We start from the raw sequence: 72089 nt of genomic DNA, 5'->3' as shown, positions 1-72089 counted from the left end.
ACTTGATTCTGTTCCCCCCAGCTCCTTGGGCCCTTAGCTGAGAATGGCTTTGGCTCTGTACTACACTGCTTAGCAGCAGCACATCGCTGTGTCACCATCATTGTTTTTCTCCTAGAACCAAAACATAGCATTATACTAGACACTCTGAAGAAAACAATTGGATCCCAGCTGAAACTAAGACACTGTTTCAAGCAACAGAAACATATCACCAATACATGCCAATCTTCAGAAATGAAAGAGACAGGGGAACCCAAATAAATGTAAACATGTGGTTTAAGCAGGCTGCATGACAGTATGGAGCTGCTGAGTACATAGTGAAAACTGTCTGAACTGAGTGTGGACTTTTTTTCTTCAGATTTTTGAAGCATCTCCATCTCTGTAGTCATCCTGAAGGGAATTTTAAAACGTATTACAGGCAAACTGATTGTCCTTTGGGGCATGGCATACAACATTTTAGTAAAGTAGTAATGAAATTAGGCATACTGGATGGCAGTCTTTGTTAAATGAAGAAATCCACAGGGTGAATTAGATATACTTGCAGTATATCCTTGGCTTTGCTGGTAATGATCTACACACATGCCTGATGTTTAACAGACCTTGCTTCATACTAAATCTGAGACATATGGCAGCCATTATTTAAAGAAAGCAATGCATTTCTTCCCTGTCAGCAGTGTCAGTACTGAAGCAGAGCAACTGCTCTTACAGAAGTCTCAGTTATCCTTATCTCCTGCCTGTAAGTCTTGATAGTCTCTGTTTTTTAGTTCTTCTAGTCTTTGTCAACCACATGAGTTGTGCCTATTCCCAAACATACCCACTACTCTGCTCAAGAAGATGTTACTACTCTTTGCAGTTACTGGTGCTCCTCACTCTCCTTTTTTTTTTCTTTTTTTCTGACAGTCATTAACAATGTGAATTGCCAGGATAAATATGGAACAAAAATCTTATAATCATTTCAGACATACTCCTTAAACTGTAATAATCTCAACAATTTATTTTTAAAAGACCTACAGAATCCACAGAATGACTATTCATGGGATTTTTGTTGTAATTATATTTGCATTTCCTTTTATTATCATGCAAACATGATCTTGAAGATTGTTTATCATCTCAGGGACATTTTGTGCTTCACTGATTTTTTGACTGCCCAGCTTCACAGCTTAAGAATGACTCTTGTTGAAAGTAAGGCCTTGGAAAGTGTCTCAGGTTGGATCCTCAAAATGTAAAGTCTCCCAAACCATTAGTCATTTTTTAAAATCTTGGCCATGATCTTTTATTAGCCTGTAAAAATTTATCACCATATATTGCACCCTTTAAATAATTAATAGCAACTCCAGATGATGGAGAATCATGCAAAACAAATGTATGAAGGAGAATTTGTGGGCAGTCTTGATGGTTTCTTGGAAGGTAGGCCTTTCTGTGATATCTGTTTGGGCACCCAATCACGTGTTCCCAAAGCGCTCTTTCCAAAATGTTTAAATGCATGTGAGAATGCATATTATAGTCAACAAAGGCTTTCTCTCCTGATTTTGAGGACTTTTCTCTCCATTTTTTTTTTCTGCTGTTTGTATCAAAAAAAAAAAAAAAAAAAAAAAAAAAATCTTGTTAAAAAATTCTTGAAAATAAACTTGCTGGTTTTTTTTTCTCCTGGTGAATCACAGAATGGTTTGGATTGGAAGGGACCCTTATGATCATCTAGTTCCAACCCCCCTGCTATAGGCAGGGACACACCCTCTAGACCAGGATGCTCAAGGCCCCATCCAGCCTGGCTTTGAATGCTCCCAGGGAGGGGGCATTCCGAGCCTCAATGGGCAACCTGTTCCAGTGTCTCACCACCTTGACAGTAAAGAATTTCTTCCTAATATCCAGTCTAAATCTGCTCTCTTTCAGTTTAAAAACATTTCCCCTTGTCCTATGACTACATGCCCTTATAAAAAGTCCCCCCAACCCCCCCCCCCCCCCCCCAGCTTTCCTGAAGGCCCCCTTCAGGTATTGGAAGGCTGCTATAACATCCCCCTGGCGCATTCTCTTCTCCAGGCAGAAGAGCCCCAGCTCTCTCAGCCTGTCCCTGTAGGGGATGTGCTCCAGCCCTCTGATCAACTTCAAGCAAGTACAGGTCCTCCTCTGTACTCGCTTGAACAGCTCATTGAAATACCTGGTCTCCAAATCCTCAGAGGTCACATCATGACATGTTTCTCCTTTGCCAAATAGCAGTTTACCCAAACAGCTCCACTGTCTGTCAAGGTAAGCTACAAGTCCCTCTGCCTAGAACTTCTGTGATAGCATCATAAACATCTGTACATGATCAGCAGGTTAAAGGAAAAATTCAGACCCTCCTGAAGCATAAGAATAATGAATCTTTCTTGTTAAATGTGCAACATCTGGCAGCTTGCAGTGGAGTGTCACAGCAGATATCTGCCACCATTACTCACTGTTTTAAACTTTTCAGTTCAATGTTTGTGAAGGTCTTGACTCATTCCTTAATGGTGAACAAATCTCAAAAACTCTGTATCCATTCTATATTCACTTCATGAAGATTTAACACAAATGCAAACCAGATTTACGCGGTACTGGCTGGCTTTGACAAGAATCACAGATATACTTTTCATCGTCCAGCCTCCTTAAATCAATTGTAACTGAACTCACAACTATTTTAACATTCATACTTTGAGTGCTTTTCACCTCTACCCATCTCCCTTCCATGGAGTTCAGCTGACCAGCTCTCTGGTCACTAGCATGTAGCATGGCGACTGCTGCAGGAGGAAACATTCTAAGGCCTAGTTCTTTAAAATGGCAGTCATAATGAGAAGGTTAGTATGGCACATTTAATTTTTTGCTTATAAGTAGTATATCTGCTTAAAGCTAGAACTTTTATTTTTAGGCATAGGTGTAAATGTAAGAGATGATGAGGAGTCTGGAGTTCTAATGGAGTGAAGCACTTAAGCACTTGTTTTGTTTTTAAGCCTGTACTTAGGCTACATCAAAATAGTGGGTAATAAGGATGTATTTTTTTCCCTAAACAAAAGCAAGCTAGTACAAATACGTACTTGTCAACAAAAGTTTAGAATGTTACAGGCATGTTAAGATTAGCCTTACTGAAATCAGTGGAAGCTGAAAATGTACTTAAGGGTTGATTTCCTTTTATTTATTTATTTATGTCATTTTTGCAAAATAAATGAATGACGATTACAATGAAGATTAGGTTACTAGATATTTCTAAAACCTCTTTTTAGACATTCTGAATTTGGGAATCAAAGTATGAAGTATTACAAAATAAGTTATTGGAGATTTTGTTACTAAAAAAAATTAGATTGAACTGAATTAAGTTTATTATATGTTTTATGACGAACATAAACTCATAAAAGCTTTGAGGATGTATTTTACATTTGTAGCATTTTCATTAACTTTTCTTTTAAAATACTTATGCTCTGGCTTTGAGCCTGGCTAGTTTTTCTGATATTTATCTGTTACTTTTTGTACCAGAAAAGAAAACAAAAATCTCCCCAAAGTATTTAATGTGAGAAATATGCATCTGTGCTTTAGAAAGTGATTTGGCTGGAAAGAGTTTACTTTAGATCAGTGATAAAACAAGATAATTAATTGGTGCTTACATAATTAAAAACAGACCTCACTGCAGGAGGCACTGTGGAATATGATATTTATTTCAGTAGAAATATATTCAAAAATGTCTCAGAAGAAAAAAGAAAAGGCATGTTTTAATCCTTAAAAAAATGAAAATATATGTTATTAAAAAATTCTTAGCAAATGCTTTTGCTATTTTCTTCCCCTAATCAAGAATTACATCTTTAAATGGCAAGGCAGCATCTGCATTTAATCAAAATCAAATAAGAGATTTCCGTAGGAACAGATGGCACTGTTTTTAATGCTTTGTGGCCAGTTCAGGTATTATGAGAATGAATTATGATGTAAGCAAGCTTTGTGTGTAAAGTATAATTTGACAGAAGTATTGAATAAAGGAACACTTTGTGTTACCTGTTTCATCTAGACCAGATCATCTCATCTGCTAAAATGTAAGAATCAAATGCCTTAAGCTCTGCGGCTGCTTGATGTTAAAGTCAGGATTTCCTGCCTTTTCTTGTCTAGGTGCTGAGGTGCCTTAGCTATTTTAGGGGTTAAAAGCTGTAGTCACTGATGCGTATATATTAGGCTGTATTCATAGAACACGGCTTGTAGCCTGACTCAAGCTATTACAGCCTAACAGCAGTGACCAATAGAAAGCGGAGATCCAAGAAAGCTGAGGTAAGCCCAAATTCTGAAGCAACCTCAAATTAGGAACAATAGCTAATAAGGTGTGTATGGTAATACATCTGGGAATGTTAGCACATAATTCAAGTTTTATATGCTATTAATTCTTAGGACAGGAAGCAAACACAGTGGTTAGCAGCCAAAGGCTGTAACAGTGATTTCTAACTGGCTGCAGACAGCTTCAGGAACTTGACTTACAAGGTAAATTACTTTATATTTATTTTAAAAATAATATTTTTATTATGATATCATATTATTATGAATATTTACAGAGTGAGAAGGTACCATTTCACTATGTAAATTAAATATGTTATACTTTAGAAATATTTTATTTGCCCTGTTTTGGAATAATTCCAAATAGCAGATTCTGAGACTAGAAGATCTGTAGAATATTGCACTTGTTACTGATAATAACAAAAATGAAAACTATTAACTGGCTGCATATGATATGCTGCAATTAGCTGAGCAGTTAATCTTAATGTTGCACTAGACATAGGAAATAATTCTCTCTTTACTTAAACGTTCTTTTTCTTCCAGAACCAATCTCTATATCTTGACCAGAAATCTCAGCCCTCTCTTGCTCCTGCATTTCAAAAAGCAAACTAGATAATAGAGTTTGTGAAGCACTGTTTTTGTGCTACATAAATATGTCCTGTTGGAGCAAATGATCACTGATAATCTTGTTCATTGTTTAATGGTGAAAAGGATTAGCAAAGCAAGTAATTAAGTAGGTGAAAAAGTTACAAAATGAATGCGTGTACACAAGATAATTCAGTTAGCACTTGCCTTTTTTGTAATTTAGATCAGGCATTTGTTTTGCCTCTTTGCTTTAGAGAAGAAAGTTCATAACTTGGAATTTGAAAGAGAAAGGGAGGAAGGGAAATGGAATACTCAAACATATTCCCTCCAAGCTTTTTAAGAACATGCCCAACAAACAGCTGTTAAAACATTCTTTGATCTTTCACTTTTATGTGATGAGAAAAGATCTGGAAAATCTAATCCAGATGCCATTATAATTTAGAAGAGAGGTAAACCAGAAAAGATCATATGATTAATTTAAAAGGGAGTAACACAGACTACAAAGGTATTAATATCATCACAGTATTGATAGCATTATTGAAGATTATAAGTTACATAAACTAGCTTACACAGAAAGCTCTGTGCAGGAGATTCTAAAATAAATACGTTTATAAGAAGGACTGATTTAATGTCAGAGACACGCTCCATTCTTTTACATCTTTGAAATGATCCCTGCATGAACATCAGTTAAATTTGTAGCCATTGTGAAAACTAAGTTAAATCAGGAAAATATTCAACATATAATGCTGAACTGTCTATACTTCGTATTACTATTTAGGAAATGCCATAGATGACAAAATTTGGCTGTTTATAAAGGAAATATTATTTGCAATGTAATAATGCTTTGTTAATTTGGTATGCTGTTAGAGAGTTCTCTTGAGACAACTAATTGTTTTTTTCCCCTTCTAAGGCAAATGATGACTCTAAAAGTCTGTCCAAGTCTTTTGCTATTATTCATAGTCCATTCTGTGTGGACTCGAACTGTGAGACAAGTTTATAGTGAACTGGATCCTGAGCATTGGTCTCACTACACTTTTGAGTGTCCACAAGAGTGTTTTTGTCCTCCTAGCTTCCCCAATGCATTATACTGTGATAACAAGGGACTTAAAGAAATACCTGCAATCCCAGCAAGAATTTGGTACCTCTATCTTCAAAACAACCTGATTGAAACAATTTCAGAGAAGCCTTTTGTTAACGCCACTCATTTGAGATGGATAAATCTGAACAAGAATAAAATTACCAACAATGGAATTGAGAGTGGTGTGCTCAGCAAGCTGAAAAGGCTTTTGTACTTATTCCTTGAAGACAATGAGTTGGAAGAGGTGCCAGCTCCATTACCTGTGGGCTTGGAACAGCTAAGGCTGGCTAGAAACAAAATCTCCAGAATCCCAGAAGGAGTCTTCAGCAATTTGGAAAATCTCACTATGTTAGATCTGCACCAAAATAATTTGTTGGACAGCGCTCTTCAAAGTGACACCTTCCAAGGACTCAACAGTCTTATGCAACTCAACATAGCGAAAAATTCCCTCAAAAAGATGCCTTTAAGCATTCCAGCTAACACACTGCAGCTGTTTTTAGACAACAACTCCATTGAAGTTATCCCAGAAAATTACTTCAGTGCAATACCCAAAGTGACTTTCCTTAGGCTGAACTACAATAAATTATCTGATGATGGCATTCCCCCAAATGGGTTTAATGTTTCATCTATTCTAGACCTACAGCTGTCTCATAACCAGCTCACTAAAATCCCACCAATCAATGCTCATCTCGAGCACCTTCACCTTGATCACAACAGAATCAAAAGTAAGTGTGTATCATCAGCGATATCACCAAGAAGTAATTCTTTTAAAATGGCTGCTTAACTTCAGAAAGTACTTGTTGAAAGCAGAGATTAAAAATGTGCAATGGGTCATAGGGAAATAAGCAAAAGGACCTCCCAGAGGCCGATTTTCAATTCTGTTCTAAACTATGACAAACAAATATGTGTATTTGAGTAATATCAACTTTTGAAAAATGTTCACTGGGATACAGAAAAAAAATTCCTTGTAAGCAGATCAGAAGTAGGAGGTTTAAGGATTTTTTTCCATTTGAATTTTGATATATACACACCAGTGGCCATTTTGTGAGAGAAAATTAAGTTTTCACACAAATATGAGAGTAAACGAGCAAGAAACAACAATAAAAAAATGAGGGTAATAGTTTGGGATGTTCAATGCACATCTGTATAACTGTCATATTTCCAAGGTCTGTGAGAACATTAGAGTAATTAGAGTAACAGAATCGCTATATTTTCAGCTGGTTTGAGAATCTCTTTGTCCACCTAAATTATCTGTAGGGACTCTTAAAACAGAATAAAGGGTAGGCTGTAGTCAACACAGTCTATTTTGAATATACCTAAAGTGTGGCTATTGAATGTTTCAGTTCTGAATATCCTCCCCATATTTCCTTTATGTGTGTGTGTGTGTGTGTGTGTGAATAAAATGCTGACTTCCACATTTTAGTCTTCCTTGATGAACAGTCTTTTAATTGACTTTACAGAAGCTTTGTCCCACTAAGGTTTACCTCTTCAAACATCACCATATAAATGAAACAAGGTTTTATTCCTAAGGCAGTAGAAGCTTTTCAAATCCTAACTCTGCTTCTAACAACGTTTCCAGCATCTAGGTACACCAGGAATGTTCTGGTAAGGCATACCAGGTAGAGTATCTGCGTACAAGTCCTGCATATCATAAATATTTCTGATTACTAATCTGCAGCTGCCTTTTGCTAGCCAGTACAGTAAGCTGTTTCATGCCAAAGGACAAAATCAAAGTGGTCGCTTTCTAATTATCACTGCCAGGTCTCCACATTTGTCTTCTTGTCATGATTTAATTGAACAAATTGTTTTCTATGTTGTGTTACTAAAGGTAACAATTTGGCTTCTGTATGAAAGAAAGACATATCAAAGGAGGATAGCTACTAATCATTTAATTAATTCTGGATTTTGGAAATCAAATGCATGAAAATTGATAAATACGGAAGAATTTTGTGCAACTGGAACCTTTTTAAGTGGTCTGCAAGAAGCCTAACAGTTAATTAGAGTTAAGGCTAATGACATATGCTGCTACAGAACATATTTCTCTGCCCTCTGGTTACAAAGGGATTTATTTTAATTGCTTCACTTCAGGGCCTTAGGTGTAGACTTTATCTCCTGTCACTTTAAATGGACAGTGAACTGAAATCATTGGAATGTAACTTGCCCAGTTGAGATGTGTTCCGTGTTTAGGTAGCAAAGAAGCATTTGTGGAGCTGCCAGATTATTTTCCTTAAGTTTTAAAGTAAGTTTAAACCATGAAAAGTAACCTCTCTAGTATCTGTAAACTGAAGTCTCATTTTCCAATGACACATGAATATCCATGAGTCTAAGTCACAATGATTTTCCACAAGACTTATATTTCTAAATGTCTTTACCACTTTTCAAATTGAACATTCATTACTTAAGCTCTTTGAAATTTTTCTCTCAATAATTTTTTCCAATGAAGTTTTATTCTTAGCAGCCATGTAAAAAGTCGTCAAACACATATATTAAAAAACTGATATATTAAATGAAATAGTGGTCTTATCTAAGCTGTATTACCACAGGAGTGTAATTGTTCAAGAGGTACTATAATGACCATAGGCACCATTGCACAATGCTTTGATGGGTATTTTACTGCATGCAAGGAATTTAATTCTGTCAGGCAGGATAATTAAGTTGTGTCATTGGTCAGCAGATTGTTCTTAAGCACAAGAAGACAATGGTCTGTCATTATTTTAATGTAACAAATATAAAGAACTTGAAAGAAAAGTAATTGTGAAAGCTTGGACCTGATTTTTCCATAAAAAATCCATCTGAAAATTCACTTATGCATGCTTAGTGTGACCTCTTCTACAACATTAATTCTCAGATAGTCCTGCATAGTTGCTAGTAGCTATTTTCTTTCCTCTTGGTTGTTCATAGTTACACTGTTGGCAACGCAAGAGTTCAGACACAAAAATTTGTTTGTAAATATTGTTTGTCCACTTTTTATTGCACTGAAGCCCAGTGAAACCAGTGGTAATCTGGTCTTGATGAAACCAAGATTTTGTTGTGTCCCTTCACCAAGAATCCCACTGCACTACAGAATACAATAGTACACAACATTTGGAAGCGAAATCAACATAAAACAAAAACCAATCGTGGCTACAGCAGATAAGCATCACTCCTGTTTCATCATTAAATTATAGCTGTTTGCATATTTATTTATGAGGTACAAATGCAAGGCTGTGAGATGTCAAATCATGGGATAGAGAGTGTTAGAGGAAGCAAAAAGAGGTGAAGGTATGAAATGACAATGTAGAGAATGAACAATGGTAAGCAGATGGCATTACAATGTTATCAAAGGAGTGATAAAAGGGAGCAAATATTAAGTTTCCCTGGGGGAATGTCAGAAGGCTGAGCTAGCTCCTTTGAGATAATACTGTTCCATGCAAAGAAAATGGGAGAATTCCTTGGGCCAAGTAGCAATGCCAATGTCTCAAAATTCATTTAGGATATTTGGAAGAAAATGGTCTATGTTCTAGATCCTGTCTAATTGTCAGACTCCTGAGATATCACTGTTACTGGCTTTCTTGGTGAAAGAGCCCAGAAAAACAGATAGCTGCTGTTAATTAATACAAAAAGAGGAAAGGGAGTCCAACTATTTGGGCATAGTAGGTGCTGCCAGATGCTGTGATAGTAGAACAGCCACACACTCCCACTCCTATATGTCCTAATACACCCATCTTCTATATCAACTCACTTTCTAAACGTTGAGATGTTATAAATTTATACTGGAAAAAGAAGCAGGATCTTTTGTAGCTCTTCAGCAGATGTAGAGTAGTAGCCAGTATTGAGGATCTCTTCAGTTTTCCCCAGTAGCAGCTCCAGAGTCTCAGTGTAAATATTATGCTACTTGTCAATAATACTGACCACAGATGAATTTGTCTTATTTAAAATAACCATTCAAGATTTTAGTATGTACTTTAAATTAGTCGTTTAGTCCTCCACAATTCCAGAGGGAAATTCACCCTATCTTTAGGAGACACTAATCAACTTTTCTATGCGTCCAGTTCTCTCCAGAGTTTGTAAATGGAACTAAATGGTTTGCTTAGACTGACACTATGAATCAGTTCCTTTGAGGAAACAATACTAATGTAACTTGATTGCCCTGTCCCTCCTTTTGCTGGCAAAATTCAACAATAGACCTACGAACCCAGAATTGAAAGAGATAAAGGCTTTTATTCCTCTGATAATTTGGGTAGGATTTACTATTTATATGATAACAAAACCACTTTGTACCACATATCATCAAGAAATCACTTTATAGATGGTTTTCTCATATTATGGCTGGAATAATTAGCCTAGTGAACAGGATTCCACTGTGATATTTCCTAGATCAGAGAACACAGAATTTTAGAATTCATTTGAAGCCATCTTGTCTTCTAAGGACAGCAGTGCTCTTTGGCTCTTTGAAGTGCATTGTGACCTGAAAAGAAAAATTTTGCCTGCTATACAGTATTGATTCATTTGCAAAACTTTTTATAATTGCTTCCATAATTGCTTCCATAACCTCATTCTTAAACTTCCTGTTTCATATCTTCACACAAGAAAATAAATTGTACTTTGTTTCTTCCAACACTATCAAATGTCTTATAAGAATATTTAATGCTTTAATCAAATTTCACAACATATGCAAAGAGATTTTCTTAGAATATTTCTGATAGACTAGCTAGATGTATATATCCAGTCTCCATGACAAAGACAAAGTCTTTCAAGACATTGCCAACATCTGGGCAGTATTAGAAATACTACTTTTCTCTTTGAAAAAAAACAAGAATCATGATTTTTGTTGTTGTTCTTGTTGTGGTTGTTCTGTCATAACTTCAAATGAATTTGGAGGCTGTAATCAGAAGGTATGTGCATATTATTGCATATCTCTGAAGAAAGATCTTCAAAATTCCTCAGCATTAGCTTTGTTCTGCCTCCTGACTCTGACTCTGTGAAGTCAGAGTTATGTCTCAAAATATACTTACTGGTGTAATTGTCTAAGCTAGTTGGTTTTGTCTCTGTCCAAGATGAGATTATATGTCTAGCACACTTTGTTCACAATTATAGCATATAGCATATAGTTAAATATGTGATTCACTGCTCTAAATTACATTATCTCAATGTATATTTCTACATTAACAAATGTAGATTTGTTAATTTGGTGTTATTTCAACAAGAGAAAGTGACTCCCACACAAACATTGGTGCAAGGTTGTATTCTTTTTCTAAGGACATTTTAGTTCTCAAAACCCTCCCCCTGGCAATTCACTAACATGTGTGATCTACATTTTCAGGTGTCAATGGTACTCAGATATGCCCAGTCTCAATTGCTGTAGCAGAAGACTACGGTCTTTATGGTAACATCCCCCGCCTTCGTTATCTTCGCTTGGATGGAAATGAAATTCAGCCTCCAATTCCTTTGGACATCATGATCTGTTTCCAGCTACTTCAGGCTGTTGTCATATAAACATGATGCTATTTTATATAAACATAATGCATGATGCACTCTTGTGCTGTGAGAATGCTAAGATACAAGTTTTGCTGGAATGAAACTTGTTTAACTCAGAAATCAAGAACAGTTTTATTTTGACTCTACTTTGTTCTTTGCTTGCATCTTTTCTGCAGCTGAAAAGATTGTTCTTTTAGAAGAGATTTTGAATCTACATAAAACATTCTTAACACTTGACCTAAGAATTCCTAATGCAAATGTGTAGAAAATTGTCAGTTGTAATTTCCCAAATATTCCAAAGCAAATTCTTATTTACTCTATCTTGTCAAATTCTACAATGTTTATCCTATTTATATCACTGGTTTAGACAAGTTATATTACCATGTATTTGTTACCTAGTAACTAGCATAAAGAATTTAGGTGCACTCAGCTAAATACTTGTTAGAGAAATCACATGTAACATGAATACTGGTTTATCAGAACTGTCACTGTCTTTTTTAATTGCCTAACAGTTATCAGCCATTTCACGTGCAAATAACTCATAAATTGTTGTCCTGACTGATAATGATATTTTTAAGACATGAAACATGTGAGACTCAGGATCCAAAGCATCATACTGAGTATTTATTACTTGATAGACTCAATCAATGTAAGATTTCAAAATTGAAGCTGGACAAGGCATACAGGATGAAATCTTGCTCTATCAAAGTGCCAATTTTCTGCTGTTTCATTCTTCAATATTACGTTTTCTAATTTTGACACCATTTCTTCCTTCATGGCCATTGAGTATTTGGTTCATATTTTGTTTCTATGGAGACAAAACCAAGAAAAGTAATGATGATCTATTTCAGAGTAGTGTTTTACAGAAATTAGAATGACAAATTAATATATCAGTAATAAACATAAATTTAAGAAATTAAGAGATAAAATCCTCCCTCCTCCGACTAACCATGACTTATTTACTGAACTTTGAAGACAAATATTTGCATAGGAAGTATATCAGTTGAAGCAAATACAACAAACTCTGGGCAGTGTTTAGCTATCTGCTGACTCATATAAATACACATAACTCTGGACTTTAGACATGTCCAGTTATTTAGATTTCAGTAGCTAACAAACAGCATGTAAGCAGGCATCTTTATACAAAATCTGGTTGATTGTGATTTTTTTTTGTTGTTTGGTTGTTTCTTTTTGTTTCATTTAGTAAAATAATACTGGGATTTCAGTACAAAACTCAAATATTTGAGTCAACTATTCACTCTATTCACTGTTAATTTTTCTTATTTCTGATAGCCAGCATAACAGACATCAGTCATATTATTTTATTTTTCTTGTATTTGTAGATAGAAGCAATTAGTTGAATCCATTTCTAACAATTTAAGACTGGCCTCAGTAACATCAGTTTAAACAATATATGTTGTATAGTCTTTTTCTTTGAAGAGATGAACCATTTCCTTAAAAGCAGATCTTTAAAAGCATTGAGAATTTCATCTTCTAACCTTCAGTCTCGTATTGTTTGAAAATCAGGACTTATTGCACTCCTTGCATATATATATATATGACCCAGTACAGAAGCCAGATATAACCCAGTACAGAAGCCCACAATAGAATTAACTTATTCAGAAATCCTGTTGTGAAAACCTTTATTATTGCAGTTCATTTTATATGATTGCTGGAAAATTTTAGCAAAATATTTTCTGTACCGCTACGTTCATTCCATATGAAAAAAATACAGATCTAAAGTCTCTACAATATGTATCTATGTTTACCTATGTTCTTTAGTAATAACCTAGTAATTCATTTTTTGAAAAAGAAACAATTTTGGGGACAGTACTACTAATTAAATTATAACAATCATCATCTGCTTGTACTTGGAAATGAATTTCTACTTACAACAAAGAGAAAATAGTCTAGTATAGGTATTCACAGGTATGTATGTGCATTGTCAACAGTTCTAATTTATGATATTGCAAAGTATCCTTATGCTCAAGCCAGGGATTATGACATTTTAGGCACTACGTGTATATTAAAAAAAGACTAACCATTCCCAGTGAGATGTCAAGATTAACTAATAGAAGTAAATAGATAGAAGGCCAAGAGAACATCAAGGTAGTCAGCTTTCTTGGTAGGGATATAATGTGCTCTTCAATGAAATCACTGCTAATGGTTGCTTTCAATCAGATGGGCTGATATCAGTAGGTTTTTCCAATCTGTGACATATGACTGTAGGGTGAATAGCCTTATGAATTAATTCTTCAAAGGTCAACCACTGGAACAATCACTTTTCACATGCAGATTGAATCTAAGTATCTGTCCTTTTCAAATCCCAGTTAATTTCAGTGAAGACAAAAGTTCATGATAGCTCCGTTGAAGAACATTTACTGAGCTGAAGAGCTGCTGCTGCCAACTGTTGTGTCCTACACCTTTGATACATACAGCTGATTTTGCATCTGGAAACTGTTTAATGAAAAGAAAACCATAAGTATCCTCATTTAGGCTAACTTGTTCTGCCTTGGTTCCATCTCCCAGAAGCAGCAGAATGATATATAATTAAAAAGAGCTTTGCTACTACACTGATCTTCAGAAGACAAATCAACACTGATTGGGGATTGGGCAGATTTATTGCATGCATAAACTCTATTTACAATAGTCTTGGTGCTCTATATATTCAGAGGATATGGGTGAAATTTCCTCTCAGATTGAAATAGCAGGTCTAAATCACAGGATTTTTTACTTACATCACTGAATTCAATCTCAAACTTCTGGCTGGCACAAATCAATTGTGCAATAAGAAGAAACAATGGGGAACTAAATGTAGGCTTTCAGCCACACTTCATCTAATTCATTTGTTACGCCAGAACACTATAAAAGAAACTGCAAAACACTGTCATTTTCCCTATGATGATGGTCTCTCAAGCACTGTGAAATGCATACTGTGCTTGAAAGTTTGATACTGATTATTCCTAATCCAATATTCATTTCTCACTGATATCTCCTGATTCAGAAATAACTCAGCCTCTTCCACTGCAAGGGGAAAGGAGCAGAGCTCTTATCTTTTCAGTCTCAACCCACAGCTGCCTTCATAAAGCTGACATTTGTTTTCCTTCATTTTCAATGTGCTCTGATAATTATTTTGAGCAGGTTATTATTTAAAGAAACAAAGATATATACAAGAAGTATGTGAAGTTCAATACAAAGCAAGTCACCTTAAGGACAGCGAGGTTGTGGCCAACAGCTAACCAATCCACAGACACCTAATGCTTTGCCAGAAATGCATATTAGATATGTTTTAATTCTGAAATTATGATAGTTAACACAGATGTGCTGTCACTTAAGCTCAGGGTGCAGATGGTTGTGCTGTAAAGCAAAGCAAAGAACCGAGAACTTCAGGAAGTGAGAAGAACCCAGACATTTCTCACACATCTGCCAGCCTGATGGAAGGCTGCATGCTAGATCTATCAAAAGCCTTTATGGTTTTATAATGCAGCTGGCTCTGTAGAAAGACAAGTCTTTTATAGATGTTGCCAACGCAGTTAAAAAGTCAGCCATATGCACAAGTTTTCCTTCTCTGTACTTCTCTCTGGCATTTTCTTTTTCTTTCTCACTATTTCAAACAGCTTGCTACCACTTTCTTCTTCAGCATTTTTAATGAAAAACACCACAACAATCATCAGACCACAGCATCTTGTATGACGTCCAAACAAAGAAGCACATACAATTAGAGGTAAAAATTTTGAAGATGACTAGCAAGTTCATGATGTCTGTGTTTACTAACTCCAAGCTATATCCAGTATAACCTCTAGCATTCACCCTTGTTGCACCCAGACGGTTTCCAATGTTTGCCACAAACACTTGTCATTTTTTCAGACTAGAAAGAATATTTGCTGGTACTATGTCCTAGCCAGTTTCATCATCTATTTGGAATTAGATTAATAACTATATTTCTGTATTGAAATACAGTACAGTATTCAGTACTGTATTTCAGTATCTGAAATACAGATAAATGGAACCACTTATCTCACTTCTGCAACGCATGGCACAGAAATTTTGGTATTGTTCAAGTCAGCTAGTAAACATCTTCCTCTTGTTTGAAAGTCTCCTCCATAATTGCTTATAATTTTTTTTTCCAGAATTGCTTACTCTTTTAAACAGAAAGGGCAAGTCTACAAGGCATCACACTATGGATAATGATACTCTGGAGTACTGCTGAATACTTCAGATCAGGCATCCAGAGCAATATAATCCCTTGTGCATCATGCCCCCCTTATCTAATTTTCCTTCTTCCCCATTAGTATCATTATTATTGTCTCTGTGTCATATTCTTGCTCTGGCAGAGTTGGTTCAAACAAACCTCTGCTGTAACTTTTTCCCAATGTAGTTGTTTCTCACATCCTTTGCACTGTTGCAATAGTGCAGATATACTCCTTGCTATTTTTGTCTTGCTTTCTGTAGGATACGCATCAGACTAACCTACTTGCCTCTTGATCAGCTTGATTCAGTCTTATTTCTTCTTTTTTTTAATATATATTTTTTTTAAGATTAAGCATGTTTATGCATCCTGCACTAATTTTGTCTGGTTCCTGGCAGCATAGTCGCATCTATTTTTCTCTAGGAGAAGTGCTTTCCAGACTGCTGTTCACGTAGAACTGCAGAGCAGTATACCCCGCTGTGCTCAAGATTCACACCTCCTCCTACGCACGTGCATGGACCCAGGCTGATGCTGTCATGTCAACAGGGTGTCTCTGGAAATCTCTTTTCCAAGGCTTTTGTTACCTTTGTTGGTTTATTTTTTATTTTTTATATATGAGAATTAAAGAAGAAACTGGAATCACATCTTCCATGAACAAAAGCTGTTCCTAATTAGGCACTAGCACAATGAAATTTGCATGGGGAATCAGCAGTGCTCAGTGAAACCAAACTTTTTCAACAAATCATTTATTCATGAAAATACTCTATCACAGTCTTTCTGAATTGTTAGTGAATTTATAAAAATATGAAAATAGTTTCAACAACAGGGGAAAAAAAATACAAAAGTGCTTATGTCTTAAATAACAATTCTCTGCTAAGATGTTAATGTAGCACAGTATGCTGTTCCCCAGGTAATAAAACCCTGGAATTTGTCTGCAATTGTACTCCTACTACTAGGAAGTCTGTTCTCAAGAAGAGTAATCTCCTCGTGATGCTCTGCTTTGTTTCAGGACTCTAAATAAGCCACTGAAACTCTATATTGGCAGTGGGGAGAGCCTCCATGGTATTATGGGATCTAGGCTCAGATCCAGCAGAGAGTGAATTGGAGTTAGATTTCTTCCTCTGAGGAGGTTGTTTGAGTGAGAAGTTCACTTGATTTTGTGAATCTTAACATTCTCTTTTTGTAATGGCTGGCACTATTCCAAAAAGACTGACAGGAAACCATCCTGAGATTGCTCAGTAGCACAATGGCCAGGAGTTACTCTACTCAAGTCCTAAAAGTCCTTCTTCTAAGAAAGCTGCCAGGGAGAGATCCAGTGCAGCCTTTAGCTTCTTGGCCAAAAGTAAAAGCTGTTGATGAAGAGGGCGATAGTATTTTGGATCCTTCAGTAAGGTAGTCATTTACCTATTTGATCTGGTTTGATTCAAGTTCCAAAACACTCAATTCAAACTACAACATAAAAGCATGGTGTGAGATTTATCTTCCAGTTCAAAGAGAGGAAAAAAAAAAAAAAAAAAAAAAAAAGTTAATTTGCAGTCAAATAAACAAAAATATTTTAATATTCATCTGCCCATCAAATGAACCAACTGAAAAGGCCAATTTTCTCTACTTTAGCCAGGATTTCAGTGTTTTCTTTTTTTTTCTCAATTGTTTCTTTCTGTCTGGAATCAGAAAACAGACTTCTCAGGTGTTGAAGGACATTGGTAATGATTTTCAGTAGCAGTATTATGTATGCTCTTATTCTCCTCAAGGCATTAGAAAGAGTTGTGCTCATATTTTCATACTTTTATGGGGTCTGCATACAGATCCCCTTTTGCGTGCTGTTTCAATGTCCTTTGTTGTCAGATCTGTGCAAGATGCCTGTGCTGGAAACTGTTCCCAGGGATGTCTGTGGTGCCTGCTTTTTCCATATCTAACTTCAGTCTCCCTCTTCTATGACATACCTTCTCCTTGCTTTGGACTGCCTGTTGTAAGCATTACAAAGAACAATATGAAAGGACATAAGGATCTTGTTTTCCTAAGAATAACTCATGCCTTTCTTACTAGAGTTGTCATAATGTTGTACTCACAAGATGGAATCCTGTTCTCTGGGCATGCAAACTAGTTGCCTGCTGCCTCCTCCAAGCAGATCTGCTTTGTTACTTGTTCTCTAGCAATTGCTTATGGTTAAGAAGAATAATAGTCTTTAGCAGAGATCCATCACTTACTTTCTGAAGCCCTGTAACCTCTTATTTCTAGTGGTTTAATATTACCTCAATCCTGGGATTTTTCAGTGTTGGTAATTTTGAAGAGTGAAGTAGGCTAAGTCCCATTTCTGCTGGAGGAATGTCAGCCTCCAGGCTTTTTGTCTGAGCAGTTTGGGGCAGCGACTGGCACCTCACATCTGTGAAAAGGTTGAACTGATTGGTAGGAATCAAGATAAGAAATGGGTTCTGCTGTAAATGAAGCCTGTCACATACACATTAATTCAGCACAAGACAGATGGCAACAATGACATAACTGGGGCAAAACGTCAGACGTACATATAATTACGTGTATAGGTGAGAAACATGAAAGATCAGTTAGCTCTATTTGTCAGAGAAAAGCAATAATGAAGAAAACATTTTATTTATTTATTTATTTATTTTCAAGCTCTAGAAACTTGGAGGATCTCAGTGCACTGAAGTCCAAAAGCCCACCTGATGCATTCTGCTTGGCACATTACATCCCTATAACTGTTTTACCAACATCAGAAAAAAAACTAAATGCTTGCTGTAACTGCTGTTTTTTTTGTTTGTTTGTTTGTTTGTTTTTTGTCAGCAGTTATACAGAACTGTTCCCTGACATAAATTTTCTTTTATGACAGACCTTAACTTTAAATGTGTAAGGAAGAAGAATTTTGGAGATAACTCCGCTGCCCCATCTGTATCAGTGCCAGCAAACATTTGCCTTTAGGAGGGCATTGCATACACTCTGGATGCAAATATACTTCTAAGGTAATTGCCTCCCTCCTTTTCATGTTTCCTTCAAGGTGTAATCCACACAGATTGGACTAGGTTATAGTTTAAGCCAGCAAGCAGCTCAGCACCACAAAACCTCTTGCTCACTCTCCCCAGGTGGGATGGAGAAAGGAACTGCAAAGTAAAACTCATGGGTTGAAGTAATGATAATACAACAATATAGTAAGGAAAGGACTAATAATAATAATAGTAATAATAATAGAAATACAGAACAAATGATGCACACAAAATTGTTCACCACAAGCAGACCAATGCCCCAGTCCCTGAGCAACAGCAGCCCAACACCAACCAATTCCCCCAGTTTTACTGGCAGCAAGACACCATATCATAGAATCATAGAATGGCCTGGGACATATAGTATGGGACGTTTCTGGAGTCAGCAGTCCCGATTCTGTCTCTTCCAAGAGTCATGCACCCCCAATTCCTTGTTGGCATTGCAGTGTAAGAAGCTGAAAAGTTCTTGACTTAGTGCAAGCACTGCTCTGCAACAATTGAAATATCAGCATATTTTCAACATTATTCTCATCCTAAATCCAAAATATGACACCATACCATCTACTGGAAAGAAAATTAACTCTAACCCAGCTGAAGCTCGGGAAAATTATCTGAATGTATATGAGCTATCTGGAGAAAAGATACCCTAGTTCTTGCACTTTCAAACACTCAAAGGAGGCTGGAAAATGAACAAAGGGAAAAGGAAGAAAGAATATTGATTTGACAGAGGGATGTTTCGTGGTAGCCCATAGTGACTGGAGGCAATCCAGGACCCTTAGATCAGATGCTTAATGTTTAAAAGAAGGGGAAAAAAATCAACGTAAAATAGGAGATGCATCCTTATAATATTTTGAATTTTAAGTACTCAAAGGGCTTATAAAACTGTACATTCTCCAAGTGCAGAAGGACTAACAATTCTCTGCCATCGGTAAACTAAAGAACAGAATTATTAGCATGATCAGGTACACCTGGCTCAATGGTATTTTGTCACTCAGACCATGCAATGATTTCCAGCAGCTGTCTCATGAGCCATGATAGCTCAGCTCATTGGTGCAGATGGTAGGGAGAGCTTTGGGAACCTACAAAATAATCTTGAGTAGTTAGTAGCTACAGCACAAAACCAGAGGAACTTCAGAGAGGAGTAATAATGCAGAGTTGTTAATGCAGAAAGCAAATCTTTTTTTTCCCTGCAGTTTAATTGTACAGACTGACACAATTGGCAGGGCTTTCTGGTAATGTGTCATGACTTGTCCTCTCTTGTTTACCTTGTCAAAGGCAAATAGTAGTAAAGAAGTGACAGGTGAGCTTGTGACATTTTTTTCTACACTGACATTTGTGATCAGCTTCAAAGGATAATCAGTTGACTCTTCCAAATCTCCAGAAACTGTTTAAACACAACAGTTCTGACACAGTCCAGCAGTTGTAAGTCCTGTTGAAAGCTCATGTAAACATACCCTTTGTTTAGATTTTAAAAAAAAGTCTCTCCTCTGAAAGTTGTTACTGTTTTCAAGGAAAATATGGCAAATAATTGTGCAGTTTTCATAATCTCTTTTGATCATTTCAGAAACCATTTCCGTAACAGTGCTGATGAATGTGTGTGCCTTATTTAAAAGAAAATAAACTTTGAGCAACTATATCTTATCATTAATAGATAATTTGAAATGTTTTAGATAAATCTTTTCACACTGCTTTGCTAGAAGCCACATTTCACACTGAATATATGCACCCTATTACTATGAAAACACTTCCATTTATAAATTCTACCTGTGCTCTGTGTGTGAACATACATACTTTAAGACTGGTTTCACATTCAAAAAAATATCTGATGAACTGTGAATCACGCAAGCTAGTGACCTCAGTCTATTTGTTTGCTGGGGATGCACATTCCTAGTCTTTCAAGAGTCAACTGTCCAGAATCTTTCATAAGAAAAACTCTGTCTTTCCCGTCTCAGTGGTGGTAAGGCAAACAGATGCAGAATTGTTTTGCAAGCAGAAACCATTTTCAGAAATGTTTTTTTAAAAAACACAACCCTCTAAAGTAATAAATCACTTTCTCCCTAAGTTCATAAATTGGCAGTAGAAATTTATGTGATGCTGGATGATGAAACTCATTCAAATCACTTCCAATTGCATATATTTACAGTATTCCTACAGTGTTTTTGGGAAAGCTCCCCAAAAGAAAAGGAAGACAACTCAAAACTAAGAATACTACTAAAATATATTAAGATACAAAAAACCTTTCTCCTAATTGAGAACTATAACCAAGCAATTTAGATGAGTTAATTTTTGGAGATGCGAAAAAGGTCATCTTTTCACAGAAGAATTAAAACTGTAGTGGTAGAACATTCATCATTAGTGATAATTTTTAGAGGTGCTCTAGTTGGTATGAAAAGATGTTTATGGCAGTTGACTCTATTGCATATGTTTGTATGTAAGCACAACTTTCAGTGAAACAAAACAAAGATCAAGGACTAGCTGAGAGAGAGAAATGAAAACAAAAACAGGGAAGGAAAAGAAGAGAGGGTCTTTGGTAGAAGTGCTGTATCAGAGTGAGAAGGAAAATAAGGTTGATTTGGAACAGAAGGAATCTTGAAAGAAGCTTTATTGGGCATCTGCTTTGTGTAAAAGAATGAGGAAAGAATCTTGAAGAGCTCAGATGCATTTTGGGAGGAAAATTAAGAGCCCAGAAGCTATTGCTCCACAATGCCTCTTGTATTGGTCCTAAGGCCTTTCCTAAAACTTGAGATTCACTATATCTCAGTGTACTCTATCTTTGCTTCTTTTAGGAACTGGCAGGAAAGCAATTACATTCAGTAACAGTGTCTCATGTTTGTAATAATGTCCAAAGTGCTGTGATTAGTAAGTAATCCAACATTTGAACCCCGTCCAAACACAAAGAAACTGTGCCGATGTGAAAACAGCACCCATGAGTTTTCTTCAGATCATGCATTACTATATTTTGTGCACTCTTCCATGCTGATGTGGAATTGCCTTTTAGAAAGAATTCCAGAAGGAATATAGTATTATGCCACAACCTTGAGTTTCATTAAAGATTTTTTGGAAACCATGTGAGGAAGCAATGTCAGCTGGCAAATCAACTCTGCGGTGTTCTCAGGCTTAACCCTCATCCTGTAAACCATATGCTTCTCCATGTGCTTAGTTTTATCAGCTAATGCTTCAAAAACTGGCTGATATAAGATCCATGGTCTACTAATTTTCAGTGGCCCTGTAACTTGTGTTTTGTTTTTTTTTTTTCAGGAGCACTGTGGCCCCTTAAATGCTTACAGGTGCTGAATCAAGGCTCAGATACACTACAAACTCGAAAGTTTTTGACTAGTCTCTGCTTAACAATATGCTGTGGAAAAGTCCAATTTTATTCAAGGAATGCCAGAAAAAAAGGAGGTTTAATGCTGACAGAGAAAAGTCAACATTGGATGGTTATAGAAAATATGTTTTAAAAAATTCAAAGTCCCAGCATTGGTTAATCATATCATTTGGGGCATCTCTACTCTTGTAAAATGGATGGCCCTGTAGATGCATCCTGTTCATGAAAGGCATATAATGGGATAATTAAGCCAGATTAATATGGATCAAATTCACATTGAAATTCGGATTTCAGAATATCAGAAATCCCATTCATAGGTATTTTGTTTGTTTGTTTGTTTGTTTTCACTGGAAGACTTGTTATCTAAATATTTTTAAGGCTCCTATGTAACTCTTGCATAAAAGCCCTATACCTTCAATATTACTTTTAGGCTATAACTTAACACAACAGGAATTTTATTTCAATGCATAATCTACTTAAGAGAAAAGAAAAAAGTTGTTCTAGATCAGGCATTCCCTCTCCAAATCTCTAGATCTTCTTGCCAGAATCCCACAGAGGTACGGTTGTTCTTAGTGTCAATAATACATGATGAAGTGACACACATGCTCTTTTCAATATGCTGTTACCCAAATGACTATATGTCTAGTAAGCAAAAGAAAAATACTGCATAAGACAAAGGGTAGAAGAGGAGAAACAGCAGTGAGTAAAAGATATTATGAAATGATGACTTTCATCAGAATGGCTTTGCTTAGAGAAAAATGAAGTTTTTAACCATAATCAACGCCTCGAGCTATTCCAGATATAATCCAAGAGAAATGAAATGAGAATGAGATACATGAAATCTTCTGAGTTTGCAATAGTAACAGCTGTGCCCAGAGAACCTGGGGAGATTGCTATTCAAATATGTCTATTTTAAATAGCATCTTCAATTCAAGCATACATCACTCTCCATTAAAACAAAGACAAAATCCAAGGCTAAGCACACTGTACAAACTCTGTGATCTTCAATAAACGGTCTTATAATCAAGCATCATGTAATTAGTGCAGGAACTGAATGCCAAAAATATGTTGTGATTCTATTAAATGTACCCTTAAGGATTTGTGAAAAAGAATAAATATTCTAGGACTGATGCCCATTTACCCTGTTCTGTTCCACATGAAAGAAATTATATTAAATCAACTGAATATCTGGAAAGAATTAAATCATCATCTCTCATTGGCAAGCCTAAAGGAAAAATTCACAAGAAAGCACAGTTTTACATAATAAAAGTTCTCATGTTTCATGGAGTAAAAAAGGAAAAAAAAATTACTGCCAAAGGGAATGGGTTTGGTTTTTTTTTCTTTTTTTTTTTTTTTCTTCTTTTGATTATTCATCTTTTCAGATAGTATATTAAGGAGCTCTCATCTGCTCTTTTTTATTAGCTTTATTCAGTGGCCCAAACCTGCAGACATAGTACCCAAAATTATCTAAATGAAACCAGCTCAGATGCTGTCGTGGAAACTCTCGCAGAAAGAAATTCTTCTCTCTAACAGCTGATACAGTGACAGCCATTGGCACTATACAGTAGCAGTCCAAACGGACTGGCCCCCTCAGCAGGATTCTTTTTAATGACAGAAATGTCTGGATTTTTTACTACTCTTGAGGTCTATTTAAAGTAGCTTTTGGCCAAACTCCGACTTTTGTCAGTGGTGTTTCAGAGGTGTAAATGAAAACAAGGACTTTCTCCAGCAGACCAAACTTACCACTGGCTCCAAATGATTTATTTCAGAGATGGCTTTGGTTTAGTGCTGTAGAGTTACAAGTCACATGGAACTGTGCTTTAATTTGTGCTTAGCTTTTGTGTGCCATGCTTGAATATGAACTATGATCATTAAGATGCCATAAAACATTTGGGGCTTAACTCTCACTCTGCTCTCTGAGGTGGAAATCTGGCTTTCACTAGCTGATGCGGTGTTCTGCAGACTTTAATAAGGAGAAGTTGCAAACCTTGAATACTAAAAATTACAGATTAGATACATACTTAAATACCCACTTAACAGATAGAAACTGAGATGTCTCACTTCCTTGCAGAATATGAACAACTGATTCATCATCTCATTTCTGGCTTCAGCAATTCCATCAATTACTGAGTCTCCTCTTACACCTCAGGTCCCTTTTCAGAAGGTCTCAGTCCTTCTCTCAGCCTCTTCTATTCCCTGCTAATCACCCACTGTTCTTTTTCTTTAAATGAATCAGTTTATTCTCACTATTTGATCCTCAGCCTCTGTGATAAGGATTCCTCAGTCTTCTGCTGAAAGCTATATTAAAGAAACTTCAATTTGACGAGGGAAAATACAGAATTTGTTCTTTTCCTCTTTAGTTATCCTCAGTACTACATTTCTTTATAAATCTACATTTACTACATTTACTTAAATCTACTTAACTACTTCTTCTTTCTGTCCACTTCTTGTTTTGGATGCTTCACTGATTGTTTTGGATACCTCCCTTTACTTACTGTGATCTGAATTTTGTCACCACATGACAGGCTGTTTCCTGTGTCTCTTGAACTATTATTCCCATCTATAGGCTGTCAGTACGTTTATAGCACTCAGTTATCAGAATATCTTCCTGCTGGTCTCCTTGACAGTAATTCCAATTTTTTTCCTTTCTCTGTATTGACATACAGGGTTATTTGCACACACATTTGCACACTAATTATTTAGAGCTTCAAATCATCTTCCTTGACTATCATTTTGAATACACTGCACTAAATCTGTCAATTTTTGCTATTTTCCACTCCCCAAAATGAATTCAAGCTTCTGACTTCAGGTTGGACTTGCTGACCTGGACAAAAAATTCAGCTACCTGTTATCACATACTACAAATTATATATTGATGCAACTAAAAACTTGCAGAACTTCTCATCTTATGTTTCACTAAGCAGTTGCTTCAGAAGCTGTGGCAGATGCAGTCAGTTTCTGATATTTTCACCTGCTTTTAAACGTGGCTCATATAGGCCCTTTTGCTGTGGTGGTAGCATTATATTTTTTTTCCAGTTCCTCACAGTGGATTCTCTGACTACCAGAAGGAATCAGAAAAATAACTGTGGGCATCTGGGCAAACAGCACTATAATCACCACACTGCTCCTCAAAGGACAGAAAGAGAGCATCATTCGTGCAGTGAAATTTAACACTGTTTCCCTTGTGCTTGTATGGAGAATTTCCCTCTGCACCATAGCTGGAAGAATTCCCACAGCCCAAAGCTGACAGAATCTGGTTTAATCTGGATTTCCTGACTTCAGGAAATTTGCACAAACCAAAACTTCCCCATGAATGATTCCCTTACATGTTCACCTCCACAGCTTTGTGTGAAAACAAGATATTACTGACCTCGAAACAGCACTGAGACACATAAGCACTGTGGTTGCTTTGAACCCTAAAGTATGCCTCTCTCCTTCCATGTATAATCCAGTGCTTGTGCATTTTCCTGACACCTGGCACACTTGCTTAGAGTAAGTGCTTAAATTCGTCTCTTTTGGAGAACAGACAGCAGTAGAAATCCACCCAATGGAGAACTTCAGCTGCAATGGTTGTGCTCGATATAAGGTCATTTTTCAGTTAATCCAGATCCTGTTTCCAGCAGAGGTAACACTGAGATGGCAGAGCTCATGCAGCACAGACCATGTGGGAACTTGTTGTAGATGGTCCACTGAGCAAATGCTGATTGCAGCTTAATTTTGAGTTGTGAAAGTCAGCGACGGGTTGTTCAGGCAATTAAACAAAGCGAAAAAAAGAACAAACTAAAGCCCCCAAAAAGGCAGTTTTGTAGACCTCTAAAAGCCATTTGATTCTAGAAACTTGAGGTTCTGTCAAGCTATTAGGATACCATATGTGTCAGTTTATGAAAGCCTTTCTCAGTGTGTAAAATTTAAAGAGCATTTTTGGTAAAGGCCAGATACATTTCAAATAGGAAGTGAAATGCAATGTCTTTGTACTTCTGTTCAACCAAAAAAATATCCAAAAATATTTTTGTAGGCATTTTTCTCAGACATTCGCCTTTAAAAATATGACTAAATCTGACCTTTTTTAAATGGTGGAAAAGTTCATGTGTTGCTCTTCAATCAGTGTTAGTTTCCTGTACTGTCACCCTAACAGCAACCTGAACTTATGCTGAACTGCTATCTGGGCCAATATTTTCTGCGAGGTAATTTGTTTCTGTCTTGCTTTCCACACATTTCATTAATAGAAATGGATTCTAGCTAACATTGAATTCTTTCTTGTTTACAGCTACATTATTTTGCAGAAACTTGATAAATCACCTCAATAACACTAACAGCTAAAGATTCATATTTCCTTAAAGTCAATGAGAAAAATCTTGCATTATACACTAAATTCTCTGTGTGTGTGCTAGTGTCTGGTAAGACATGTTCCCAAGTCTGCTCGGAAAAGAAACAGTTTAAAGCAGAAACTCAAAACAAATAAACAGAACTATTGGCTGAGGGGTGGTGTGCCTCTTGCTGACAGTGCCAGAGGTCCCGGAGTCAGGTCACAGCCCACAGCCCAGCTCTGTCTGTCTCACTTTGCACAGCTGCTCCGCAGCCCATGAGCCTTGCTAGGGAGCTGCATCCCTCCTCTGCAGACTGCTTAAAACTCTTGGTGGTATTTCTGCCACTGTGGAGTGAAGCTGGATCATGGCCTGTGTTAAAATCCAAGTTATTTCAAAGCTGGTATTAACAGGAAGGAAACTTCTCATAGGACGTAGTAAGTTATGGGGGGAGGAAGGGGGGGGAGGAAAAAAGAAAAAATCTTTTGCTAACAAAATCAATAATTTAATCTATGAAAACATACATTATTTTAAAAAAGTAATTTCCATGTTTTTAGAGCAATTAGAAGAAAATAAATTGCACACAGTCAGCTGGTAATAATGAAACTTGCTGAAGCTCAACTGTTCATATGATCCCTTTCAGCTGTCACTTGCAGCTCTATTTTACAATGCAAACATACTTAAATTAAACTGTCAAATACACGAGAGAGAAAATCCATCTTTTTGGCCTGTATAATTGAAAAAAAAACCAAAATGTAGGGCTATAATTTTAATGTTTTATAAAACTTAATGAAAAACACTAAAACATTAACCACATTTTATTTCTAGCTTTTTCAATGACAACATTTAAAAAAATGAAATAGCTTTTAAAATGAAGTTGTAATTTTTAATTTTTGTATAGATCTGATTGTTTGGGGAGAAGAAGGGAGTTGTATTTTTTTCTTTTATGTGTGTATCCTACCTGTCACTAAGTGGTTTTCCACCGTTGTCTCCTTCTCAGGGAAGACAGTCTGACATTTAGCCCTTCATCAAAGATTAACTGAATCAATATACTTCCCAAATACCAGACCAGAGCAGTGAGTACTAATGACAGTAGAGCTTTCCATGAGATTGATAGCATCCGAGCCTCTAGCTAAGTGACTGCTAGAAGAAGCAAATAAAAGGAAATGTAATGCATAAATGCCATTGAAGTGCAACTAAAATAATGATAACATGAAAGCCACGTGCACGGCTGACACTGTTGCCACATCAAAGTATTGTCATGATTGTTTTATAGATTGCATTTATAATGCCTAGACTGTGTTCTGCAAGTTGAGTAATTACATCTTCTTTAGAATCATAGAAATATTAAGGTTGGAAAAGGCGTCCAAGATCATCGAGTCCAACCATCCAGCTACCACTAATATTGCCCACTAAACTATGTTCCTTAGTGTTACAACACCATGTTTTTGAACATCTCCAGTGATGGTGTCTCTACCACTGCCATAGGCAGCCTGTTTCAGTGCCTGACCACTCTTTCAGAGAAAAAATTTTTCCTATTATCCAACCAGAACTTCCCCTGATGCAACTGGAGGTCATTCCCTCTTGTCCTATCACTATACAGATCTCTACAGATGGAATTACTTGCTAGTGCATTATTCTGAAATTGTAAAGTTTGAGATGCTACAAGTAATTAATATTCATTGGGATAGACTTACATAAAGGCATTCAAGTGCAAACAATTATGTCATCATACAAGTATTTTTTGATGTTTGATGTTTGAAAGAATTTTCTAATGAGTGGGAAAAAAAAACCTTTTGTTCAATGTTTTCTATTTCAAATTTGCTCAGGTAATTGAGGATGACGTGACATCCATTCTGCCTCATACTGTCTTTTACAGCATTGATACATGAATTAAATATAATAGTCTTCATTGTTTCTGTTGAAAAATGGATAAAACAAAATATAATATACTATAAAAAACTTGTGTTCTAGTGAAATCCTTCTCTTATTGAAACTTTTTTCTGGTTTAGTTTTCCATCCCAGGCAAAGCATCATACATCTTTCAGTGATAAATATGATAACCCAGCTCTGAACTGTACTTGTATAGCCAAGGAAAAACTTAACAGTTTTCCATCTCTGCAGCCAGGAACTGCTTTTTCCTGGGTCTAACACCACAGGCTGGTCTGGAACAGCAGACAATAGCTCGGATGTTAATAAAAACCATTCTGCCACACCACATGCCTGCATACTCAGCACTTCTATCTTATGTTCAACTATGATTAAGAAAGATTCCTTGCCCAACTCCTCAAAACTCATGCAAATTATACCTCTTAAAGAGCAAACTGTAAATTTGGTTTTAGAAGAATGGCAGCCTATCTAATATGAATGGAATATAACCCAAGTATGTGAGTCTGAAGCCCCGACTCCAGCCTTTGGGCTTTGTGAGAGTTCTTGAGACTGCCTTTGTTACAGCTTATAAATAACTGATAGAGAAATTAAGCACAAAATGTATATTTGTTTTTATCTAACTGATTTTAAAAGTATAAAAGGATCAGGTTGAAAAAAAAAAAAAAAACGTGACCCGTTACAATTTCTCCAACAAAGTCTTCAGAAAATGCATCTTCATCTCTCCAGCTTTCCATGGCAAACATTGTCTCAAGCACCGATCTCAATTTATGTTACGTCAGTATCACCTGCCAGCTGTGTCCAAACTGAAACTGCTAAATATCCTGAGAAAAAGTATATTTTTGAAACTTTGGATTCAAATAAAAGGAAGGAGTATAAGATGGATAATTTGTTGTAAAAGCAATTTCAGATTTTGTTTAGCTGAGTTGAGTAATCGGAGTTCTCTGACTTTCTAAGTGCTTTTCTAAGCTAACCATATGGTTTATTCCTATAAAATATACAGTAATAATCTCACAATTTTTCATCTGCTTGAAAATTTACAGCATACTGAAAGAGGGAATAGAACAGTGTGATGGATTTAACTTATGGGCTATTTCAGTGAACAAATGTTGAGGATGTAAAACTGTCCTTGGAAACAAGGACAATCTGAATTTTACAGGACAGTCATGCCTGCAAGTCTGGTTAAAGATGATTAAAACTAATAGCTTTTGGACCATGCTTACAGTTTGCAAGAACATTTAATGATTCCAGAAGCAAGTTCTAAATCACCTTTTCCAGGAGAAAAAAATTGTGATTGTTAACTATAGATTTGGTGCTTGATTTTACAGTAAGTAAGAATTCTTTTTAATACTAATACTTTATTCTTAATAACAAGGAAATTCCAAGTCTAAATAGATGTAGTCTTTACCTGGGTAAGAAACCGATATTCTGGATGCTCATTTAGAAAAACATTACAGTTTAGCACACCAAACTGCATGAAAATGTTTGGAGAACTAATTAGTAATAATCAATGCTAGACAGATCTGGTATACATTTCATAGATTTTAAAGAGGCAGGCTATTTTTAATTTATGTTTTTTATTATTTTTATGGAATAGATAAAAAATAAAAACAAACTGGGCAGGCTGTAAAAATTACCAAAAATTTGTGTTTCAACGATAGGAAAAAGATCATATAATACACAATCCAACACTATAATCTGCTGGCAAAAAAATACAAAGGTGAAGGGTGACAGTAAGAGTAACTTTTAAAGGAGACAAATAACAACTTCAAAGGATCATATGAATTGAAAATGAAATTTGTCATCAAGAACAAAGGATCAGGCATACTGAGGTGAGAAATAAAGCATTACACATGTAATGTGTTTTTGGTTGTAACTATGACTCATTAAAAAGCTATTTGTTTTCCTGCATTGACTGTTTATTCAGAAATAATTAAAACTAAACAGGACTTTACTAATAAAAACAGTTGTAGCTATCTTACATTTTCTGTTTAACTCTATTTTTCCTTCTGTTTATGTTGATTTGCACAAGGGATGGAACAGTTGGAGCACTGTAAATCCTTCTTTTGTACTCTGTTTAACTTTGATGAGCAAAATGGAAATGCTAATCCCTTCTGCAGACACATGATTTCCTTCCTTTCCCCTTCTCTCTGAGACATTTTGTTTTTATGTGCTCCAGCCTTTGTTCCCAAGTCCCAAGGAGGTTCATTTGATGCACTTATTTCACCATGGTCCTGGGCTGAATAAGGCTCTACAATCCAGCAATTCATGACATTAGAGATACTGAGACAGGACAGGGATATGTCAAAATAGCTTCCTACCTCTTCAACCTATGCCTTTAGAACAAACAAACAAAAAGGACATTCAGGGGGCATTCAGAATCTCAGAAGTGAATGTTCTGAAATGCTGGCGTGAAATTTAGCTCTGTCTTTGATTGCAGCTAACTTCAGTGATTACAGGATTTTGCATTCTGGTTTCTCTTTGTTTACATAATAGTGAGTGTACATTTTAAATTTGGAAAACAAATAATAGAAAATCTTAAGAACAAGTTGAGACAAACATTTGGATGAGAAGTGGATTGTTTAGGACACTGTGCGCCTTAGTAAAGCTCTTCATGAACATTCAGTGGGAACAGTTTGGAGTGCTGAATACTATTTTCGTTTAGAAAATTTAAAGCTGTCCAATTGGATGAGGTATGTACAAGGGCTGCTCCAAAAGTAATGCATCCTACTTCATTATGTTGGCCCAAGATATCAGAAGCAGATGTTGATGGCATGGCAGTAGAGGATAAATCTTCCTGCCAATATTCCGTTACATTTTGTTGCTGTGTCACAGATGGCAGCAGAGGGGCAGTGTGACAGAATGGCATCTGACATGGAAGTGAATCTGAAGCACAGGTGTGTCTTCCAGTTGCAGAAAAAGCTAGATTCATTTACTTTCATTAATGCTTGTCAAACATTTATAGAGAGCAAACAGTGGATTTGAGCAGGTTGAGGTGGTGAGTGGTGTGTTTCAGCAGTGATGCTGTCATAGCAGCTGTCATTTCTGTAGGTGCAGATTTTTACAAGTGCGGCATGCAGGGCCTTGTCCATCACTGCAGAAAATGCATAGCTAACGGTGGTGACTCTTTTTGGCCTGTTTCTTGTGACTAGTGTACCTGCAGAGTCCTTTCTTGTTATTTTTCTCATCCCTCACCACGTGCACTTCCATCTGCACTCTGCCTTCCCTGATCCTGTATCAGCATGCCCTGATAGCATCCCTGTGTTCTTCCCACGTGACACATGCGTGCTTACACTGCTTGTAGACTTCTTCGTATCCCTCAGTTTGACCTGCAGGTCCTTGCCCAGCCATGCAGGTTTCCTGCCTCCCCTGCTTGTTCTGTTCTGAGGGACAGAGAGCACGTGTACTCTCAGAAGGGCATTCTCTTCTCCGTAATGAAAGTAAGGTCCCCTCCTCACACTAATGTTAATGCTAATCAGCTGTCACGGGGTTATCTTTAGATATAAGTCCCTGACAGGGGGGCACAGGCCCCGGGAAGAAGAGAGAGAAAAAAAAGGGGTACGAACGATTTGCCGCTACCCAGCCGGCTCCGGGCCGCGTGTGCTCCGGCAGAGGGGAAGGGCAGAGAGCTAGCCGATAGTTTTAACAAAGAGAAAACACAACGGCAACGATCTGGGGAGGAAGATTTACTGAATTTGAGTAAATCAAACAAAACGAGAGAGAGAAGAGTATCAAAAAATGAGAGTGAAACCGCGATAGTGCGAGGGAAAGCACGTGCTTTCTCCGCGGAGAGTTCAGACGGCTGAGCCGGGGCCAGACGGAGAGAGGCAGACGCTCCGGGTCCTGTCCTCAGCTCCATCCCACTGCCTCTTCCCGCCAGGTCCTCCAGGGATGCCGCCCCCCTCCCCTCCCATAAGGATGCTCAAAGAGTCACAAAAGGCAGTAAACAGAACCAAAACATTAACTCGTTCACTCCCACTGGTCCACGTGATGTTCTGATGTGGAATACTGACAAACAAAAATCATGAAACCACAACACCAGCTAATGCAAAAGTTAACATGCCAATGTTACTTCAGTTTTGTAATGCAAGTGACCCAAATTTCCTTGTGTGGCTGATGTACTTCTGATCATAGAATCTGGAAAAGACTTGGAAGAACTCTAGAATATCTTTTTAAGGGTCTATATGGCTTGAGCAGCTTAAGTTACTGTCACCACTACTACAATAGTGGAGCAGGCTGCCCCGAGAGGTTGTGGATGCCCCATCCCTGGAGATATTCAATGCCTGATTGGATGGGGCGCTGGGCAGCCTGGTTTAGTATGAAATGGGGAGGTTGGTGGCCCTGCATGTGTCAGGGGCGTTGGAGATTCATGATCCTTGAGGTCCCTTCCAACCCTGGCCATTCTGTGATTCTGTGTGATTCTGTATAATACTCCTCTCCTTTATTTAGACTTGTCCACGGCCCAAGAGAAGGTGACCTTTCATTTTTTTACTGTTATTTTATATGGAAATACATAAACATCTTCACTAATTGCTCTTTCCCTATCATTTCAAACTGGGAGCAGCTTTTAGCCAGGTGCTAAGTAGAAACAGAACAAATGTCTCACTCCTTCCAAAGGTGGACATTATCCTTGATTAAAAGTAGCAAGAGAACTTGACAGATCTGAAGTAGCAGAGTAAAGGTCGGTACTTCTGGTCAGGTTGACAGTCTAGAAAGGTGATTGTGGGGAATCTTAATGATGTATACAAGCTCTCTTTCTGAGGTACAGGCAGGATTTTTCATTTCATGGAGAAAATACTATTCTTTCCACACATTCTTTATTATCAGAAGTTTCTGAGGATGAATCTGTTAGACCCAAAATAAAAAAAAAGCAAAGAAAAAAATTGTATTTATTAAATGAGTTCTGACAGTCTGAATAAAAGACAGTGCTTTATAATCAGTTTTGAGAAAACAAGACTAGGACAATCCTGAGGCTTTGGCACTGAGTTCAAGAGCACAGCTAGCAGTCATTGTACCTCCAGGAGCTGGGAGAACTGAAATGGAAACAAAGTCTTCTCAAAAAATACAAGGGAATAAATTAATTCATTTTGTGTTGCCAGCAATTATACAGTAGGAATGCATTTTTAGCTAAAAAGTGTTAGGCAATGACCACAGCTGGATATGCTTTCAGCTCTAGTCTTACTCCAAAAACCACTAGATGCAATGGAACTCTCCATTAACTTTAGCGAGCTTTTAATCAAGCCCAATATACAAAGTCAGACAGCAAGATTTAGAGATAACTAGGGATGTTTGCAAGACAGTAACTTAAACTGCAAAATCCTCTCCAGAGGACGTGGAGAAAAAAAACGTCTCTGAAGGGACTAATTACAGGACATGGAAAGATCATTTGCAAATGTCTTTTAGCCAGACCCAGGAATTTCATTATCTTCTGTGATAACAGGATTCAGAAAACACAAGACAGTAACCCAAATCATAAACTTTCTGTGAGCTTTTTTCGAATGCTTGTCTTTGCAATCAGAAATATCACCAGTACTTATACAAACTTTTTTTTTCCTTTGCTTTTGTGTGCATAATATTCTCAAACTGCTAAACTCTTTGGTCTCTTGGATTTCTATCTAGTCTAGAGCTGCTAGCATTCAAGGTCAAAGAAGATGCAAAACATTAATTCCAACATCAAATACAGCATGTCTCCCACAGATTTGCAACTCTGTCTCCAAATTCTGCTTACTTACATCATAAAATGCACCCCAAAAATAATTTTCTTTCTTTGACCCCTTTATTTTAATTTGAAAAATATATGTGCCAGATAAGACAACATGTTCCGAATTTTGTGATGTACTTTGTATAAAATGTAGGCTTTTCCAAATAAGTTTACAAACAAACAAACAAACAAAAAATACCAACATCAGTTACTGTAATACAACATTCTGTTCATTTTATTTGCTTACTGGCCTCCTTGTTTCTGCAAAAACAAAGCTAGCAAAGTATATTGTATTTTAGCAGGAATGGGAAAATAGTAAGCCATGAAAATCAAGATTATGGTAAGATCCAGAAACTAAAGTGGTTTGAATAGTTTTGGTCTTAATAAAACAAAACCTGTAGACCAAAATTGCCAAAAGCTTCAGGCCCTAGGCCACAGTATGTAAAAATCAACTTATTTGTGTAAAGAACTGAGAAAAAAAACATGAGTATAGACCTGAAGAAGTTGTTTTAGATAAGAATTTTCCTTCAACAAAGGATACAAGATTGAAGTCTTTTGTACAAGCGCTTATCTAGAGAGAATACTTTTGAGAAAGTATTACTTAGATTGAGCATTTAGAAATTACATCTTTTAAAAGAACAAGTACAGAAGAAAATAAAATACTTAGAAGTCAGATAATGTTCATTACTTCATTATGGGGAACAATGTAAATTACCACTTGGATGCATTTTACTGCAGAAGCTATAGCTATTTGTTATGTGACCTCCAACAAGTATACTTGAGTTCTGAAAGCAACCAGGTCATTAGCTTCAGGAGTAAACCACAGTACTTTGAGTTTAAAACTATTGACCAGAACAAAAACTGCAACAGGACTCAGTGGGAAGGAGTTTTCAAGAAAGAAATTATTGGATGTAAAAATTCAAGGCCCACCTTCTGATAAGAATCATATTAAGCTGAACCTTCCTGTCATCTAGGAATAGTTGTAGTACTTCAGGGCTTCACTCAGTTGCCAAGGCAGCAAATAATACTAAATAACATTTCATTTGTCCTAAAATGTCTTGCCTATTTGCTGACAGATTTGTTATTCTTCTACAGGTCATTTGATCCATCTGCTAAATCTTTCCAAATTTCTCAGATTGCCTAGGCCAGTGGACATTCAAATTATTAGAGATTGCTTAACATTTTTAACATGCTTTGAGTTTTGCATACAAATTTGGGCTTATAGGTTGGTCTTTTTAGTTGAAAAACAAAATGATGAGGAAATTATTTAAAACAAAAGGAATCAGGTTTCCTTAATACATTAGACTCTTCTACATTAACACTATATTCCTTCAAAAGTAAGGAATATCTTTAGGCTTTCGCAGCTGTTTGCATGGAACAATGGCAGTATTAGGAGATACGTTTAAAAGAAGAGATGGAGAAATGATGAAGAAGATCTGAAGAGTGGTTCTTTATTGTACAAAATGGCAATAATAATAAAAAAGAAAAGCCACCACAGAATCAAGTAGAAAAAAATATACAGAAATTGCCATCAATAAGAAATCATGAATAGGCTAACATTATAAAGTATAAAAGTAAAGTATAATGTATATATAAAGTATAAAGTAAAGTTCACACTACTACAATATATATTTATCACTTGCAGTATATTATAGCAGTTCATATATGTTAAGGAAGTGGTATCGTCCTTTATAGAATCGTAGAATCATTAAAGTTGGAAAAGACCTCTAAGATCATCTAGTCCAACCTTTGGATCATCACCTCCATGGCCAATAATGATGTCCTTCAGGGCCATCTCTGCATGTCTCTTTAACACCTCCAGTGATGTCGACATCACCTGGCAGCCTGTTCCAATGCCTGAACCTCCCCTGATGCAACTTCGAGCCATTACATCTCCTCCTATCACTAGTTATCTGGGAGAAAAAGCTGACCCCCATATGCTACAATCTCTTTTCAGATTGTTGCAGAGAGCAGTAAGATTTCCCTGAGCCTCCTTTTCTACAGACTAAATAATGCCAGTTCCCTAAGTCACTCCCTATAAGATTTGTGCTCCAGATCCTTCAAAGCTGTGCTACCCTTCTCTGAACGTGTTCAAGGTGTCAATATCTTTCTTGTAGTGAGGTGCAGAAAACTGAACACAGTGCTTGAGATGAGGCCTTACCAGTGCCAAGTACAGAAGGATGATCACCTCCCTTGTCCTGCTGGCTACAATATTCCTGATACAAACCAGTATCCCATTGGCCTTCTTGGCTACCTAGGCACACTTCTGGTTCATGTTTAGTCAGCTGTTGACCGGCACCCCCTGATCCTTTTGCTCTATGCCACTTGCAAGCCACCCTGCCCCAAGTCTGTAGCAGTGCATGGGATTGCTGTGGTCAAAGTGGAGAACTCGACACTTGGTCTTGTTGAATTTCATCCCATTGGCCGCAGCCCAGAGATCAGCCAATCCAGATCCCTCTGTAGGGCCTTCCCACACTCAGGCAGATCAACACTATCTCCTAGTGTGGTGTCATCTGCAAAGTTACTGAGAGTGCACTCAATCTCCTTGTCCAGATCATCAAAAATACAGTAAAAGGACAGGCCCCAGTACTGGCCGCTAAGGAACACCACTCATGATTGGACACCAGCAGGATTTAACTCCATTCACCATTGCTCTCAGGGCTCATCATCCAGCCAGTTTTTAATGCAGTGAAGAATAACAATCATGTCCAAGCCATGAGCTGCTAGCTTTTCAAGGAAAATACTGTGGGGGACAGAGTCACAGGCTTTACTGAAGGTAACCTAGGTAGGTTGCAGAAGAAAAACATGGGAAAGAATGGGTCCCTTAAGTATTGTCTCAGAAGTACTTAGAGAAAAAAAAAATCTCTAAATACATATTACCCACAGTAGATTGAAATAAATTAAATATTATCACATGCAAAAAATATGTCATACGTAAAAGTATTCCATCTACTATGCAATTTGTTGAGGTCTTGATTTTGAAGGTAGGAAACACATATTTTTAGATGATCGGAGCACCTAAAAAACTGTTTCCAGCACACAATTGAGAGTGTTGACTATTTGGAATAACAATATGTTTACTCGCTAGGTAAGAAGTGACTTAGGTCATTCACCTTGTGGTAAATCTAAAGGATCTTTCCCAGCTTTGATGAAACTACTATGTCTCAATTCAAGCTAAATTGGGCATTGTTTCAAAGTCATGTGGGTTCTGTATTGATTTTCTTACAGCTCACTTAGATTTCCTTTTACTGATGCTTTTATTTTATGCTTATTGTTTACATCTGCCTACTGAGAAAGCAATCAAGAAATTAAATATCAACAGCTCTGCGTTTTATTGCAGAGGTTTTAATGTATTAAAATATCTTATATATCACTGAGTGTTGATCATGCATTGCATTTCTATTCTGCGTCCTTCCTGTTATTATAAAATCTATAATGGATTAATTGAACAAAAATAAAACTACTTCTACTTTTTAATCAGATTTATATAGACACTGGTAGAAGCAGTGAGGAGTTTTAGGGGAAGGGATAAAAAGCAGTGATGTGGAATAAATGCCATTTGCTTACAATAAACCTTTGTTTGACCTTGCTCAAATTAAATTCTGCAAAATCAAACATAAAGGTGTTCAAAGTCAGAGAAACTCTCTGAGCTGAAGTCCCCCATTGAGGATAGAAGCTGTACTACCTCCCACAGCCCCAGAATGCCACTGTCATTGGTCAGGGTCTAATACCACTGGCTCTGCATTCTGAGTAACTCCACGCCATTTGAGAGATTGGAAGCAAAAGGTAAGTTTTGGTACTTATTTCTTAGAAAAGTAAATTGGATTTTTAAGGTTGGAAATATTTTTATAGCATTTGTTTGATTTTATTGCACAAATTGCTGATTTAAAGGCTGAAGGTAGAGGAGACTATGTTTTTCTCTGGATATGTCTTAGTTCCTTCCTGTTAGAGGAGTACATAATCTTCATCAAAATATTTGATCTTACAGCTACTGCAGATGCCAATATCATTACAGGATGTTCCAATATATTGCACAGAAGGGAAGTACAGAGACATACAAACTCTGTAGGTTAGAGCAGATACTATGGGTATACATAAATAGCAGTATTTTCTGAGGAGATAAACATTGTATTTACTGCTTTTGCCTACTTATGCAAAATGGTGTACATTTAAATATGTAATTTAAAATCTTTTATTTTTAGGAAAAATTAAATGTAAATGATTCTGAATAATGGGTATTCAGCATTTATTTGCTTGGAGCCAAAAAAAATTTATGTTATTATTATATTTTGGGGTTAGTATATAATATCCTTTATAGTTTGATCATTTGAGTTAAATGACATGTCAGAAAAAAGTAAGACCAGAAACATTTCTATTAAGAATAGCAGAAAATACGAAACGGGAAAAAAGAACAAGAATATTCAAGTGTGTTTCAAGTATGCTTGGATGTATTTTATTTTATTTTACTGCAGTGAAGCAGGAAACCTTTAGTAATCTTATAAGCTAATACTGAAAGGTGCAATTCAACTAAGTCTGCTCAAAGACAAGCTAATGTTGCGCTAGCTTCTCCCAGCAGCAACTGAAAAGTCTTTTTGAATAAAGCACATGAGGGAAAAATGAATGCCTTGTGTTGCTGGCCATCCCCAGAGGAATTTCATATCCTCATGCCTAAACCAGCTTCATAAAGACCTCTTTTCACATCACTAAAATTCAAGTTGTCGCTTAGCATGCGTTCCAAAAACTGTCTCACACGTTTCTTATACTTAATCTACTTTAAATTGCTATAATTTTAAATGAAATACTTGCCTCTGTGTATTATGGGATTACAACAGAAGTACAGAAGTTTATTAGATATGCACTGCTTATTATCAAAGTCTGCCCTTTTGGTGAAATTAGTGGAAGCAGTGAATAAATTAAGATGTAAGCAAAAAATATTGAAAAGACCCTGCACGTTAGACATAACTTACAAAGGATAGGGAATGTATAAATACTGATATTTAAGGCTAGTGTGAATATTGCACCATGTTAGTAAAATACAGAACTTTTAAAAAGGTGGTAATTGATTTTGAAGTTCTATCCTCCAAGGATAGCACTCCAATGTAATTTCTAACTACTTTAAAAATTATGCTGATTGGATAATGAAAGAAGTCAGGCTACTGTCAATAATAGGGCTGGGAAGAACATAGACTATTTCTGATTTTGCTCCCCAGACCCTTTGCAGAAGAGACATTCCAAATATGCCACATCCTTTGAAAACTTAAAATGACACTATGTCAGAACAGCTGTTGGGTGAAAAAATGCATTGATTATGCTCATCCAAAGACAGGAAGGAAAGGGGTCCTAATGTTTTTGAATAGATTTTGGTAGAGGAGAAAGACAAAATTAAGCTGGACATTTCAAAGTATGATTTATTGTGATTGATTAAAAAAATAGTAACTTAGCCTTGGCTAATTTCTCAAAAGCTCTTTCTAGTGATACATTTGAAATAGTAAAATATAGATGAAAAGGAATAAAAATTATTATACAAACTTTCTTTACCCTTTAGATGTCTTCTCACTGAGGTCAGTTTATTTTTATACCATTCTGATACAACAAAAATCAGTCGCTCCTTCCTTTATTAGCTAAATGTTAGTATGACCAAAACCATCTGCAGAAATTCTCTGATCCAAAATAAACCTTTGAGACTTTGTGAATAAATATGACCATCAAATCATTGCTGCATGAAAAGAAGCACTGTATTTCTGAGATTAAATTTTCATGGATTACTTGCAATTATCATATTAGTCACATTTTGTTCATTTTCTTCTCTTTCAGGAAAAAAAAAAAGCAGAATGAAGACGTTTGTAAATATTTTTCTGGGATTTTTTATCTTTGAGTATGTTGGAGCTGTACCTATCACTGATCCTTTAACTTATGATTCTGAGTTCTATGATGTTTCACTTGGAGAACTGCCTCACCCATTTGCCTATGCTGAAACTGAGCAATCTGACCAATTAGAGGTAATGAGAACTTTTCATTTTTCTGTTCTTTTAAAGTACGTAACTGCAGCAGCTACAGATGGCTTTTGTTGGCCATGAAAACATATAGCAGACAAATCTGGTCATGTTATTGTCTTTTGTTGATCAACAATCAATTCTCTGTGCTAATAACACACTGTTGTCAGTTCACATTTTCTCCAGTCTAAAAATGTGGCCAATTTTTTTTCCCAATTCATTTGCGTATGTGTGATTAGGCAGAAGATTCCCCCAGGTCTCCTCACTTTGTTGCAAATTGTGATAGAGATTGCCCCAGTGATTTATTTGTCTATATGAGATACTGAAACAGCTGTTATAGGACATGCAGGATTCCCCATGAGATGAGGTTGTGAAATGCTGTTACCTGAGGTTATTTCTCATAATAACAAATATGTTAAACACAAGTATTTTAGGCTATAAAAGGTAGCGATTACTATTTCTGTTAGAAAAGTGAACAAAAGGAAGTGAGAAAGGAAAGGAAAGGAGCTTGAACTGAAAAACAAGAATGGAAGGAATATTACTGAAGAAAAACTCCTGAAATTCTGTCAGATTCTGAGATACCGTGGCCTGTAGAAGACATGACTCAGTTTGTTGAGTTTAATGCTCTCTTCTAGATTCTTGTATTTCTCTATGTTACTTAAAAGCTACATTAGTGCTAATCTCACTCTGCTTGATAGCCATGGGCAAAAATTCCATGAAGGTGATATAAGCACTGAGTGATACAGCACTGAGTGGTAGAAGATGTTCATCATAGAAGATAAGCGAAAAATACTGGTTAGGTAATAAGGGTAATTTTGTGTGGTTGCTTTGTTTTTGTTCTGCTTTTGACTTTTTTTTTTTAATTACATATAATATTTTAGTAGTTTCTTACAAAACAGTACATAATTCATGAAAATGTGCTCCTCTTAGTGATTCATGATTGCATTGAGAAAGACAGTAGCTAGTATTTCATCAAGGTGAGATCAAGGTAGCAGCATTAAAATCAAAGGAAAAAGAGACAGAATTTACAGATAAATATATTTTAAAACTAGCAAACTGGAATGATACATATCATCTCTGCATCAGGATCAGAACCTCACAGTTTAGAGGAAATACATTTTCTAATCTAAGAAGGACTGTGAAGAACTTTGGCTTAGAGGAATGATTTTGTCATTGATCCACTTCCCTGTGCCATGCAGATTCAAAGGTCTTTAAATACTCATTCATCTGTGCTTTCTTCCATGAAAAATTCACCTTCAACTTTAAATCACTAGATACTTGTGCTTCATTTTAGAGAGCAATAACTCTGAGTTTCTATGCCTTTTATTCCTGAGAACGTATCAGTCCTATAGATTTCTCAGTAATGTCCTGAATGCTAAGTGCAACTGTCTTCTGGTCTCCCTGTGACATGCTATGATGCTATTGTCTGTATGGCCCCTCTTCAAGTTTCTGAGGGACATATAAGGCAAGTCTCCTGTGGCTCTCTTCCAGGTAAAAGGAAATTCAGAATGATCAATATTATATCAAACAAGATAAAACAGATCCTATCTCAGTTTGCTATATTTAGGGAAACATGGAATAGAAACAAGACATCAAAATATTTATTTTGTCTTGTAAACTTTTCCAAAGTATGATTTTCTCCCAATGTTGAGCTCTTTATCCAGTCTTCTTAAAATTCTCCAAGTGAAGGTCATCAGTCATAGCAGCTGGAAGGAATGTTACTTTAAGGATGAATGGATGGACCTCCCTGTGAGAGCTGTTTTTTTCCCAGATCTTTTGCCAAAATCCTTTGCTTACATTCATTTTCCCATGTACCACCCCAAAGAAGCCTAAGCATTCATAGTTCCCAAAGCCCAACGGAGAGCTCAGGGTGGTCAGTGTTACAGAAATCAGAAAGCTTTTATAGACTTTTAAGTCAGTTATCATTCAGATACTCTAAACATTATTGTCATCACTCATGTTTTATAAACAACACATTTGATTTTCACTGACAGGGTGGTGAACTGTTAGCACAGACTGCCCAGAGAGGTTGTGCATGCCTCATCCCTGGAGGTGTTCAAGGCCAGGTTGGATGGGGCCCTTGGCAGGCTGATCTAGTACTTGATATTGTAGCTGGCAACCCTGCCTGCAGCAGTGGGTTGGAACTCGATGATCCTTGAGTTCTCTTCCAACCCAAGCCATTTTATGATTTTATGACTTCTCAATCACTGTTACAACTTACCATGAAGATGCAAACTACATGTCTCTGTGTGCAGCCCTGTGTGTAGAACTCGGTATTTATTGAAGGTCATGGCTTAGATTTTATTATGCATAGCTTTAATGATGAGCAATACCACAGAGGCACATACAAATAGCAGGCCTTCATTTGATCCAAATGGTGTGCAGTAACTCTTTAGGACCTGATTTGCATTTTGCTTTAGAGACCTCCAAATAATGTTTTAGCTTTCTGGAAATCTGAAAAACTGAAGAAATATTATCTGTTGTTGCTCTCTTCAGTTCTTTGCAAACATAAATCATTCTACATAACAGATTTCTAAATTCACAGAAGTTCAAACTTTTCCTAACACTTTTTTAGACTAATTGGATAATTTCAAGCTTTTCCAGGCTCATACTTCCAACTGATTTTCAGATGGTCTATGAGTCAGATTTGCACTAGGACTTCAGATGAGCTGCTTCTTTTTAATTCAGGGGCATTAGGTCCTTGTGAATGTCAAAGAATTAAACTAAAGTACCTGTGTCAGGTATACCCTTTCCAGAATGAACCCATTATGTCCTGTAATCAATCGCTGAATGTGCAGTCACCAAATTGAAAGACCTACAAGTAATTACGGGGGGAATCCTATCTGTCATTCTATCTGGTTAAAATTAGGTGTTGCATCTCAAACTCATTCTCTCTTTTGGGATATGTTACTCATATAACTTTATATAGACTTACGGTACGTATGCCTAGCTGAGTTCTGAAGTTTTAATTTAATAGTTAGCTAACAGTGAGAGAAGAGGCATGACTTCTGTAATTCTGATACTGAGTTTTGAAAAATTAACAATGGAAATCAGAGGTTCTTTAGCAATGCCTGCTAAAATAAGCTTGTAATTTCTTGCATTCTTTTCATTGTATACAACAAATGTACATGGAACATATTTTTAGTACAAAGATTTTGCAAGGGGAAATTGCTTACAGCTGGGAATTAAAGGATTGTACAGAATCCTGAATCAAAGTTGTGCATTGGCATGTATTAGATCAAAATTCGGCTACAAACTCTGTGGTTTTTAAGTGTCTAGGTTACTGAAACATGAAAGTCCAAGCCAAGACTTTTCTGCCAAAGGACATTTGTTGCCAAGAAAACCTTACTAATACATCAATCAGAAAGATAATTTTATAAAGACTTTAAGGAGAACTAAAAATTGTGGATAAAGGCAAAAAGGCAATGCACACACACGCACACACACATACACACATACAAAAGAGCAACCACAATGAAAAAAGAACAACAACAACAACAAAAAGGAAAATAAGAATACAAACCTTTTACCAAGATTGAAATTTCAAGGTCCTGGAGGAGAAAGGCTGCAAAGAGATGTCACTGTAAAGTTATCTACAAACTTTGCATTGGTTTTAGCTGACAGTTACAACTGCATAAACACGCATTGTACTGTCCCTCTCCTTCATAGCAATTTTTTGTTTATTATTTTCAATGAATATTTTTGTCACAATGGGGTTCAAAGGCCCCAGTCAAGACTGTGTCTTCATTGTCCCAACTGCTCTGCAAATGTGTACTGATTTCGTTCCTTAAAATGGGTATGATCAAGCCAGTCTATCAAAGAGACTGTTGTGTAACTTCTTGTTCGTACTAACAGAAGTTCTTCCCTCTTTGAAACTAAAGCTCTGGATGTGAGACAAATAAATTGTGCATAGATATTCCTATGTGCATCAGCTAATAAGGTTTAATAAAATCCTATTACACGCTTTTGATTATACTGCCTGTTAAATTTATCTAGTTCATTTTCCTTCAGTTAGGAAAAATTATGACAGAAAACAGGAATTGAAATCCACAGACTGCAGAAAAATAATGCTGCCTTTTTCATTGGTACCAGTGAGGCTGAGAAGGGAGAAAGCTAACTTAGCACTAAATAAGCAGCAAAAAAAAAAAGAGGGTCCATGTCTGTGTACACAGAATACATGAGCTGGATAATATGGATCCAGAAGAAAATTAGAAACAAGCACTGTAAAAAACCTAATATCTAAAATGGCATCTGTGTATTGAATTTGAATCAAACTGCTAATAGAATGTTCAGAATCCTGCTCAAAGAAAAGAACATGAGTCATAAATACACATTCACATAAATGTGTCCGCATATGCACACAAAGGATTGCTGCTGTTACTGTAACAGAAATGAAGATGGCTGTTACCTGGGCAAGAATTCCAACTTGCCCATATTCAGTGTTGAAGGAAGCTTGCACTTCTTTTTATGACTTATAATAGGTTTCTGATTAAGCTAGAGACTTAAAAGTGGTTATACATCATATAGACTTAAAAAAAGCTTGTGAATTGGCACAACTAATGTAGAAGTAAAATAACTAATAAAATAAGGGAATTAAGTTTACCATTTGGAGCTTTATTCCATTTAGGCAATGTTCTATTTGAGTTTTGAATACAGCTCTTACTTTCACTCAGTTGTTCATAACTGATTCTATATGCTTCTGTATGTATAGCTCCACAAAGGCTAGACATTTCCAGCATCCCCCCTTGTCCTATCACTATCAGATCATATAAAAATTCTTCTGCTCATAAGCTCCCTTCAAGTACTGGAAGGAAGTTCTAGTACAGTAGCCCAAGAAGAGCTAGTCTTTCCTAATTATCTACACAAAAAGTTATAAAGATTAAGTATACTGGATAAAAAAATCTTAAATACCTAAAACATTGAAAATAGTCATAACACCAGTTACCACTACTTTAAGAGAACTAATAAACTGCAATCCTCCTCCTGCCTCAAACAGTGAAATCATTGGTGTAATAGTTGTCCTAGTCTGAAGGCACGAAATTGGTCCAGCTTGAGCTCATTACTTTAGTGTAACTAACTATCACCAGCCTTGAAATTCCTGTGCAAGAGATGAGAGCCGTAACTTGACAGTGAGATTACATTTTTTACAATAGATGCTTGCTACCTTGATATCCTTGAGCACTTCAGCATTTTTCTGCCAGACATCCAGCCTTACGACCACTTCCAGAAAGAATGGATGCGTATCCTTCCTACTAATACAGATTGTGACATAAGGATACAGATATTTGCTAAAGTTAACCCGGATTTCTAAATTTGTATGCATGGCTGCGTGTCTTTTTTTCTGAATACAAGCAAGCTCTTAACGTGCACCTTTATCCCATTGAAAAAAACCATTTCAGGTAAGAAACATTTTAGAGTGAGTCAAAACAAGATATAGATTTTAAAGAAAAATTCCTGGTATTTAGAATCCAGAACATGCTCTGGTATACAGCTCAGAGTGGAGAGGGCTGTGGTTCTGGTCTGAGTCTCCTCTGTTGTCTCTATCTTTGCTCATGTACAGTGATTTTCTAATGCATGGTACACAAATAATCCTTTGAAAAAGTCTCAGTTCATCACTAATGAGGCTACATAATCACATTTCCTTTGGTTTGTTCCCATTCTGTCCTGAATTTTTCCTCTGGCTGTGTTTCATCATCTCAACCATGCTCTCCTCTCTCCTTCATTTGGTAGCTAGGAAGTCTTCTGTAACAGAGATTTTTGCAGTGCCAACCTTGGCAGGCTAACAACAGGTATATGCTCTCTTGGTTGAATGCCCTCAGCGCTTTCTCCTTTGCCTCATGTTCTTGCTCTAGACCTGTCACGAATGGTTGTCAGCTGATTTTACACTAACAGTCCACTCTGTGAAGGCATACCTAAACTGTTAAAAATTTTTCTAAGATGCAACAGCTTGTGAGCATTATATCTGTATCACGGTGGCTGGGCTACATGTGTATACCAGTTTGGATCAAATCAGATGAAATATCTTAGCACTGCAATCTATAGAAATGGGATGAAGAACAAATATGACACCAAACTTTGATGTCCAGTGAAAAATATTATTGCTTTCATATTGTCTCCTGAACAGCCAAAGGAAGATGGACAGGCAACTCAGGAAGTTGAGCTGAACCACCCTCAGGAGGTGATTCTTTTTTGCCTGTCTACACAGGCAAGTGTAGTCATTTAAGTTGCTGAACAGGATATTTAAATTCAACATCTGAAGTTAAGTGGAGCAAATACAGTTCTTTTCTGTTCATGTTTATAACAGTGTTTTGTTGGAGTGTACTCAAAGAAATCACAGTGTGTTTAGGAAAAGCTAGGCTGATGAATTGAACAAAAGCACGTTCAGCTCCAGCAGTGCCTGATCTGACTGCAGTGCATGAGAAAATATGCTTGAGATGCTGAACTCTCCTCTACAGGTAGCTGAAAATCAAACTGAAGTTGTTTTCTGTGGGTTGACAACATTCCTGGTAGAAACTCCAGCAGGCTGAGTGGTCTCCAAGTTTGTTTAACTGACTGTGCATGTTCACTTTGTGGCTTGGATCAGCAAGAACTGCTGTGGTAGTCTTCATTAAGTAGCTGAGATTATTTTTCAGCTCTGATGTGCCTTTTAATGATTCAAAGAGTCCTTTTCTGATTTCTAAAACTGGCATGGTATTTCTCTGCAATTTATCTTCCAAAATTTCAGCACTATTCCAAAGAATAATGTCTGCTCTAGGCTTGCTTAAGATTACGTAGCTTTCAAACCAGTGTTAGAAATCTGTAATTTCAAATGGTGCTGAAATGAGACTTTAATTTAATACCGATAGAAATCCTGATTAGCCTCCATTTATATGGAATTTCTGCATTCTCAGATAACAGAATTTGTAAGTAAAATCCCTTTTCCAATGCTGTGCAACATGAATATTTTTACTCAACTATAACCAGACATGACACAGCTACACTTGCTTTTAATACAAGATGTTTTAGGATACTATGTGGTCAGGATGATAAAAAGACTATTTTCCAAGATTAATGAAAAGAGCCTCAGACTCTATCTACATTTTCCAAGGCAGAAGCCATGAAAATTAATTTCTGAAGAACTGGATTACAAGTTCATATACATTGATTGGGCTGACTGAAGTATATGTATACATATTTATACATATAAATATGTATATATGTGTATGTGTGTAAATTCCAATAGAAACAACAAAATAACTTTAAAAAAAAACCAACACAACAACCATAAAAGGATTAATAAGGGATGCTATGCCTGGCAATATCATTTCCAGAGCACTGTTCCCAGGAGCAACACAGAAAAATGTGTTGTTTCCACCAAAATTGATGGTCCTGCACATTGAAGAATAGATGTCTTCTTGGTGAAGACTCCATCCTGCCAACATCTGGCAGGAAAAAAAGTTATACAATACAAGATACACCAGTGTAAACATGCATGGAGCTAACATCTGAGAGAATGAATGTGAATAGGTAAAATCAGTTTATTTAGAAATTTTGTCAGTTGTAAATTTTGTTACCCTCCTCTTTCCAGAATCTGACAGTAAGTCTTATGACACTGCTTTCCCCAATCTAACTGCTATTTCTATAGTTCTGTACAAGAAAATGGTAATTTTTCTGAGCTGCAAAATTTGTAATTTAAATAGCTGCACATTAACTTGGAAATATTTATTTTCAAGGCAATAAGAGAAAAGAAGATCTTAAATGCAAAATTCAAGAAGAAACTAGTAGGTGCCACTTTTGGAAAGCAAAACAAACCAATAACTTCTTCCATAATTAAGGTATTTTCTTGTAAGCCTTTGACAGTTTTGGAACAGCAGTAGGGGAGCTAGTTCCTTTTGGTGGGCCAGTGTGTGTTAGAACTGCCCCTTCAAGTTTATAATGTCTCTCTTTTAAGTACAAGAGAACTGAGAGAAGGCGCACATGAGATTCTCCTGTAGATTTAAACTTATTACATGAAATATATCAATCTTGATCCTAGAATTCTTTTGTAGACATTAATCAATAGACAAAACCTCCGAAGTAAAATGGGGAGAGTGAAGGCTTCAAGCCTTGCCATTTCCCTCACTGAATTTCTTTGCATTCTGTATTTCTGTTCACTGTACAGCTTATGTGGATCCACGGTCCTAATGCTTACTCATCTACATTTCCAGTCTGTTCCATTACTGCTGACTACTACCCCACAAACATTCTTTCATCTTACTTTTATTTTTCTTTTCACATTTCAGCTTCCTGAGCCTTTTCTAATCTTAAAACCTTTACAATTTTTTCCTACCTCTTTTTCAGGTAATGATGAGAGATAAATACCTACAAAACCTGTTTTGAGTTGATGGCAGGAGCTCTTCAGATGTTCTTTTCTTTCTCTGCTGACTGTGGTAGGAGGCCAGCTTATACTAGTTGTCTAGCCCGTGGATGACTCGTTACATGACTAGGCTTTCACCAGTTGTGTTTTATCACTCATTCAGTATGTTCAGATTTCTTTGCTTTTGGTTTTTTTTAATTTCCTGATCTGAAAGTGCCTCTGAATTGGTCATCCACATTGAACAGTTTCATTTTCAGTTATACTGACAGTAAATATAGGAGGAAAAAAATATTTCATGAATATTTCGTGACATCTTAATTAACATATTACTCTGCTTACAGCATGCTTTGTAGCTAATACTAGTATTGTTATTCTCTAAATCTCTCAATTGATTCCAAAGGCAGACTAGAATAGCTTCATATCATGTCATTTGATGTGATGTGATGATTGTTTTTCACTGTTCTCTTATGACATATATTATGTCTGTCTTTAAAGGCTAATTATGATTCGAAGGCCTGTATATATTGGCAAATATCTTTTATCTCTAGAATATTAATCTTGCTTTGTATTTTTTAATATATTATTTAGAATAGCAAAGGAAATACAAAATAAAAAAAAAGTTGAAGAGATAATAATCTCATAAAATGATCTAAAAATATTTCTATTTTTCTGTAAAGTGTATGTTGCCAAAAAAAGCAACAAACATCTGGAAGACAAAAGATCATTCTGTACAATGTACAAAGAAACATCTTTGTCTTGTTACCGTCTTGCATGATTTATCAAATATGTAGAAAATAGAAAACTGTATGGATCAGATGACCAGTAATGGGAAACAGACTGTTACCTCTAGGTTACTGGTTCAGGTCCAGTCCATGTACAGCAAGCAAATGCTGCTCATGTTCTGGGACTGGTATGTAATACATTTAAACTCCTATTACTAGTGCAAAAATGGCAATGTTGTAACATTCCTTGTAATAGTTGGTGTTTTTTTTTTACAATGGTGACAACAGATGCAATGGATCGAACACATATTAATGTGAGCTGCTTGGAATAATTTCTCTACAAGAAATGTGGGCAGACATTTATCTGTGCATCCCCAAAATGAGATCATATCTTGTAACAGAAGAGTGAGAAAAAACAATCCAGAAACAGAATTACCAGAAATTAGCATCTCTGCCTTGGTACCCAACAACTACAGTGACTAAAGAGCTAAGAATAGCTGAACAGCAAAAGGCAGAGAAAGAAAACTGTGGGTCTCAAATACCATAAAGTAAATCCTCAAATGCTCAGAGAAAGGTAGTGTAGATAATTCAAATCCTGTGAATTCAAATCCAAGTGAAAGGAACATTTTCCTAGGTCTATTTACAAACCCTCTCTTGAAGATGCTTTTGTCCAGAATGTTGTTTTCTGTAGAACTGCCACAAAAGATGTATATAAAGCTGTTAATAGGTCTCAAAATCTATGGATTTTATTCAGGGCAGGGACTCTCAACTGACATCCTCTGGTGGAGAAGTAGACAGCATGTGCAAGTACTTTAGTGCAGTGCAAGCCTGGGTCAATAAAAATCTGGAATGTATCCCTCCCTCTAGGCTTTCTCCATTCAGAGAACATCTGTCCCATTTCCTTTGTTCCCAAAGTCTTCTTTAGATTTGTCCACAAGTCCATTCCTGCTTAAGCTTCTTACTGTTAGTGCTACAGATGGGAACATTTTGTATTTGTCTACACAAAGGAGCAAGGTACAGCCTCACTCCTATTTACACCAACAGGTTACTCAGTCATAGTTCATTTCAAGTTCATTTTGCTCACTCGATGACCATGCATTCTACAAAGTTATGATCCTAATAACTAAATCAGCACATATTTATCTGTAAATATGGCCTATAGTGATGTAACTAGGGAATATACAGAGACCCTAAAGCCCATTCAGTCCATTCATATAGGTATTAGAATGTAGCAAAGGCATTACTCGTGCTTGAGTCCGAGACCTAGTATTTCATGTGTGCTATTTCTTCTAACTTGTGTAGTCTAAATAGAAAAGTTAATTTTAAAAATTCCTAAAGACCTGTCCCATATGGATGCAATCTACATCTTTTATTGGCCTTTACAACTATGATTTATGGACATGAGTGTGAGCAACTTGAACAACCAGTTCTCCAGTGGGACAGCAAAGCTAGCAGTAAAGGGGTAATGATCTAGAAGTAAGAGAAGTTGCCAGGTGAGAAACTCAGAATTTAACAGCTTTATCACGTTGTGCTAGAAAGCTGCAGTGAAGGAAAATACTTCATAAAGTTTAACTTTACGTTTGAGTGCCTTTGTGCAAGGTGAAGGTACTGAGATAAAAGTCCTACTTTTGATGCTCTAGATAGACTCTAAGGAGTGTTAACTGCAGCACTGAGGTGCAGCAACCGAAGAGGAGTATACTTCAACTAACATTTAAACAGCACCTCAATGTGCAAAGCACCATAAGAACTCTAATTCACGTTCTGGATTTAAAAAATAAGTGCATTTTCAAAGGAGAGCCTGAAGGGCTGAACATGGGGAAATCAAGATACAGCAGTAAAGCAGAATGCAGAGGTTAGATAACTACAGCGCATTCTTAGTGTCTGGGTGATTACAGGAAACTGCACTGCGTCTTTGCAAATGTGGGCCGCTCCAGCAACAAGCTTGGTGAGTCTACAACACTGTTTTTATGAGAGATGATATGACATGAGAAAGTTCCCACATTTTAGAATTCTTGAATAATAGCTTTTTAAAAGTATGTTACTGTTTTTAAAACAATAACAGTGGCTTCACAGCCACACTGAATTTCAATTTATGATGATCCGATTACCCCTATCATGGATAAATGGCTGGCATATTTTGATGCTTCACAGCAAATTTTAATTCATTGTCACACAGAGCATGTCCAGCTTTCTCAGAAAAATGATGTGTTTAAATAAAGCAGATAAAAGTATTTTGTTAGTACATGTTCTTATTAATGAAATATATGCAGCTTGCATTCATGTGTGCATACAGCACATTTAAAAATTAAGATAAAAAGAGAATAAGCATGCTGAAGTTTTGTGATTTGTTTACACACCACCGGAATTCACTATAGCTGCCTGATAAAATGCAGCTTGAGCACTAAACTTCAGAACTTACGTGACCTCTACTGGCAGACTGTAAGTAACTGGAAGACAAACAGCTGCCAGTGGAAGTAAACAGTAACATTTCTCAATTTTTTTCCCAGACAGAGATTGGGACTGCGATACCTTCTATAATTCAAGAGAGTTATTCTTCTGCACCACTGACAGAAGAACCTGAGGAGGAAGCATCAACGCCAAAATTAATTGATGGATCTTCTGCACAAGGGTCTGGGGTTCTTGTGCCCCAAACTCAAGATGGTTAGTATGGAGGAACAAGATTTACATGCGGAACATTGCTTTTGAGTGAGCCCACTTTGCCCACTTATGAACGTCTACCTCAACTTACTCCCATCAGATATATCATTTCTGCATCTCTGTTATTGCAGAGGTATATTGTAGCCTATCTTGAATGCCCTGAAATCAGATACATGCTTAGTCAAAGGGTTGCCATGCTGTTTCCCTATGAAAATGGCTCTGAATCAATTAAAACATTTTTCAATTTTTTTTTACTTAAAAAAATTTAGAAGCTCAGAAATGCTGCCACCACATTTTTATTGACTTAGATTCCAATAACATTTTAACTATGCTCATTAAATTATTTTGATAACATTTTCATACAAAAAAAAAAAGAAAGTGAAGAATTCATCATAAAAAATTAGGAACTTTAGAAAGGCAAACAGTTTAGAAATTTCCAGTGTAACTAATTTTTTTATCTGATTCTGAAGAAGAGCTTTCCACATATCACAGAAAAATTAAAATTGCAAAACATAGTCTGTCCCTTTCCCACACAAGATTGTGATGCTAATAATTAGGATTTGCTAGTAGTTACTCTAAACCCATAGTTGAAGACTACTATAGTTATTCATGTCTGTGATGAGTCTATGTTGTATAGTGATCAACACACAACAGAAAAAGCCTAAATTTTTTTTACCATGCTTAAAAAAAGACCTGAGTGCCATGGAAGATAAATGAATAGAAAAGCTCATGCATCCAAAATTGTGTGTGTCTGATGAGGAGAAATGAATAATGTTTTAGTCTGGTTTTTTATTCTATTAATAGTGAACACTGACCAGACGAAAACATTATACATAAGCCAAAACAAACAGAAGTGGAAATGTCAATTTCCCAGGAGAATCCTGAAAAACCCTCACAACTTCCTTCAATTCTTAAAACTTCAGGAAATTAGAATAACATTTCACATACATATTACATATGATGAATACTTCATCTATCAGAGTTTTTCAGCACTGAATGTAAACCAACTAGTGCATCAAATGAAAAGATGCATGCGGGAGGCCAGGGGCTGTAACATGTCGAATAAGATTCTTTGATGCCTTTACTTTTTTCAGCAACATATTTTCCTCTCAGATTTTGCTGCTGTTCTTGGCTTCACACTGGACAGAAGATTACAAAGCCCAGGAACATCAAGCCAAGTTCATTTATCTTTTTGTCATATTTTTGAATCCTTACCCTACGCTTATCCTTTTTTAGCCTACTCTAGACAAAGTGATAAGTACAAGTCTTTCAAATGGGACATAAGAAGAAATGCTCTTCCTGTACTATGTTGCAATATTTCAAAGAATAAAATCAGCCATTCTCAACTCTGCATTCATTTAGGTCTAAAATTTTTGGAATGATTCAAGGTATGACAATTTGTTTTCTCCCTGTAACTAGTTTAAACCATCCAATGAAAGTTAGGGAAATTACACAGAATCACAGAATCACAGAATCACAGAATTGTAGGGGTTGGAAGGGACCTCCTGAGATCATCGAGTCCAACCCCCCTGCCAAAGCAGGTTCCCTACACCAGGTAGCACAGGTAGGCATCCAGGCAGGTCTTGAACATCTCCAGAGAAGGAGACTCCACCACCTCCCTGGGCAGCCTGTTCCAGTGCTCCGTCACCCTCACTGTAAAGAAGTTCCTGCGCATGTTTGTGCGGAACTTCCTATGCTCCAGTTTCTGGCCATTTCCCCTTGTCCTGTCTCCACTCACCACTGAAAAGAGTCCGGCCTCGCCATTCTGCCCCCCACACCTTAGATATTTATAGACCTGGATCAGGTCCCCTCTCAGTCTCCTTTTCTCAAGGCTGAACAGACCCAGTTCACTCAGCCTTTCCTCATAGGGGAGATGCTCCAGGCCCTTCACCATCTTCGTGGCCCTCCGCTGGACTCTTTCCAAGAGATCCCTGTCTTTTTTGTACTGGGGAGCCCAGAACTGGACGCAGTACTCCAGATGAGGTCTTACCAGGGCAGAGTAGAGGGGGAGGATCACCTCCTTTGACCTGCTGGCCATGCTTTTTTTAATGCACCCCAGTAAGCCATTGGCCTTTTTGGCCACAAGGGCACACTGCTGGCTCATGGCCAACCTGTCATCCACCAGGACACCCAGGTCCCTTTCCGCAGAGCTCCCCTCCAGCAGGTCATCCCCCAGATTAGAAATAAGAGTTTAATCCTTATAGTTACCCAAGTAGGTATTAACAAATAACGCTATTCTGGTCATCTTTAATCTTTAATCTTGCCTGAAAAGATACCACATGTATAGCTTGTCCTTCAGCTAGTTACTATTTATTGTTGATAACTGGCATGGATTAAGAATGCAAATCTTCTACAGCTGGTCTGGAAAAAAATCTCATCTGCAAAAACTACTTCCATACTTATTAATTATGCTACTAGTTTATAACTAATCAGAACAACCAGGTATCTGCTACTAAAAGGGAAGAAACATGAAACAGAGGAATATTTATATGGCAGTAAAAGACGAGAAACAGGGGAGACTTAATTGTGTCCTTCCAGTACTTGAAGGGAGCATTTATATGCAGGAGGGGGAACAACTGTTTACATAGATTGATAGCGATAGGACAAGGGGGAATGGTTTTAAACTGAGATAGGGAAGATTTAGGTTAGATATTAGAAGGAAGTTTTTAACACAGAGAGTGGTGAAGCACTGGCACAGGTTGCCCAAGGAGGCTGTGGATGCCCCATCCCTGGAGGCATTCAAGGCCAGGCTGGATGTGGCCCTGGGCAGCCTGGTCTGGTGGGTGGTGACCCTGCACACAGCAGGGAGGTTGAAACTAGATGATCATTGTGGTCCTCTTCAACTTAGGCTATTCTCTGATTCTCTGATTCTCTGATTCTCTGATTCTATGATTTATACCAGTACTCAAAGAATGTATAAAAAATGGAACACTCATAGCAACTAGCAACTTTTTCTGCACAAAATAGCATTGAGAACATTCAATTGTTGTCAGAATTCTCACAACATTTGAGCAGTATAATATGAGAAACACCTGATTTCACTGTCTGCATACAGTTATATGATTAGGAAGAAATGTGTTGCTTTTTCATTTTCCTTCTGGTGGTAACCATTTTATTAACACAGTCTTAAAACTACCTTAACTCAGACTGATAGAAAGATACTTTTTTTTTCCTGACATTACATTTCTGAATCATTAAATCTAAATAAAAAGTTCCTAAATAAAAAATTAAAGTTCTCTATAGCTCTGAAAATATTAACTTCCCTACACATTACTTAGAAATACTATTTACGGAAACAGATTTAGGAAATCATTTTAAGTTTCAGTCACTGGCTGTTAATTTTCCCTTCTAGATGGAAGTGAACTCTTGCTAGATTAGGGTTAAATTGAACTTTGGCTGCTGCTGCCACATAATGTTCTATTGCTGTAACTTGGGACACACAGTATCCTAAGAAATATTTTAAAAGCCCTTCCAAAAGGCATAGTTAGGAAACAAAAGTAATTATTTTTGAGGCAGAAATTAATCACTTGGTTGTAATTATATGTTGTGGTGATCAAGATGGAATAGGATTTACCTTTAGCATCAATAAAATCCTTTATATGCTTGAGTATTTCATTATATTATTTTACATATCCTTTTGGACATTTTTTGTCCAAACAGTCAGTTCTCTTCTAAATTCTTTCACAGGCCTTCCCACGTGCCTGTTGTGTACATGCCTAGGAACAACAGTCTACTGTGATGACCACGAGCTGGATGCTGTTCCACCACTGCCTAAGAAAACCACGTATTTCTACTCACGCTACAACCGAATCAGGAAGATAAACAAAAACGACTTTGCTAACTTAAGTATGGAAAATACTGTTTTTCCAAATATCTTTATTTTCTGTTCTTCCTGGCACTGTGATTCATTATACATTATGTTTGATGCTAGTAACATTATACATATAAATGCACATAGAAAAGTGGTTTGCTTTGCTTAGAGATCAGTACTTCAAATATTGTCAAAATCTTGAATTACTAAAATAATAAAGTTCATCTGTGTTTTTGCTGTTACCTACAATAAACTTTAGGGAGATAGAAAAAAATAAAGCAAAAACAAACAAACAAAAAAACACCAATGGAATATTTGCAGCATATCAGAATGCACCATTTTTCTAGGTAGATGTAGGTAGATTTACTTCAAAACTATATAGGAAATTCTTCAGTAAATGAAAAATTCTAATTCAAAATCCTGTGTGGCCTGAACTGGCCAAAATTAGTAATCTTGAAAGCTTCAACTTTCCAGTTTCTTACTTGAGCCATCTTGAAGATACATGATTTTTACACTTACCAGTCTGATGATCAAGCCACTTTATTGTGTGTTTTAGACTAACTTTATGTAACAAATGCTTGTAGATTTAATGCTGAAAAGTATTGAATCACTGTCAAAAAAAGGCTACTGCAATAATTAAAGGGAATAAAAGATTCTCTATGAAAGCAAACTGTAAGTGCTTGGATTGGCCAGCACAGTAAGATGAAAGCTGGGAAGGGACACATTTTCCATTTATAAATAAAACAAGGGCAAGAAACACTTAGAAAACCTAAAAGTTATTTAAGCCTAAATACACTGCTAGTAGAAAAAATAAAAGACGGCACAATGAGAAAAAAAAGTTAAATAAATGTTAAATAAAATAAAATAATGATTAATGATGAAAAACATTCTGGATAAAATTATAATTAAGTCACAGATTAACTGACTTACAAGTCCATGCATATCAATACATTGATATTTATATGTTCTGTTTAAAGTAAGTTTCATTTTGTAATATTTTTTTCAACTGGAAAAAATGTTGGAATGTATTTTAGAAAAAATGTCAACACATGCAATTTCTTGCATTACATTCCAGTAGGAAAATGGTGACAACACTGTGGGACCAAATAGAAGAGATTATTTTTATTTCCGTTTAAACTTTCTTTTTCAAAAGATAATCATTTAAAATATTTCCAGAACGAATGTGAATTTAACAATTACTGACTTCTTTTATTGAAAAATGTATGATGAATGACACAAAAATTTTTAAACAGGTTGAAAGGGAGATGTTGATCCCTTTTTCTAGAAACATTAGATGTGAATTATCTTTTCTGAAGTATCTGTGACATTTCCATGGAAATAAACAGAAGGAATTACCTTCAGAGTTACAAATGTACCCGATTTAATGCTCTTCACCTGTAATTTAAATAGGCTGTTTGCTTTTTTCTTTCCTTTTTTTTTAAGTTTCAAGAAATACATTGAGAAATGCTCATTGCATCTTGTTTCTCTGCCAGATAACTTAAAAAGGATTGATTTGACTGCAAATCTAATATCAGAGATCCATGAAGATGCCTTCCGGAGACTGCCCCAACTTCAGGAACTTGTGCTCCGTGACAACAGGATAAGGCAACTTCCTGAGCTGCCATCTACCTTGACTTTCATTGATATTAGCAAAAACAGGCTTGGTCGCAAGGGAATCCGTAATGAGGCATTTAAAGTAAGTGCAGGTTTCACAGGAAAATCCTTTCTTCCTCTCTCAAAACTGAAGTAGGATGTGGTCTGAAAAGCAGCCTAAATATCTCTCCTGCAGTAGTAAAGCTATTGAGGTTATAGACATCGCTATTGTGCTGATTGCCAGGCAAGCAATAAAAATGGAACAAGATGAATGAACACTACCAGCTGAACATTAAAGTCCTATTTCTTTTTTTTAATGAAGATCCAGACAAGACATACGATGGCATACTGTATCTACAAGCCAATCATCCACATTGCTAACAAAACGCAGGGAGGACAGGCTCCAGAAAGCTGCTTTATCTCCTCTTACAAGCAGACAAGATGGCACAGAAAAGCTATGGATGCTACTGCTTCAAAATTACTCTGCTTTGTATCTACGTGGGAACGTGCTAGAGTAGATCATTAAATGAATATACTTTCTTCCCATCTTGAAATTGGAACCTCTGAGTGATCACCCTTCCTCAGAAATTTTGGTGGAGAGAAGCAGCCGCGCAGTATCTCTAATTGCGTCTCTAATTGCGTGTGAAATCTGAAGTCATTAGACTGTACTGTAAACAACAAAGAGAATATTACTAGCTTCACACATTAGACTTGGCTCATGTGGACCACATAAGAAGCTAGTTGTAACCAACTGTGTCTGAACTTCTCCTTTGGAAAATAGCTTATAAGGGAAGCAACCAATAGCAACCAGTTATTGAGTCAGATGTTTTTGCCTAGCCCAATATAAGGAAAGTACTGGGAGTAGGAATGATAAACAAAAATCAGCCCAGAAGTTAAGAATCTGGCCTAGCACCTATTTCTTCTGCATGAGGAGCTCTCAGCCCTTCCCTTCCATATTTACCAAGCACCTTCATTCTGATGTCTCAAAAATCCCTGCCGAAAAGAATTAAACAAAAACACTGTACTCCAGCAAGTAGTTAGGTACTGTGTTCACTCCGGTGAGTAACAGAAGAAGAAAAATGAGATAATTCTACTGAGCTTTACCGACCTAGACAAGTTTATATCTTGATATTGTTGTAATCATCAGATGAAGCTGCTTCTTCCACTAAACTGTGGAGAAAATCATTTAGCTTTTCAAATTGAATTTTATTCTTAGATTAAGCATTTCTCATGTTGTTAAAACTTTTAAACATCAGTAAGCTTCTGCAAAATTGAGTAAGTTTATCACAAAAACAAGAAAACAGACAAAATAGGGAAGCTTTTCTGCATAACTGGTAGAGGCACTATTTTCAACTTTCAACATCATTGAAATGAAGTTTCTAATTAAAGATATTTACAAAGTCCTTTTTCCTTTATTTTTATCCAAACAGTTAATCTTTAACAGAAATAGCTTTCTGCCTGTGCAAATGAAAGTTCTTAACTGTCTTTGAGTTTCTGCCTTTTAATCCATATAATGCTGAAGCAAAAGTAGTTAGTTTTCAATAGAGATAATCGTAGTGATAGACTTCAAATTTACTTGCTAAAGATTTTCAAAAATATTTTAACATCCTCACCTGCTTTTATTCTTCATCTTCTAGGATCTGCATGAATTACAGCATCTTTACATCACTGACAATAACTTGGATCACGTTCCATTGCCACTCCCTGAAAGCCTCCAAGCTCTTCATCTTCAGGTAGGCTACACAGTAGTGGTACTATGTATCATGTTAATTATAGCAAGTAAAACTGGAAAGTGTGAATATTATCTTGTTTTCTTTCTTCTGTTTATCCAAAAGTCTACGTGCTTGACCCAAATAAACTATTGGAGACATAAAATTAACTAATTATTGCAGTATTTGAAATAAGTAAAATTTAGCTCAGTTAAAAATTATTAGATTTTGTAATGCAATATTTTTCAAACATAAAATGCTAGAATGAATTCAGTGCTATGTGTTGCAGACCAAAGCTAGTGAGCTGTATTCTTTCCACACCAGTTTCTGACTAATAAAGTAATAAGGAATAATTTTGAGCCAATCCTCACTTTAAGAGGTGACTTTTTTAGTTCTAATTTCCAGACAATCTTGGATTCAAGCAATTCACTGCTCGTAACAGTTCTTTTAAAGAATGAAAGCTCAGTAAAGAAAAGGTATATAAGAAGAATTTACATCAAAGGAATGATTCTAAAACATATAATTTTCCCTGTATATATGCAGATGTGGATTAAGCTAATGTCAGAGGGCCTGGGGGGGAAGTAATTTACCACAGATTAATTTCCAGACTTGTGCCTTTACAGGTTGAGGCACATCAATCTGTTAAGATAGTGATTTATGTTCAGTGACTTTTGGACTGTCCTATGCTGGTTCCAAGTTGCATTAATAAGGCTGTTATTCTCAAAATGATAATGCTCTATTTTTCTACCAGGCTCCTGCTCCAAAATCTGCCTTAGTTATATTCTTTGAGTTATTTAGTTCTGAAACTGCACCAGACAAAATTTTTTCCTCTGCTTAGGAGATTTCTCAGCTGAGCACTTGTAGCCACAATCTCAAATTCTATTATCTCCCTAGACACAGAAAATATATCAATAGCTTTTCCTTTAAAGATTAAAAATTTATTTTCAAGCCACTATTCTAACAGACATTTTGGGCTTTGTTTTTTTTTTTGTTTTTTTTTGTTTTTTTTTTGTTTTTTTGTTTTTTTTTTAGAACAACAACATTCAAGAGATGCACGAAGATACTTTCTGCAAAACGAGAGATTTCACTTATGTACGCAGGGCTCTTGAGGACATCAGACTGGATGGTAATCCAATCAACTTGAGCAAAACCCCTTATGCATATATGTGTCTACCCCGTTTGCCAGTTGGTAACCTCATCTAAGCTATGACAGAAGCCAGTACTGTCACATATTATGAGAATTCTTAAGAAAGATTATTAACTCCTTACTACAGTACACAAGATACATGTTTTTCAAATCTTGTTAATTTGGGAAATATTTCCATTAACAATGAAACTGATAATGAGGTACAGATAATGAGATGGAATGCTATAAGACAAGTTAATTATCTAAACAGCTGTAAGTTGTGAAGCAATATTGAGAAAAATGTTTTACTTACAAAAGTAGTACTGAAGGCAATAGAAGATCAATGTAAATGCAAATTTTTTTCCTTAATCAATGTATCATTTCTAAATTTAAATAATTTTATATGTTGAAATTGTAACATAGGTGGAAAAGTATTAAAAAGAAAATATATGTACACAATTGAATATTTATCCCTTTTGATTGAATATTTTCCCTCTCAGAGACACTCACATTTGTCAATTATTCTTCTGAAACATATCTTCACTTTAAAAGAGCACAAACAGTATTCCAAAAGGTATGTTTTCTTTGGAAAACAGAATCTTTCAGTCAATTATAAAACATAAATTAAAGATAAAATATTTATTAATGTCTTTAGAATTAGTCTTTATGATGCTAATAAAGCCCAAAGCTGTTTTATGTATCTTGGATAAACTCACCTAACAGTTTATCTAGCTAATAAAAATCTCAGGTAAAATGAATTATTTGAGAAACAGTGAGCTTTATTCTGCATGAGAAGTAGGTAAACTCACTGTATTTCTACAATCACACACACACACACACAAAGTTGCAATTCATTGTGTTCTGGACCAGAATTTGGAGTCACAAGTTATAACAGAAACAAATGTCTTCGAAGAGACACGGCTTAATTTGCAGTTTGTTTAACACTGAGCTTTTGTCCTTTGCTATTTGAGAGCATTACCAGTTAAAGATTAGGAAATCCTTTCCCTTTCGATAGTTTGAACAACTGTTTTCCTTTTAGGGAAGAGGGAATCAGGATCTCTAATATATTTTTCTCCCGAAACGCCCTCCAAAATGTTTAACAAGTTAATTTGGGTGCTTGCTTATTCAATTCCACAGTGAAAGCCAGGAAATAACACCTGCACATCTGTGATGGTAAAGCTTTGACAAAAGACTTTAGCCAAAAAGATCTCCATAAAATATAATAAGTCCTTCCACTTAGGCTGACATTTGTTTAATATCAAACTTCCCTTTCATATAACTGTGTATTCATATGAATACACGCAGTCATTTAAAATGCAAGTGCAACTGACATGTTTGATGTTAGATCTGGCCATGCAATGGAAAATCTGTGTGCAGACTACATTCTTCACTTCTGGGAACACGGGCAGTATGTTTGTACACAAAAAATTTAAGCAGGCTAAAATCAGATTTGAAGGAATACAGCAAACCACAATGTCTCGCCTTTATGACTGCACTTCTGTTAATTTGGCTGCCTTATTTGAAATCTGGAAAGGAAAGCTAAACAACTAACCAACAAACAATAGCAACAGAACAAGGTAAGAGCAGGATGCTTCTCTGCCATTTAAAATAATTTTTCTTCATTTTCTGGCACACAAAACAAACTGTAGAACAACTCTTTTCATTTTAATGTTTCCTTCCAAAGGCATGCTGTTCTATGATACATCCTTTTGGAGCTGAGGCATTTTTTCTTCTCTTATCCCCCAGAACCTCTTCTTTAAAAAATCAAAAAATCTGAACATATGGGACTATATCTAGTGGTCAAAGGGACAAGGCACAATATAAGCTTCAACATTCAGAGTCTAAAGTGGTATGTTCTATAGCTGTTTTTTCCTGTCCTTGGGACTTAGCTTCCCCGTCTTTCAATCTATATGTAAATAATGACTGCTTTTAGAGTTTTTGGTGAATCAAGTGAAAACTAATATCAAGGAGGAAAAACATTATTTGTTCTACTGGGAACAGACTACAAAGAGTGATACTCTAATGTTAAAGTTACCCTGGAATGGTTTTACAGGTTTTATAACACTCTTGTCTAAAAGCTTGGTAGCATAATGTCATCATTCTTGTTAACTGTAGTTCTGAAAGAAACCGTGTGTTTTGCTGCACTAAAAGCAGAATGAGTCCAGCAAAGCATTAGAAGAATGGGATAAAGCAAAAGTTTTGACTAACAGAACATGAGGTCATAGGACATAGAACAGGTTCTGGGAACAAGTTTGTATCAAGTGAAATGATTTAGTTAAAAATCAGCTAAGCAAATAGCAATCATGGTAGTATTACTTTATTTTTTAACAGAAGAACTCAAACATACTTTCACAGAAATTTTGCTAACTAAATATATTTATTTTGCTCCAGAATTATTTGAAAAAAATTAATAAGTTGAATTTTCCTATGTGGAAGGTCAACCCAACAGTCCATTTAATTGTTCTTTGTGACATGACACTGAAACCTCTTCTGAGAAGTATAAATCCAACAGCAAAACCAATTCTAAATAAAATTCTGCTTGGTGCAGAATTTTTCTCTATTGAATTGATTTCTCTATTGATATTGATTATCTCTAATTCTTCTCTATTGATGCATGATAATCAAGTAATGCTTATCTTCAAAAAGGATCACTGCAAGTTTGTGTGGTCAACATTGCTGCAGTCACAGTCTTCTTATTCCCAGTGCCTGACAGATAAGCAGACATTCTCAGAACTGACTGTAAACATGAACTTAGCTCAACAGTAACATATAAATTAAGGAGTCAGAAAACAATTGATTCCAAGATCTTGAAAAAAATGAAGAGAAAAATTCCATTCTGTTGCTGTATTGTATAGGGATCTAATTAAATGAATATTAGATTTCTACAAAACAGTCACATTTTCATAGTCATACATAAATGTATTTTATTACCTATGCAGTGTGTATCAATGTCCAGTGGTTATTTCACATTGACTGCAAAGCTTTTTCCCCTCCAGCAAATGAAGATGTAAGCAAAAGTGTTTCTGGCTTTGAACTAGTGACTTGCCTACCAAGGGAGAGAAAGTGGACAGAGAAGGTTGAGGCTTATCAGAAAAACAGGTTTCAGAGAGTCACAGAATGTAGTGCAGTAGAGAGAACTGTGCTGCCAGAGAACTTCCGTGAACTGAGTAGGGAATAAAGCTGGGAAGAAGGTGAGGTAAAGTAAGGACAGAATATAGAGTGATGTGATGAATCAAGAGAGGGAGAAAGAAGAGTTGAGAGCAGAGAAAGATTACTCTGGTTCTCTCTTGTCTTGCTGAAAGGCAGAGGCTAAACAGCTAACTCCCAGAAGACTCAGACTCTATTCCATCTATTTTCATGCTAGATATTCTGTCCCTTCATTTTGTTAATGCCTCACTTCTCTTGCTACTGCATCTCTTCATATTCTCAGTGGAGCATATTCTGTGGAAAAGATGAAAATGCAAAGGCCAGGGATAAAGTACTAAAACCCCTTTCACAGTTGATGTGATAAGTTGAATCTGCCACTGAATTCTAGTGCAGAGGTCAGTCACCATGTGCTAGAGGCTGCTTTGCTTCCCACAGCAAGTTATCACAGCAAGTCGTTCTTGGGGAAGATATGTAGTGATTGGAGAGAACCAATCATGCTAATCATGGCAGTTATACAAAACATTGTGACTGTTCAGACACCTTCCTCCAAACATATTCTACAGTATGACCCTGGTTTTGCAAGCTCCTGTCAGATAAAGAAAAGCGAGGAAAGGGTATGTTGGGAAAAAAAAGCAGAAGTTGCTGCGGTTGACAAAAATCAACTACTGTGCTCCAGAAATCAAGAAATACTACATAGAATACAATCTTTCTAAGCTCTGGTTTGGAAAAGACTTCCAAAACCACAGAGCAGAGCTCCATCTCTCATATAGCAGTCAGCAATACTAATGAAATGCAAAACTTATACAGTTGCAGAAATCTAGCCTGGGAGTTCATCGTTTCTGTTATTTTCTATTTTCTAATCTATATTTTGTTGGGTTTTTTTGTGTACTCTGAATCTCAGTCTTTGTTCCATTTTACAAATAAGGCTGAGCCACATGCAGCTCAACTATGATGCTCAGGATGAGACTCACTTCACATGAACAGACTGTCTGAAGCCCACTACCAAATTCCATTCTTCAGAGGACTGGGAGAGGTGCTCAGCATGCACAGTGCATGTGCTACCTACTATGATAATTTTCTCTGCCTGATCCTTAACTTCTCTTTCTCTGAAGTTCAGTATTCTGCCAGACCTAAAGTCTAAGCCTGTGCTTCTCTTTCAAACAATCTTTCAGCTTCTCTATTCAAATACATGCCAAGCACGTGCATGAAGGAAATGTTCTGACATCTGCGGTTGTGAAGCAAACAGTTAATGCGAATTTTTACCAAAAGAAGTTGTAGTAAAATTGCATCAAAAGAGTAGCAGACAAAACTACAATGTTTCCTTTGGTCAGAAATGTAATGTTTTGTATCCACAGTATTTAAAAGGCAGCCCTATTTGTACTGGCTTATTTTTCTCTGGTGACTGTGAAGACTCTGAGAGAATATGATCAAAACCATGAGTGGTAGTATAGCTTTCATATTCCATTGACTTCTGTAAGAGAAAATTCTTCAAAAAATTTCTACTCAAGTTATATTCACACAGTTTTCACAAAGTGAATGTGCATAAATCTTACTGATTTATGCAAAGCATAAATAAAAACAGTACAAATAAATGTCCTGGAAATCTCAGCATTAGGCACTGAGGATAAAATCTCAGTCGTAAAAATGTCAGTAGCAAAATACCTATTGAGTCCAAGAAAGGTAAGGGTTCCACCTTTGAAGTATTCTGCTTTCAGTCTTGTGCCCATACTATCAGTCTGCACTTCTCATTTACAAAAAATAAAGGAGGCGAATCTGAATTCAGACAATAAATTAGTTAAATTATTTTAGGTAAAAAGAAAATGTCAGATAACAATTCAGGCTTCTTTTTGAACTATTCCTGGATGTAATAAGTAGACTAAACCAGTAGATTAAAAATGATTTTCAGCAAATACACTTACAGAAACCAGCTTTCCTTTTTTTTTGCTCAACAAGCAAAAGAGGAAAATGACAGAATCTTTTGCAATGAGATGCCAAATGCTGGCAATACAAAACTGTGTAACAGTGAAGTATCTCTCCAAAAAAGATTTCCTCTCCCAAGTGGAGGGAGTATTCTGACATCAACAGTAAGTTATAGAAGCTGCCAGACCCTGAAAAACTAAGTATGATTTTTAGAGCCACTGAATTTTCCAAACCAACAGGATCTGAGCCTCACTTCAAAATCACTACAGAAAAAAAATAAATAAATAAAATAAAATTACAACAAATAATTCTTTGAAAATAATTACCATGTTGAGGACCAAAATGTACAACATCATAATCATGAAAAAATTGGATTTATTTCCTTAATCTAACACATAGTATGCAGTATAATCCTTATATATCCACACTATACAAAAGACTTTTAACAGCAGAATAATGCAGACTTTAAAATGAAAGATGACAACAAGTTAAAGTTGGAGAAGAGAGAGAGAGACATCAGATGTGTGTACAGGTGGGTGGATTTGGAAAAGGTAGGAAGCATGAAGGACACTGTAACAGTATAGAATCTTATGTCAAAAATTCAAACACTTCTCTCAGCATCTGAATCAGGAAGAATTTGTATGCACAGACACAGACAAAGACTGCCCTAGCATCAAATAATTGCTTCATAATTATTTCAGGGAATACAAGGAGGTATATTTTCAACAGACAAACAAGTGTTCTGCTTCTAGAGCAAAACAATAATAACATTTAAATTATCTGAAAAACATATATATATTCACTGCATGCAGAACCTACGTTTCTGAGCAGTGAATGGAAAGCGTTAGTTTCTCTTTACTCAGTCTTGAGTCAAGAGTGTGGAAAGTCTATGGAAAAATAAAGAACTGAATAAAAAACAAAACAAAACAAAACAAAACAAAACAGTGATTCCCAGCTTTTCTGCAGCCAATTCCTGTGCTTACCTGTCTCCCTTGACATTTTGGTCACAATCTAACTCTTAAAACACAGAATTTGTGCACTGGTAGATAACCACCTGCAATGTTTCAGCTGCTGGCTGCAAGGCAGGACACAAAGCAGGTGTCTGACTCTTTCCACAATGCAGGACTATAATGTCAGCGTATGGAATCCAAAACAGCTGCAGTTCTCAACAATCATTTAGCTAAGAAACATCGTGGCAGCAAGTCTTCAGACCTGCCCCATCCGTTCTCCAGGTTGTACAAGAGTACTTCTACTCAAAGAATCTGAATCCATAGTCTGGAAGTCTATATTCTGCTCAGATTTCCTTAACAGTCCAAATCTTACACTACCATTACACTATATGTATTATCAGAAGCAATGAAGTTGATACTACTGTCACTTCAAAAAACAGCCCAGAGATTAGCACTAGCAAGTCCTAGAAATAGAAAAAGCATGTATCTTCACAGGTAATTGTTGCAAGTTCCTCTTTGCTAGGAGGACAATCCTATCAGAAAAGATAATTGAACAAGTAAAATTAGAACTAGTTTTAAAAGAAAAAGATTATAGACTGTTCAGTGCAGCTGTGCTGGGTTTGACATCTTATGAGTACATCCTCTAGGACTGCTGCCGGAGGAATGAGTAACTTGTGAACCACATCTTAGCCTGGAGGACGGAAGTGCTGGGGGGAGTCAGGTGTCTGAAACTGCGTAGCTATGCTGTCCTTGTGCCCTTCTAGGTAAAGCCTGTGGACCTGGGCTTTTTGCAGCGATGAGGCTATTCCTGCTGCTAGGTTCTAGAGCTGGCAGGATACACTGTTCTTTCAGTAACACAATCCAAATGCAAATGTGCATTAAGCACAAACCAGTCTCACTCAAGTGGGGAGACCCATGCGAATCCAGCCCTATGCAACTCCTTTGGGTTTACAGGGAGCTTGAGTTAAATATCTGGTTTGTATTGAAGAGTTCATCCAAAGGGAATCCATGTAGACACATTCTGCTGAAGCTGTCAGTGTTCAACAAGGAGATAAGTAACAACATCAAATCAAGTTACATTAATCACTATTGATTAAATTACTTTTGCACGTCTAAAAGGTTTTTCCTCAACATATTGAAGTGATAACAGCTTGGAAAAAGTTGTATTTGCTGTGTCAGTACAGAATATTTCTACATCTGCCTTGCAAATACCTTTGATCCCTCTCAAAACTCCTCAGGGATAAGGGAACATTATTAACCAGATCAGCTGCTAAGTAAATCCTTCTTTTGATTTGGGAAGGTCTCCTAATCGCTAAAATCTGACTGAGGGATAAAAAAATGACCACAGAACCTACAATAGTTAACACGGTAAGACAAAGCTTTCCACAAAGTCTCTGCAGTTAATACTGTCACCAGACTGTCACTGTATACATTGAGGTTCAGATCACAAACTGTGTCTGGGGCAACAGTTCAGGACACCTTGATTGAACAAATACTGTGAACCTTCATCTTCTCTTTCAGTTGCAGTCAAGCTGAGCTCAGCAGCTCTCAACATTTATAAGCAAAAACTGTAGCTATCCCTAGAAAAGAATGTGAAAAGGACATTACTCATGCGATGATCAGCTAATCATTTCATGGGCTGCTACTGCCATCGTGCGTTGACAAATGATAACACAATTGGTAACAAATACACCAAAGCCTAACACTAAGGATAGATGTCATCTTTTGTTTATCTTTTGAAAGGTGAATGCCATACATCTTTTATTTTTTATTCTTTTTTTTTTTTTCCTTTCTTTTATGTTTAATATATTCTGGATTTGGAAGGATTTGGAAACTATTCCAGGAGGAAGTGAAAGTTAAAGTTAGGGTCTAGAAAAAAAGAAAAAAAAAAAAAGGAAGAAAATATTTTCTCTGAAATACTGCAAGCAAATAATTTATATGTTGAGTACTTGACAATATTTCTCAGCAGATGACGAACACAGAACCTGATGTAAATGAGCATCTCTTAAGACAAAACCATGACCCTGATGACCCAGATCTATCAGTGTACAGCTAAAGCAATACATCCTCACAGTGTCTACTTCTTCACAGTTGCACAGGCCTTGAAAACCTTCACAGAGACACACGTATGAAAAATAAATAAATAAATAAACAAACAGCCAATCAAACAAATAAACGTTATTTTTGTGTGGTAAGAATGAGGACACATTATCTGTTTTTCCAGAAATAAATGTGTAACACTTGTCTTCGATCTAGCTATCCTGTGTAAGGCTTTGTTCTCTCACCATAACAGACACCTTTATTCATTTATTTGTTCCAAACTGGGAAAGCCAACAAAATGGATGCTACAAGCAGTGCCTAGTATAGTGGAATTAGAATATGTATGGATAATGAATCTTGAGAAAGATAGGTCTGCTATCCATCTTTCTGATGCCCATGAAAGGACAGAAATTAATTTCAACATATTCCTCTCCCCCTTGATAAAGGTCATTCACTTTAAGAGAAGGAAAAATTAGGACTAACATTAAAGCTAGACCTGGTTTGGTGCCTGAGTCTATTTGGGAAGCAGGTGCAGATATCCCCTGTCCTCCCTGACCAGCGCTGGAGGTCACAGAGGATGACACGTCATAGGTATCACCCCATTGATGATGTCACATCATACCACTGGGTGGGGTGCCATGTCAGTCCGCCATTTGTCCCTCAGGCCACCACAGATGAAGCCACGTTGGCAGAGAACAGTGAGACAGATGGGTGCCATCATGCGGCAGGTGAGGCGCAGGGCTCTCTCCTGGCACCAGTTGCCAAATATCACCCTTGTTACACAGTGGAGCCCTAATGTCAGAGGAGACTGTCCCTTGCAATGCTTGTGCAGCCACATCGCTCTGCAAAAGGCAGTCAACTGCAGGCACCGCTGTATTGGCAGACGTGACAGGCAACGGCAAAGGCGAAGGAATGTACTCAACTTGACTGGCTTAAGGGCTGGCAAAGGCAGAAGATGGCCAAGACAGGGGAAACAAAACTTTAACAGAAAGACAAAGCAAGGAAAACCAGAGAGACAGATGCACCACATCTGTGCATCTTCATCAAAAGGCAGCAGTGGGCAGAAACGGCTGCGCATATCTCCTGCACAGAGATCATGGCACAAGAGGCCAGGGGTGACACGCCAGCAGTGTGGAAGGAGGAGGCAGAGGAATAGAATGAGGTGTCACCGCTGTTCCAAGCCACTCCACCAAAAAGGATCAGGTCGGCAGCGCAGCCCCAAAAAGTCCCAAATTCACACTCCTGCCACTGGATATGGGCAGCCCCAGGCCTGCCATTCTGCCCATAGCTGCAACTCTTCCTTGGGCTTGCAACAGCCCTGTGAGTCAGCAGTGGGCAGCAACAGGCTCAGAGATAAAAGAAGCAAGAGCAGAAATGGGGAAAGTTCCCCGCTATGTAACACGAAGGATTGCAGCTGCAATGAAGGGTTCCATGTGCCTCTCACTCTGCTGCAAAAGATGGACAAGTACTTCCACCTCATGAACACAGCAAAGCACTGTCCACCTGGGATGCGTGCACCCCACAACACCACACAGTACATTATGGAACAGCATCAGGATGCATGGGAAAATGAGAAAGATGAAGCAGTGGCAATGAATGGAGGCAACGTTATCAACAATGCTATGGATGAGAATGTCTATCTCACAGACTTTCTCCCTTCCATGGACCAGGAAGATTATAACACTTCTACAGAAGAAGAAGAGGGAGACATAGAGGTGGAGGAAGATGATGATGGGGAGGAGAGCACACAGTCTGCCAACCTAGACTAGATGTTCAAAGTCAATATCCATTGAGACATCTAAACAAGAGTGACAGCACAGGAAAGCATCTGAATTTTAAAATTAGCCATTATAAGCCAGCAAGCATTTGATATACAGGTCACTAAATAAATATCTTCACTTCTAATCCTGCTGCCTATTGTCTAGTGTTTCACATACACTGCAATCAGGATGGCAAAATAAGAGCAAGAAAAACAGAAAGACTAGTACTGCATATGACAAAGAGGTCAAAACAGCTGCAGTAGAAAGTTACCTTTTAGAGACTAAATGCAAATCTCTCAGGTGCACACACCCCATTCAGGAAGGCTTTAAAGTATGCTGTTATGTTTTATGAGAAGAGGAAGCCTTAGACAAATAATTAAAAAAAAATGCATATAGATAAGCACAGATGAGAATGGAGGCTTCATCTGGACATTAAGAAAGAAGAAAGAGTATTTATTAAATAGATATATTTTTGATATAAACAGACACTAAAACCTGCTCAGCCATGGCTAAAGTGTGTATTTCATGTATATCTCGTATAATGTAACCACAATAAGTGCAATTGAAAATTAGAACAAAAAGAGCAAAATAAGTCCGGGGGCACAACAGCCCAGCCACAATATGTTCCCTTTCATTTGTTATAAGTGCTGATATCATTTTTTTTTTACCAAAGGTCAAGAAGAGGGAGAGGCTTGGTGATACATTCTATTGTATTCACTTTTTAAGCTAGCTAGAAGTGCAACCATGGGAACCATCACAAGCATACTAGTATTTTCATCTCAAGGTGAAAGAGACAAGAATTATATGGGCTTTTACTGAAGTTCACCTTTTAATCTCACAGTGATTGAACCTATTGTCCTTCCTCCTCCTTGTTCTGTTTACTTGCTAGCTAACAGAAAGCCTCTCAAAGCTTTAGAACTTGAATGGCTATCTGTATGCAAATCTCTCATTTGGCAGGAATCCTCACTTTTAGCTCACATATTTTGAGACAGCCAATGAGATGCTATTATGGACTGTAATGAATGAGGATGATATACAGAGGGATTAAAGGAGGAAGGAGAGATTTAGTAAGTCATAAATAAGCTGTTACTCCATAGAAAACTTCTCAAACTCCGACTTATTTTAAAACAAAATTGTGAAAATTATTCTCAAATAAGTGTGATTTTCAATCTTTTTACTAAGGGAGATTTATAGATTTATAGAGTATCATTTATCTCAAGAGTACAAGAAAGATTTTCATTTTGAATTTACTGACATGCATAGGAAAAAAAACAAAACAAAACAACAAAAAACGGAAGCTGTTCTTTCAGTGGCAATGAGTCTGAGGAAATTTTTGCTAAATGGCTTTATCTACATGCAGTTCCAAAAATGGAAGAGCCCAACATAGGGAAGTCAAAGTAAAAAAAAAGTAGTTTTATAATAAATACATAAAAATGGGGACTAATATAGCAAAAGATTTCATTCTAAAGCGTAAAGGTTTCATCTGTGGTAAAGGTAAGAGAGAAGCAATATTGCAACTGTATGGCAATATGCAGATTTGATATTTTTACCCAAATTACATGTTATATTTAAAAAGTTCTCTAGACAAGAAATAATTGCAAGCTGACATGTAAGTGCTTTCAAGTATGCAGTATATCAACAGAATAAGGATGTGAAATATCTGTAAGTATAGTACTTTAAGAGACTAAAGCCCTCCACAACACACATTTTCTAAAACATAAGCTATCTGAATAAATATTTCTGATGCCAGTGCCAGGCTGATTTTCACATACTTTCAGATCCCATTTATCTATAAAGCTCATTATGTAAAAATCTGAATCACTAATATTTCTAGATAATGAAGTATATATTCAATTTGGTAAATTAAGCCAAAAAGGTATTGCTATGAATGCCATTAACTGCACAACACAGACTTGCAAATATCTCTTCATTGTACATTAACAAAATAGCCAGACTGTTCTTACTATTTCTTATTTTCCAACAGCTACACTAGAAAACAAAGTCAATTTTCTACTTGTGAATGTGAAATTCAGAGAACAAGTTCTGACCTTCAGTTTCTTCTCCCTGGGAACCTATCATGCAAGCAGCACAAGCCACACCACTATGTCACATGTTCCCATGTATCAGAGACAAGAGATTAGACTGCTCCGTGTTTCATTTTAGGTCTCTTATGCTAACAGGGACCAAAACTATTCTGAGAACAACCTTGCAGCTGCTAGTTGAGTATTACACTGAGAGATCAGATATTTGAATTCCTGTTTGCAACCTGTGTTACTACAAATTTGTGTAGAGTTAAGATAATGGATTAAAAACACACTGTCTGGTCTTCAAATCTCTTTTGAGCTGATCTTCTAGATGATTGAAAGTAGATAGTCAGACTTATTTAGGCAAAGGAGGAATGAACATCCAGGTGTCCTGAATTCTAAGTATTTAAACCACTGAGCTATTAAATGACGGCAGAATAGCATCATCCTCACTTACAGAAACTCTTTCAATCTTTTAGCAGAACCATTTTAGAAAGGGTGTTCACCATCTCTTGGGCAGGGATA

The 72089-nt window shown here is 36.6% G+C and overlaps 2 protein-coding genes across 5 annotated transcripts; both read left to right on the top strand.

Annotated features, from left to right (window-relative positions):
- The first annotated feature begins 4204 nt into the window (after nt 1-4204).
- KERA (keratocan) lies at nt 4205-13173 on the top strand. Of its 3 annotated transcripts, XM_048934656.1 has the most exons (4): nt 4212-4257; nt 4375-4464; nt 5753-6645; nt 11223-13173. In XM_048934656.1, exons 3-4 carry the CDS (start codon nt 5757-5759, stop codon nt 11393-11395), a joined length of 1062 nt encoding a protein of 353 aa, XP_048790613.1. In that variant the 5' UTR covers nt 4212-4257; nt 4375-4464; nt 5753-5756; the 3' UTR covers nt 11396-13173. The 3 variants fall into 3 exon arrangements, with proteins under 3 accessions (XP_048790614.1, XP_048790613.1, XP_048790612.1); XM_048934657.1 differs by lacking the exon at nt 4375-4464 and having other exon boundaries at nt 4205-4257; XM_048934655.1 differs by lacking the exon at nt 4212-4257 and having other exon boundaries at nt 4332-4464.
- A 23298-nt stretch (nt 13174-36471) lies between these two features.
- Nucleotides 36472-60291, top strand: EPYC (epiphycan). Of its 2 annotated transcripts, XM_048934660.1 has the most exons (7): nt 36472-36561; nt 39591-39775; nt 51334-51487; nt 55172-55330; nt 56789-56991; nt 58526-58621; nt 59630-60291. In XM_048934660.1, the coding sequence occupies exons 2-7, from the start codon at nt 39608-39610 to the stop codon at nt 59798-59800; spliced, it is 951 nt and encodes a 316-aa protein (XP_048790617.1). In that variant the 5' UTR covers nt 36472-36561; nt 39591-39607; the 3' UTR covers nt 59801-60291. The 2 variants fall into 2 exon arrangements, with proteins under 2 accessions (XP_048790617.1, XP_048790618.1); XM_048934661.1 differs by lacking the exons at nt 36472-36561; nt 39591-39775 and adding an exon at nt 49246-50771.
- Nucleotides 60292-72089: the final 11798 nt, after the last annotated feature.

This window comes from Lagopus muta, chromosome 1 (assembly GCF_023343835.1).
Source record: "Lagopus muta isolate bLagMut1 chromosome 1, bLagMut1 primary, whole genome shotgun sequence".
In the NCBI taxonomy this organism is placed as follows: Eukaryota; Metazoa; Chordata; class Aves; order Galliformes; family Phasianidae; genus Lagopus; species Lagopus muta.
This window is presented reverse-complemented; position numbering and strand designations above follow the sequence as displayed.

What these genes read in the sequence shown, in the direction of transcription:
- KERA (XM_048934657.1), top strand. Translation starts at nt 5,757, where the DNA reads ATGATGACTCTAAAAGTCTGTCCAAGTCTTTTGCTATTATTCATAGTC. An exon ending in TGATCACAACAGAATCAAAA is followed by an intron (nt 6,646 to 11,222) that starts GTAAGTGTGTAT and finishes CTACATTTTCAG; the next exon opens with GTGTCAATGGTACTCAGATA.
- EPYC (XM_048934660.1), top strand. Translation starts at nt 39,608, where the DNA reads ATGAAGACGTTTGTAAATATTTTTCTGGGATTTTTTATCTTTGAGTAT. An exon ending in TGTGCCCCAAACTCAAGATG is followed by an intron (nt 51,488 to 55,171) that starts GTTAGTATGGAG and finishes ATTCTTTCACAG; the next exon opens with GCCTTCCCACGTGCCTGTTG. An exon ending in AAACGACTTTGCTAACTTAA is followed by an intron (nt 55,331 to 56,788) that starts GTATGGAAAATA and finishes TTTCTCTGCCAG; the next exon opens with ATAACTTAAAAAGGATTGAT.